Genomic DNA, 60004 nt, shown 5'->3' with positions numbered 1-60004 from the left:
GTCTGGCAGTATTTTCTGATCATATGTTCACCCCAGAGGCCAAAATGAGCATTGTGAAGCTATATTTATATTTATAATAATTGTTTATATTTCAATTGTGTTTCAGGGCAGTTCGTGAAGACAGAGAGATGTTGTGATGACCAGGACAGTTCCACCTGCCGCACCAGAATCTCTGCTCTGCTGTTCCAACATTTTGGAGCCAGGGACCCCTTGCAGACAAGATTTGTCAAGTAATTACAACAGATTTTAAGGTTGAAGTTATTGTCGGTGGGAGTATAATGAACATAATATGATTGTTTTATTTATTGATTGTTTTAAATGGTTCCTCATTTTATATGACTTGTTTAATAATCCAGCACAATATCGGCCTAATTTACCATATTTTCCGGAAAGTTGCATCAGGTCAGGAAAAAACACACAGGTTGCATCGGTGTATAAGACACATTTTACTATTACTTTCAGAAATAATGTAAATACTGATAAATAAAACAAACGTTAAGAAACTTAAACATTATAAACACTGTAAACATGTATTTTATTTTCCCTCACTTCCAATCGTTTAAATTCAATACTATTCAAAACAGAACAAAAATTAAAAAAAATATATATAGGCATATGTATTCTAGTGCCATTAGTTACAAGCAGTATTTATTTTGTAAAATAAACAAAATGCGCTTGCCATCTCGGTTTCCGTGAACCTCATCCTGAAAAGAAGAAAACTCAGTGGTACTGTCTACTTGTCACATAGACATGAGAACTATATTTATAGAAACCTTTTAAGTGTTTACATTTTGGCTTATGCTTTTTGACATTAAATGCATTATACAAGTTTCTTTGGAATAATTCAGCACATCTCAGAAGATTAAAAAACACCACTTGTAGTCTGGAAAATATAGTATAAATTATTTTGCGTACCCTTTAGCTTTGGTCTTGAAGCCCAAAATAGAAGCCCTTGCACTATAGCATAATGTGTTCTTCTCATTATTGTGCATGCAGATATTATTTCGGTACATGAACAGTTGACTATTGCATGAATAAAGAACACCATCTTTAAGAATTTTATGTTAATTGCAGTTGAAATAAAAAAAAAAGGAGATTTTTTCCCCCCAGTTTTTTCCAACAGGTGAACATAATGTATGGACCCAACTAAACTAAATAGTTTGTTATGTGTTAACTGTTATCCACTGTATACCCACATGAAAAAAATACTATAGTAATTTATAGTAAATACTATTGTGTTAACCATACTATAGTAAAATAATTGAATTAATTTGTTGTGGTAATTCTATAGTTTTCGTGGTAATATAACAACTATAGTAATATAAACAAATTACTTTACCCAATACTTTTATACATTTTCTACAACTATAGGGTATATTATACTACAATACACTACAGTTTACTGTAGTAAAAACTAAAGTATAATACAGAATTTATTACAGTTTATCAGTTCACTTAATATGCTGTAGCATTCATTAAAGTTTTGTAAATACTATAATATACAGTATAATACACTTTAGTATTTACTATAAATTACTATAATATTTTTTCATGTGGGGAGTGAAGTTTCTTATGTTTTCATGGTTTTTGTACAAACAAGGTGTCTTTAAGTTAATTTACAAGTACATATAGAAATTACATTGAAATAAACATGAGATGTAATTGAATCCAGCCCAGAAACAGTATAAACGACGTCTAAATGAAACTGCAGTTGACCTTATAAGACGTTGAAAATACGTCCACAATAACCACATTTGAACTAAATTTTAACCTATAGACGTCCAGAAGACGTCATAAAAACTTTCATTCATTTCATTCAAAGACGTCGTTTGGACGTACTTTTGCTCAGTGGGTTCCTATTCACTGTAAATGGAAACGTGGGCGTTTGATGGGACACAGGTGTTCGCACGGGATTACCTACCTGGTGACCTCCAGTCACGTGTAATAACTGCGGAGGTTGTCTGTGATCTTAATCCCGTGCGAATTGGCCATGTCTAATTTGTAAAGTAAAAATTCCCCCGCGAATGACCTACCATATTTCGCTGAACACCGAGGTCCTGTGATAATATTAGTCCCGTGCGAATCGGCATCTCTGTGATTTGGCGGGTCGTATATCATTTTTCAAGGTTTTTGTTTCCTGTGCGCCTTTTTATCCATCTTTCGCAAAGAATGGATCTGCGTTGGAGTGTTTGATAGTATTTTGGGTGCTGTCATATCGCTACACCATACAATTTGCAGAAAGAGAAAGCTGAAAAGGTTTAATGTGTAAAAGCAAAGCTTTTGTGCAAAGCTTGAGATATATTGAGATATTATTTTAACCTGGTGAAATGTAAATGACACGGGGCACAAAACTATATTAGTTTCATTTTTTTTTTTAAATCCATTTAATTGGACCATAGAACGGGACTCTCAAAGCCTTGACATCCGGGAGATAAATCAGTAATTTCGAGTAAAATTACAGGCTTAGTTTATCCCGTGCGAATGCACCACACGAAATCACACATGGTCCCCAGATAATACTAAACCAGTGCGAATAGGTATTAAATCTTTTGTGGGTCATTGTGATGCAGCTTCATTCAAGTCAAGTAACCTTTATTTATATAGGCCTAGGTATTTATATTATTTATGCAAATTGTGTCAAAGCAACTGCAGAATATCAAAATAGGAAAATAGTGTGCCAATAATGTAAAATGACAAGATTAAACACTCAATTTTCAGTTAAAGGCATTTCATTATTAATTTCAGTGATGGCATCGTCCAGCTCAGTTCAGCAAGCCAAATTTATTTATTACAGCGGCAAGGAACCAAAACTCCATCGGTGACAGAATGGAGAAAAAAACCTTTCATTCATACGAAACGTAAAAAATAGAAACTCCACTGTGGTCATCAAGCTCTGAGTCAGTGGTTTTCATAAAGTGGATCATCTCAAAATGAGTCTATGTTTTGAAGCGAAATCTGCCGTTAGTTTGCGTGTAGATACGTGTAGAAAGGCTATGGGAGTGTTTCCTGTCCATTGTTTCAAAAGAGAACACGTAATCATTTTTAAAGGGATAGTTCTCTCAAAAATGAAAAAAAGTTAATGGGAGACGAGTCAATATAATATTTTGTGGTAATAAACATGCTATTGAGATTAATTTGTATGTCCCTTAATCCGAAATCCTGTTAGGGAAAGAATTGTGATTGAATGCAGTGTCATGCAATATCTATTCTGTGTAGAAAAAAAACTGTGTGTTATTTTTTTAAATTATTTTTTGTTTTTCTAAATTCAGTTCAAAAGCAGAAGCCTAGAATAGCTTTGCAAAATAATATAGGTATAACCTGAAACCTGTGGTCACAACTCTCTGTTGTTATGATGGTGCCATGGCAATCCCTGATAAGAATCCTAATGGGGTTTACCTACATTTGCACCACACCCAGTTACAATGACAATCCGTTTGAACTACAGAGAGGGGGTGGCAGGCGCACACCCACCTGCTGGTGATCCCAATATGGGTGTGTATCCATGAGCAGGACAAATAAATCTACTTTTTTTTTTTTTACCTCACATGACTTATAACTGACAGTTCACCTCCCACACCTCAGGTTTGTCAAACCACTCTTTGATCAACTGTAAAATGCAAATACAGAAAGGCAAGTGCACATAGTATCACCATTGCTTTGTGCCATTTTTTATTAAAACAGAATCCTATTTCTCAGTTGACTCACGCCAATCATAGAACATTGTGACATTCGGTGCAAAAACTAAAGGAATGGAAAATGAAAGGAACTCTTAACTGTAGTTCCAGTAAGGATTTCGTGATAAACTGTATGCTCGAGTCATACATTGTATAAAGTCATAATGCTATGTCATGCTACACATAATAAAAACCTAACCACAACTTCCACTTTTAGCTTCCCAGAATTAATTTACAGTTCTTCTTCACCCATTTGAAAGATTATTATGGCCAAAATCACATATAGCTGTTTTAGACTGAAATGTTTCAAGTTTTTGAGCAACATGTAAATTGATGACTTGTCATTTTTCAAAATAATGCCTCAACACAATTTTCATATTTTATTAAATCTGCATATTTTACTAAATTCTTAAAATATTAAAACATCATTTGAAAATGTACATATCATTTTAGGTTTATGGACAAAAACTGTTTGTTGTTTTTTTATAATGAAAATAGAAAATTACTCTTTTTGTTTTTTTGAGAACAGTAAAATGATGTGTCATATTAGTGACGGGTCAATTTAAGTAAATAATTTTTGTTTGAGTTGTCAGGATATACACAGGAAGGTTACAGCAAGTTAGGCTGAAAAGATGAGTGTTTTCACACTAATGAGGTCAATCCTGTTTATGTACCATCTGTGCATTTACATTTACTGAGCCAGAACGATCAGTGCTGCTGTCTCTGTCTCTCTTTCCCTACCCAGATAAAATATACACTACCATTCAAAAAAAGATTCGGTAAAATCTTTTAATATTTTTGAAAGAAGTCTCTTTTGCAAGGCTGCTCAAAATACAGTAAAAATACAGTAATATTGTTAAATATTATAATTTAAAATTACTGTTTTCTACTTTGTATTTTAAAATGTAATCTGCTCCTGTAATGGCATCCATCAGATGCCAGTGATATTCTTTTTACCAACTGCTGAGTTACATGCTGACTCAGTCTGGACTAAACTTTTGCACAGAAAAACACTTAATTCATTAGCCATGCAGTCCAAAGATTTTGTTTAGTGTTAGCCAGTTTAACACTGCTCACATTTCTGCACATAAATGAATTCTGCAAGCAGCAAATCTGATGAAGCTTGTCAGAAACCAAAACTTTTTTCTTCCATGTTAGCATACATTTTTAAACTTTTATCCCCGTCTTCCCCACATGTCCTCAATATCTTGTATACCACTCTCCTCTCACAGCTATGTTACCTTTGTCTTTGGTTGTGTTCTGAATAGTGTTTAATTGCTGCACTTAAATCCTCTTAAGTGCCCTGTGCTATTTCTGAGTTGTCCAATGTGTCTTGACTTAAGAAAGCTTCTTTGTGCCCTCCCCATGCACACTCAAAAAAGCATGAAGGACAAGCTAATGGTGATAGTGGCCACGTAACAGCTCACTGAAGGGACGTATTCGGACCGTAAAAAAGGTGAGCAGGCAACCGTTTGATTTAACAGGCTTCTGTGGGACCAGACTGATTTACTCATGCAGTTACAGAATATTTTAGCTTCATACTTAAATGCATCTTGTTCCATTTTACAACTTTAAGTGAGTCACAGTGTTATTTAACGAAAACTTAAAGTCTATTCAGCTTCATGCTTTGATGCATCTTTTCCTGTTCGTTCTGTTTTACAGCTTTAAGTGAGTCGCAGCATTATTTAACTAAAGCCTATGTAATCATAGGCCTGATTATACTTTTGATGAGCTGTGATGTTACAGACGAATGGATTGCGTGAAACAAAGTCTACTTTGATTTGATTTGCATACTAAAGTGACAGCATAATTCCTGTTTTTCTCTAAATCAAACCTTGGAGCTGGCATTTTTAAGTGGTTTGTTCAGATACTTTGATGTACTGTAGATAGCGGTAGTGTTGTCTACGGTATATTTATCTCAGAAAACTATGCAAACGTTCATGCCATGTTTATTATTTTGCATGATTCAACAAGACTTCAAGATTCAGATCAGACTGAATGAAAAACATTCAAAAAGACATTTTTAAACGAATAAAGACTCAAAGGAGCTAAAAACAGTAAAGCAAAGCCATAATCATGTAACTGCATGAAAATGCTGTTTTGTTATAAAAATACAAATCGTAAAACACCACTTTTCAAGAAGCAAACTGAAATGGAAGACTATTCATAATACCATGCTTTTAATAGAGTATTTTTTAAAGAAATACCAAAGAAAACTGAGGCAACCTCCAAAGCTGTCATAGGATTTCATTGGTTGCCATCTGAGCTGAGGCATTGCATCATAGCTATAATCTCAATTAGCTATCAGTGATTTACTGACAGTAGTGAAAGGTACAATAGAGGAGGTTTGAGGCCAGAGGCTAGAGGGGCAAAATTAAGACTGAGCTCTAGTATTAAACTGCTAATCTGCTGCCGCATGAGCTTTATCTGATCTCAGTCTCAACCTCATATGAAAAAGATCAGTTTAATGACTGACCTGAACGCAACCAAATATGTTCTGCATTGTTGATTTTAATGTTAGCATTAAGGTGTTATATAATAAAGTTTTATACATTTGAAATGGTGTTGCTTGTAAAATCAAATAGAATCAAAGAAATGTGCGTTAAAAAGAATGACAATTAAACTGACTTAAGCTGATTTAAAGTATCTGGGTTGAAATGGGAATTTAAGCATATTGTAAATTATTTGAGGACAGTTCATTTGTCATTCCATGACATCATATCGACGACGCCCACTTGTGCAAATAAATTGGATCAAGGAGTAATCTGATCTTCTTACTCTTAATAAACCTATTATCTTCCAAGAAAGAGCGATCAGGTACAGCGACACAGACACACTGTCCACGTGCCAACATTTCAATGAAGTTTTGATGCTATACCTTGTTCGAATTAAATTATGTATCTTGCCTTCCTGAAAAAGTCATGAAAAAAACTCTTTTGTTTTCTTTGTTTGAAACTGGATAGTCGTTCAAAGACATACAGAGACAGCTTTTGTTACTTTTGCTGAAACCATTAAGGAATTTTATTTATTTAGACATATATATGTAAGATGAAGATTCAACCTTTTTCCACAGATAATAAACAAATAAAAATGTCTGACAGAATCGTAGATGAGGAACCAGCGGCTGTCACTCACACGGGTCAGTATGGTTCTTATTGTTTTGTGAGATTGTAAAATGAATGGGTCATATAGGGAAAGTGATCTAATGTATTTAAGAGCATGCAGAATGAAGACGGAAAGGTTTCCCAAACTGGAGTTTGCAATTAAATTAATTAATTAAATCATAAAATTACTAGAAAACAATAAAAATTTTATTTGTTTGCTTGCATGCCACATGACCCCAACATCAGAGAACCATGTGCATGAACTTACGAATGTGTTGTTGGATGATTGAAATTAATTCAGGGGTTCTTCAAGGAACTATTTTAGGTCAAAGGAGTTGGTCAAAGCCTGAATCCTTGCGTTATGGTTGCCAGCTTCCCATTGTGAACAACTTGGTGTTCTTGTGAAGAAATTAAAGAAATGCATTCAACCCTGAGATAGGAACCAGGAAATTTTGAGGCCTGATTGTGATTTTAATTATTGAACAAAATTTGAAGAAACAGCATTAGTGTGTGGACATTTGCTCATTTCCCCTGTGTAAGTCAAGTAAGAGATAAAATAAATTTCTATAAAATATGTCTGACCTGAACTGATATCATCCATCGCTGAAAGTGAACTGACTACGGTAGGCTATGCTTGTCTTTTGATTTATGGTTGACTTTTTGCAATTAGTTATAACAACTTAAATTTGTTAAGATTAAATTTGTTGAACTTAAATATCCAACTTAAAGTTGCAGTCCGTAACTTTTTTGGGTTAAAAATGATCCAAAATCAATATTTGAGCAAGTACATAACCAGCCTTTGTTCAAAACTATCACCTTACTTTAGCCCGATTCACAACGTTTAGCTTATAATAATGTTTTCTAATTTGAGTGGAATCTTTGCGGGAAATTCGAGCATGGCACTGCGTCATTATGTCACGTCTGTAAACATAAAGAAGTTGTCCCGGCTACTAGGATCCTGCAGTTGGTGGATCGTTTAGCCTTTTCTCACAGCAGCTAGAATAATTAAATGCATCATTTTGATGGTGGATTGTGACCCAGAAAGGATTATGCGTTTATGAAACACATGTGAATGAATTTAAATTATATTCCAGTTTTAAATGTGCTTCTGATTACAGATTACACACGATTTGTATTCTAAAGACAACCAGTTCGAAGGGAGCATAGTTTGCTTTTTGGGTTAAAATAATTTCTTAATATGAAATTCGAATGGCATGACAATTAGACTGTACAGAAATTGAAATCTACATGCTAATACAAACTATACTCATTGTCACGCAGTGCTGATGTTGTTAACATTAATAATTTGAAAATAAAGTATAACAAAAATAATAATTTGCATGGTTAGATGTGATATGAGCTAACCGATCTTAGATTTAATTACCATTGGTAGCGCGATTTATTGTAATGCTTTTTTCCTCAGTTGGTCAGAACAAACGTGGCAGACTTGTTACTTACTTGTTCAGATGGCAATATATGGTGAAAATTCTTATTTGGGTCATATATTCCAAGATGTAGGCTAGAATCTGTGATTCCTAAGTACAGTATCCACACCGGTGCAGTGACTGACAGACTGACACACATACTCCTCAAAACATTAGATTCATCCATGCTGGAGCCATGCCAGAACACAACCCCACACACGGAAGATAATTCCGCACAGAGCTGCAATTCCAGGTTTTCAAACAGAGATGGCGACAAAGAGGCAAAACTTACAGACTGCAGCTTTAACTAAACTTATAATTTCTTGTTATCATTACTTATTATTCTAATGTTGAATTTTAAGTTGTGATTAATCACAGCAATCGTTTTTTTACAGTATATTGATGTAATTCACTCATCTATTCATTCACTTATGGTATCTCTAGGACCAAAGGGTGTCATCAATGACTGGCGTAAATTTAAACTGGAGAGCATGGACCAGGAGGCTCTGCCTCCCAACAAGAGAGAGCTGCTTAGACAGATGTCGTCCCCCCACAAACCCAGAGACTCCTGTGTGGGTGGATTCAATCGCAAGGTTGCCTCTTTTGACCATGATTTCAAAATAAAAATGAGCTCTTTGAAGAAAAACAATGCCTTTCTAATTTAGGCTGTAAAAAGTGCATTTTAAAAATGGATGATAAGTCTCTATCTATAATGTTACTTTGTTCAAAAGTAACTAACACCAAACTATACTAAAACATATAGTTATTGTGTTAGTCATTTTAATTAACTGATTCTTGTATTCTGTATGCACATAACGAAATTAGAGGTTGCAAACTGAGGATCAGGGATCCCCTACATAAGGGTGACAAATATTGTTTATAAAATGTGATTTAAAGAAAGAAATCTGTTAAAATTAGTGTGTTAAAATATTTATTGAATATTCAGTACAATGACCATATAAAAGCCAGTTTCAGAAACAGTATAATTTTTTTACATTGTGCATAATATTTTTCTCACACCGTATAAATGCGTTTTTACACTTTATGCTAGGAGGGGGCTCCTCAAAAGAGGTCATCATATCTTGCAGGTCTTTGACATCAAAACATGATTTAATGGATTAATTTCCAAATTTAAATGCAGTTGTCTCTTCCAAAAATCTGCATTGGCCTTAAAAGCTTTGAATTTTCCTGCTTCTTTTTCACTTCCCAGATGAGCGCTCAGGAGTATGAGCTGATAAAGGAAGAGGATGAGAAAAGTCTGCGTAAGTACCGCAAGCAATGCATGCAGGAGATGCACGAGCGCCTGAGCTTCGGGCCCAAATTTGAGGGCGTGTACGAACTTGACAGTGGCGAGGCCTTCCTGGAGGTCATTGAGAAGGAGCACCGACTCACAGTGGTGGTGGTGCACATCTTCAAAGATGGAGTGCAGGGGTGCGAGGCGCTTAACAGTTGCATGGATTGCCTGGCCTCAGATTATCCCAGCGTAAAATTCTGTCGCATTAGCTCCGCCGCCACTGGAGCTGGCGAGCGTTTCTCAGATGACGTGCTGCCCGCCTTGTTAGTGTACAAGGCTGGAGAGCTTCTGGGGAACTTCCTGGCTGTTACGCAGCATTTCAGCGAGGAGTTCTTTGCTACCGATGTAGAGGCCTTCCTCAATGAGTATGGATTGCTGCCAGAGAAGGAATGTGGCCATGGAGCTGATGAGGATGAAGTAGATGTGGAGTGATGAAAGATGGCAGAGAGTAAGAATGGATGAAATGAATGGGAGGAATGTTTTTCTGAATATGACAAGAATAAGTTTCATTATTCTTCCAGCTAACATGATGAAATGCTCCCATGTGCACATGCAGCTCAGGATAAAGATCTCTTTGAGCACAGTAGAGAAAACTACTGGATGTTTTGTGCAGTACAAGGAATGAATTAAAGCTGAGAAAGATAATGAGATATTCAGCTATCATGTTTTCTCATATAAACAAATAGACAACTGCACGAGTATGAAATAGATAAGAATGAATTAGTGTCATGTGGAATACTTATGCACATATTGTACATGTGAGTGCATGTAGCCAAAGATAATGCAAATAAGAATGGTCCATGATCGGTTCTTCTTAAGTAAATATTTCGGCCAAAAATTACAATTGAATGAAAATATACTCACCCTGTTGCCATCCAAGATGTATTTTGTTTCTTCATTAGAACAGATTTGGAGAAATTTAGCATTACATCACTTGCTCACAAATGAAACCTCTGCAGTGAATGAGTGCCGTCAGAATGAGAGTCCAAACAGCTGATAAAAACATCACAATAGTCCAGTATTTCACACTACTACAGTCTGTTATTTAGCGTCTTTTGAAGTGAAATACTATGTTTGTAAGAAATAAATCAAGGCATTTAAAATTTAAACCATTGCTTCTGGACAAAATATGAATCGGTAATGCATAAAAATGCTTCCTTCAAGTGAAAAAAAAAATCCATCCCTTGTCTTTTCACATTAAAATCACAAGACATCATCATAATCATAAGACATATTTGTTTTGAACTGTTTTTGACAGTTTATGCTAAACAGTGCTTGATCTAAATATTTCTCTCCTGATTCAGAAAAGATGAATTTTCACTGCAAAAAGCAATGTTACAATTTGGATAGCGGACTTATAAAGATAAAATGCCTTAATGATGGATTTGTTCATTACAAACATGCAGATTTTCACTTCACAAGGCATTAATCGATGGACTGGAGTTGTGTGGATTACTTGTGGAATATTGTGATGTTCTTTTTAGCTGTTTGGACTCTCATTCTGATGGCACCCATTCACCGCAGAGGATCCATTGGTGAGCAAGTGATGACATCTAAATTAAATTTCTCTAAATCTGTTCTGTTGAAGAAACAGACTCATCTACATCTTGGATGACCTGAGGGTGAGTAAAATTTCAGCAAATGTTTTTTTTTGGGTGAACTTTTCCTTAAACCTGTGCATGATCACCTTTATCATTTTCAGTGCATAGGCATTTTGTGAGGTTCAGGATAAGCAGCTTCCTGTGTAAAATTTGATTTTGTGGTGGGGATGGTTTTAACCTACTTTTGGTTTGTATGCACAAGCTGTCTTACTGTAAAATGATTTGGTTGGAATTTTGCATAAACCAGGAGATTTTATGTAAACTGTATTTTTAGGCATACATAAATAAATGCAAATGGAAACACTAAACATTTCCCCTGCCTGTTCTGTAGATTTAGTAAAAAAAAAAAAAAAAAACTTACATATACACATGCTTCACTTGCACACAAATTACATGTCACCCCTGAAGAAAGTATTTGAAGAACAGAATCAATCAAGATAGCAATTAAGTGAAATTCCAGAGAATTTGCACCTTCCTTTAATGTGGTTTGAGAAGCGAGACGGCACTTGCTGAAACACAATCTCTCCAACTGACTTTACTGTGACCTGCAGGTTCAAAAGTTCCATTATATGTTAAAAGAATAGATACTTATTGCACATTTGTGCATTTTCCCTATCATTTTCCTATAACTTGACATGTTATAATTATATATTTATTATGGGAATCTTCTTTTGAGTTGAGTTGCACAGTAAGAGCAATGATCAGGATTTATCTGAACTCCTGATGAACCATGGGTTATGAAGAAGTGAGCCAGCAAAAGACATGACATGCTACTGTTCCTGCCCACTTAAGAAGCCAGGGCTTTTCAGTGATATCTTATTGTTAGAGTGGAATAAAATCTGCTGTTTTCTTGAAATAGCTCGTGTAGAGTCAACAAACAAACAAAATAGTTCAAGATAGCTCTATCGTGTCATCAGTAAGCCTAATCAGTGCAGTAAGTGGCTATACGCCTTTTTTGTCATGCTTTTATGTGATCTTTTTTTGATCAACTTAGTCTGGAATACTACTGGATTTAATCCAAGATCTTATTTTCATTAGTGTCGAATTACAGGCTGCCCTGAGTGGAGGCTTTGTCATCATGCAGGATATTTTCACTTTAATCCAACAATTAGGCCTAGTGTTAATAAATATTTTAAATGACCTATTTAATTTGAACATGCAGTACTGATAAATACTATAATTTGGCCCTGATTGTTACCTTACCCAAAACCCAAAATGTTTTTAATCTCACCATAGTTCAGAACAAATTCAACAGCAATTGCAACAAAATTGCATCAGCTTGTGGGGTCATGAAGCAAGTTTTTCGTCTGTTCCATGTTTGAAAAAGACATGCAAACCAATTTGAGAGTAAGATATTTTCTCTTGAGGGCCAAGCCATGCAGGCACACCCACTGAGGGCCTGCAGGGTTTGGTGATTTTGTGGTAATGTTTTGTGTGTCTCACGCCGAGCTTGCTATAACGTGCGACGAGGTCGTCTGCGCTTAATGGAAACATGTTCTGACAACATCTGCACCTGATACCACATTTGCCTCCATCCTCTCTGCATGCGTGAAGGAGTAGCCCAAACAGCCAAGTCCTCGTCTGGACTTAATTCCTAAAACAAGTTGTCACGGGTTCATGGCTCAGACAGATTAAAAACTTTATGGATACTGTATTGTAAGACAGTAAAGTATTTATATATATATATATGAGCTATATATATATATATAAAGGTATGCTCTCCTCTGTAGTATTATATATATATATATATATATATATATATATATATATATATATATATATATATATAAACAAAATATAATTAAAATGTTATTTTGTAATAACATTTTGTAATAAAGTATTTGATAAAAAACAAAACAAATTATACAGCATATAACCAACGCTATCTCACGACCAGTTCGACATATTTTACGAGGTGGCTAATTCGTAGGAATTCATACGACCTCAATCGTACGATTTAGTACGATTTGTCTAAACCCCAGTGACGGGTAGGTTTAGGGGTGGGGTTAGGTGTAGGTCATTCGTACAAATTCATACGAATTGGCAACTCGTAAAATACGTACGATTTAGCAAAAATCGTATGAATTTGTACGAGTGAGGTTGTACAAACGAATTAGCCACCTCGTAAAATATGTAGCCTACGAATCGGGCTGCATATAACATGTCGGTTGCATAAAAGGCTTAGACTAGTCTTACAAGTTTTTAATGACTTTTTTCTTTAAGATTGGTTTAGTCCAAGTTCATTCCATCAACTGCTAGTCGGTCAGTTCTTAACACACAGTCCTGGCCTGAGATGTCATTTATATCTACAGTATCTTACATACATAGTTTGTATGGATTTTAATAATATCTAAATTAATACACTTTCATTTAGACTGCAGTGTTTAGATCTGAAATAAATATTTACTGACAACTGCTGGACAGTGCCAAGATGTTAGCAATTAAGTTCACGGTTCAGTTCTGATCATTTTCTCCTGTTTTCACAATGAACATCAGAGAAATCTCACACGTAAAGACCTCTTTCATTTGGCTGATGTAAAAACCCAACCATAAAGCTTGGAGATCTTTAGGAAGGACTTTAGTCATGGTGTATTGTAAGAAGTGTTTTGTACTATAAAAATAAACACATAATCACAAACTACGTGGCTAATATGTTACAGGCTTTCATGGGATTTGAATATGTTATTATTATGTTAGCCAAGGCTGAAAGTGTTTTGAAAATATAAAAACATTTAGAGATGCTGACCACAGTCAAAAGTTTTGATATTCATTTGTTGTTTTTAATCTGATCCAGGGTTGTTTTTCTTGCTATTAATTTTAAAGCACTGGTTTATTGACATTCCTGCTGCAAACATTAACCTTTAATCAATAACACTTAAATGTACCTTATACTAGACATTTATATACATTAAAGAATATTTGTAAACATTTTACTCCTTCCATTTAATGCAGATGAGTGATGATATTTTATAGTAAACAATAAGGTATGGTAATCAAATTAAACATAACAATGAAATAAAATAATACAAGAGATGGCTCCTCAAGATAACATATGATATATAGCAGTATTTCTACCATCATTGTGGTCTAATTAAAAACTTAAGGCTTTGTGTAAGTAGCCTGTGAGGTAAGCAATAATTTAACCCAGACAAAACCCCCAAGAATTCCACAGCAGTATGTGAATGAAACAAATAATGACACAGTAAAACAAAACAGTGTAGAATTGGGCCAGAAAGAAAACAAATGTGTCATGAATTATAGAAGAGAGTATAATATGGTTTCAAAGAAGGCAAAATGACTGCCCATTGAAGGGTTTCCTGGGCTCTGAATATATTGGTGGCAAAGGCCGTCGGGAGTGACGTTGGGCACAGGAGAGGTAGTGGGTGGACAGACATGATGGATGTGAATTTCAAGTGTAAATGGGACCATAGGTGAATGGAGGTGGGGTCAGAGGTTGACATGGAGGGGATATGAGGTCACAAGGCTTTTTAAAACGGCTTTGTGTGAAACGTACAGCAGCATTCACCACCCACCCACACACACAAACACATACTTTAAAACTTCCTACCCTCTTCTTACTCAACATCTTATGTAGCTTTGTCACGCAAAGGTTAAGTAGTAGTGAAGTTTATTTTCCCCATATGTCACTATGGAAACCAGGATTTGGGGATAAAAAAACACAATAAATCACGGAATGAAAATTTCCATTAACAACACATGCACTTACTCAAGATCAACTATTACCTCCTTTGGATGTTGAAAACAGGAAACTGGACTCCATGTTTAACCATCAATGGCTCATAAACACTTTAAAAAAGCAAGACTTTATGTTAATTATTTTTTGATGCAGTGATTATTAATGCATTGACGCTATAGACTAAGCAAGTAACAAAAAAAGACAAAGCATTTTCAAAACATGAAATGAGGTGTGTGAGGTCTTGAGACATTCCCATGGGTCTTTGTTTTCTAGAGTGTGTTGACGTTTGGAAGAGGTGAAAGAGAGAGCATTGCTTGGCTGATTCAAGGTTAAGGCTGCATAGCAAAGAGAGGCGAGGTTACAATATCTCTCCGCACAGACAGTCTTACTGTAAATAATATCCAGTGCCTAAGGGGCCACTAACGGCATTAACAACTATTATATGTTTTTGCTTCCATTTGAAAATTCCATATTGATTATTCATCTGTGGTCACATTGATATGAGTTATGACTGGTCTAAGGAATGGAAAACTGCTAGAGAATAAAAACAAGAAAGAGAAAGCAAAGGCGGGTAATGCTATTCAGCAAATGAATGCCAAGACTGTATGGGATAAGATGAGCCAAGTAGAAATGAGACAAAGGTAAAACCAACACATATAGCTATGTTTCAGTTATCTCTTCTCAACTATTTTTTAAAACAGGATCTGTAACATAAGGCCATAGAAGTATGAATGCCAAAATAAAAAAAATAATTAACTAATGAAAAATGAATAATTATAACTGTAAACATTATTCTAATTACCTTAAACCAATCCATAAATCAACAGGAAAAAGTTTTACTTTTGGAATGTTAATCATCCAAATTAATGGAAAGTGATCAGAGTATTAGGAAGAATATATATATATTTTAATTCAAACAGAGGGAGAAATAGCTACTAAAAGCACGTTTATGTAGATTTTACCGCATTAAAAATATTTAAGCTATTGTGATATAACAAAGATAACAAAAAAGGCAAAGGTTGACACGGCAAAAACTATTATTCAACCATCCATCTGACTCTGTTTATGTGATTGACCTTGAATGATCAGTGCATGTAGGCCTATGATACGACATCTCCCTCCTGTGTTCACTTATTTGTATGAACCCAGCTGCCATTTGGTGAGTATAGCCTACATCGTACTTTATAACTTTCTTTTGTTTCCATTGATGTACATAATCTGGGGTTTATCAGTGTCATTATCGCTGAACATCTTTCAAATTAATACATTAAAAATATATTTTAGATCAACTTGCTTGACTTCACTGTTGATTTCACTAGGATTTTTACTATTTTAACTCTTAACTGTTTTTAATTCAGTGACTTTATGAGTGTCATTGTTTAAGTTTAATTCCCTTCTCTGTGACTTAGATGTGGTTTTCACGTGACTTTTTTCATCGCTGGTCAGCCTTGACCAATCACAGTAGTTTGTGATTACTAGAAAGTGTTATAGAACCTACAACATCGATTTTCTTTTGTATTTCATAAATGCACCTTTTGGAATCAGTAGACGTTTAAACTATTATAGGTTATAGCGTACTAATATCTCTAAAATTACTTGAATTTCAAAAGCGGTGATTTGGTTGAAATGCGCCGCTCAGCGGCGCTCAGCGCCACCTGGCGGGCGGGCGGGTTTTTAATAACAGGAAACAGTAATAAGCACGTTTATGTTTGACGCTCAGGAGGCGGATTACAACGAAAAAATGGCGGCTGTGTTGCAGCAGATATTGGAGCTGTCGGAGCTATCAAAACTCCCCAAAACTGTCTTGACTAAATTAGAGAATTATATTTCTGAACAGCAATGTGAAGTTGATTGTCTGAAGGCACAACAGGAGCATTATCGTGTGGATAATGGTAAGGTTTGCTGTTTTAATAGATAAACTGTAAACTGTTTAAAGCCACGAACGAGGCCTGGGTTTCATTATCATTTTTAAACTTTAATTTTCCCCTTGGACATATGGTTCTGCAAACTGTATGTAGTGAACATGTGTTATAATTTTTGATAAAATTTTCTGTTACTATTAATTAGTTTTCCAATTTTCTGTTTCTATTAATTACTATAGGCTTGTTTGTGTGGATTTTTAGGCGTTCTGTTATGTTTTTACTCTCTCTCTCTCTCTCTCTCTCTCATATAGAACAACAGTATTTTGACATCGAGAAGAAGTTTGCAGAGAGTCAGACTCAGTTTGTGTCCCAGACTCAAGAGCATCAGATACTGAAAGAAGAGTACTGCAAACTGGGTAAGGATGTGGGAGTCAAACACCTCTTATTTGATTAAAAATAACAATTAATGTTGTATCTGTACTCGTCTTTTTACAGAGGATGAGCTGAAATGCTTAAGAGAAAAAAATAAGGAGCAAGTGTCTTCAAACACCAAACTAGAATCATATCAGGTAATGACAGATCATATAACAGTTTGATAGAGGAGAACGTCTGTGTCTTGTCTTGATGTTGGAAAGGTGAAATTGTGCCGACATTTGTGCAGAATGAACTTTCCAAAGCCAAAGATGAGCTTGAGGCCGAAAAACGAGAGCTTGTGCGGACATTGGAAAGAAGATCCCATGAGATGGAACAACAAAGCGGTATTTAATAAGCATTCTTTTATGATCATTGAAAACAAATTTTTCACAGATTATTTGGAATTTGTAGGTTTTGCTTTGACCAGCTTGTTTGCCTATACTGTTTGAACAAAAATACAGTAAAAAAGAAAAGTGGTCATTGCGCTGCCAAATATCTTCATATAATCTTTTTTTCAGGGTTTGCTGGTGAAAAGGAAGTTTAATAAAACAACATTTATTCGGAATGAATCGTTTGTATTGTTAGAAATGTATTTGCTGTCGCTTTTGATAAATTCAGTGTGTTTTTCTGAACAAGTCCTGGGGTGAATTAAACAAAAAATGTACTGAACCCAAACTTTTTAATGGTAGTGTATAATAATCTAATTTTCTTATTTTATATATTTATTTATTTTTTAGAAGACCTGAAGTGTCTTAATGATAGATTGGTGGAAGTCAGTTCAAAGAAGATGCAGCTTCAGCTAAAACTGGATGAGTCAGAAGCCACTGAAGTCTCAATCAAGGTAAAATTGAATGAAATCAAACTATTTTCATAGGAATGCATTGATCTGATACCTGTATCACTATCTGCACCAATATTGACCTTTTAATTTAATTCAATATTGACCTTTTATCTTGATGCATTTGTCATCCACAATTTTCTTTATTTATAACACACTTGCATTTTTATAGCAGGCCCCTAAACACTGATTTTTGATATGCTGGCATTGTTCATTTTCCAGTATAGAGAGAAGCGAATGGAGCAGGAGAAAGAGCTACTCCAGAATCAGGTGACTTGGCTGAATACTGAGCTTAAGGCAAAGAGTGAAGAGCTGCTGTCTCTTTCCCGGCAGAAAGGCAGTGAGATCCTGGAGCTCCAGTGCAACCTTAATAACAAGGAGGATGAGGTACTGCCTAAACCTTTTTCTAAATGATGTATTATACGTATTTCATCATGAATATTGTCTGATCTGCCTTGAAATGTGTTATTTAAGTTCTTAGTCCATGTGCTAATCTCTGTGTACCTTTGTAGATCGCCCGCCTCCAAGATCAGGTCACCAGTCTGAAGGCATCTAATGAGAACCTTCAGAGGCAAGCAGAGGAGATGATCACCAAGATGAGAGAGGTTAGCCATTGTAATCCATCGCTGAAGTTATCAGCTAAATAGTGTTTCATAATTCTTTGTAATCATGTGTTGTGCTTTTAGGCAAAGGAACAGCAAGCCAGTTTGGAGGAGAAGTTCAGGAATGAGCTTAATGCCAACATCAAACTCTCAAATTTGTATAAGGTAAGTTTTAATAACTTGATGAATTGAAATATATAATTGAAGGAAAGCACACATCAGAATATTATAATAATCATTCAAGTATAATTTTTTATGTTATTTCTAAGAATTTTTGTTAGTTATAAATTCTTTTGATGATTCACAGGGAGCTGCAGCTGATGCAGAGGCCAAGAGTGAGGAGCTCGGCAGAGCTGTTGATGAACTTCACAAGCTGCTTAAAGAGGCTGGAGAGGGTAAGCCACTCTCCTAGTCAGGGACATGCATGTTGACAGCCATGAGTACAATTTAAGAAAACTAACACTGATGCTTTGTGTATTTACACATTTCTGTGATAACATCTTGTATACAGGTACATCTCAAAAAATTAGAATATCATGAAAAAGGTCAATATTTTTTGTCACTCATTTCAGAAAGTGAAACCCATATATTATATAGATTCATTACACACAGAGTGAAATATTTCAAGCAAGCCTTTATTTCTTGAAATTTTGGTGATTATGGCTTACAGATAAAGAAAACCCAAAATTCAGTTTCTCAGAAAATTAGAATATGACAATCAATAAAAAAATATATTTTAAACCGAAATGTCAGGTTTCTGAAAAGTATGTTCATTTATATGCACTCAATACTTGGTTGGGCCTCCTTTTGCATGAATTACTGCATTAATGCGGCGTGGCATGGAGGAAATCAGCCTGTATCACTGCTCAGGTGTAATGGAAGCCCAGATTGCTTTGATAGCGGCCTTCAGGTCATCTGCATTGTTGGGTCTGGTGTCTCTCATCTTCCTCTTGACAATACCCCATAGATTCTCTATGGGGTTCAGGTCAGGTGAGTTTGCTGGCCAATCAAGCACAGTAACACCATGGTCATTGAACCAGCTTTTGGTACCTTTGGCAGTGTGGGCAGGTGCCAAGTCCTGCTGGAAAATGAAATCAGCATCTCCATAAAGCTTGTCAGCAGAAGGAAGCATGAAGTGCTCTAAAATTTCCTGGTAGATGGCTGCGTTGACTGTGGACTTCAGAAAACACAGTGGACCGACATCAGCAGATGACATGGCAGCCCAAATCATCACTGACTGTGGAAACTTCACACTGGACTTCAAGCAACATGGATTCTGTGCCTCTCCACTCTTCCTCCAGACTCTGGGACCTTGATTTCCAAATGAAATGCAAAATTTACTTTCATCTGAAAAGAGGACTTTGGACCACTGAGCAACAGTCCAGTTCTTTTTTCTCCACAGCCCAGGTAAGACGCTTCTGACGTTGTCTCTGGTTCTGAAGTGACTTGGTAGCCCTTTTCTTGAAGACGTCTGAGCTTGGTGACTCTTGATGCACTGACTCCAGCTTCAGTCCACTCCTTGTGAAGCTCTCCCAAGTGTTTGAATCAGCTTTGCTTGACAGTATTCTCAAGCTTGCGGACATCCCTGTTGCTTGTGCACCTTTTTCTACCTAAATTCTTCCTTCCAGTCAACTTTGCATTTAATATGCTTTAATACAGCACTCTGTAAACACCCACACTTTTCAGTAATGACCCTCTGTGACTTACCCTCTTTGTGGAGGGCGTCAATGTTCATCTTCTGGAAGTCAGCAGTCTTCCCCATTATTGTGGTTTCAAAGTACAAGAGATAACCGGAATTTATACTGTAGGGATGGTCATTAATTGAAACTCAAATGTAAATATTGTAGTATTTTTGAGATACTGATTTTTGACTTTCATGAACTGTGAGCTCTAATCAAAATTAAAAAAAAAAAATTCTAAATGTTTTACTTTACATGTAATGAATCTAAAATATATGAAAGTTTCACTTAATATAAAATGTTAATATAAAAATAGAAAATAATGACCTTTTTTACGATATTCTAATTTTTTGAGATGTACCTGTACTCTGAACAGCACATAAAGCTCTAGAAGTGAAGATGGCAGAGCTGGAGAGTTGTAAGGACAAAGAAATCACTGAACTGAAAGAGAAAATAAGCAGCCAGGAGAAAGAGCTGGATAATGCAAATGAGCTGCTGTCTGATGCCACACACAGAGGTTAGCATCACCTTATTTCCTTAGCCTCTAGCATGTGAATTAGCATTTGTAAATTTGATGCCTTTTTTTGCCTTCCCAGGAACTGCTTCAATTCTTTCAGAGGAGCAGGTGACCACAATGTCTCCCACAGCAGCTGCAGTTGCCAAAATCATCAAACCAGGCATGAAGCTTACAGAGGTACTGACCTGCATTCTGATTTGTGATGCAAGTGCATTTTTCATATTCACAGCTTTTTCTATTTTAATATACCACCTTCTATTTTGTGTAGATATATACAGCTTATGTTGAGACCCAAGAACAGCTACAACGAGAGAAACTAGAGAACAAACGACTGCACAAGTACCTGGATGACATTGTGCAGGAGATGGAAGCAAAGGCGCCCATCCTGAAGAGACAAAGAGAGGAGTATGAGCGCATGCAGAAGTCTGTTTCCAGTCTCTCTACTAAATTAGAGCAAGCTGTCACGGTGAGAATCGAAGGGTCTTGCAGAAATACGAAGCCTTATTGCATTGGGCACTGCCAGTGCATGCTGCATATTGGCTACTTGCGTTACAAATCTAGAAAAGATGATTCTTGGATTTTTCAGGAGCTCCACCGCTTGCAGAAAGAAGCAGATGAAAGCAATAAACGTGCATCTGTGTTGGAGAGAGATAACCAGAGGTTTGAGGTGCAGCTGGGTGACATGTCTCAACAGGTGAGGCATGATGGCACAACTGAAGGCCTTTCCACACTGAGCGCGACAAAAGCAAAACGAATTTCGGATGCGATGACGTGCTGGAATAAAACAACAGCTTCCATATAGACCGCGAACATTCGTGCACCGAAAATGCGAATGTTTTTTTTTTTCGTCCAGTCCGAGAAATCTTTTCAGTTTCGCAAAGCGAAAACACCAAAAAGTTACCCAAAAGCTTGACGCGGTGGCGCTAAAAGCTCAGAAGACTGTATTGAGCACGAGCATAAAAACACCGAAGTAGAGGACTTTTTCCGCAAGAGAGAAGAGTGTATGCTGAGTTCTTGTTGTTGTTGGTATTTAAGAACAGACCTTTCTCACATATTCTTTATACAGAATAACATTTCTATTATTGCGCCCCCTGCAGGCGTGAATTAGCAAAAGGCGAACATTTGTTTCGCGCTCTGTATGAAAGCAACATTCGTGGGCGATTCGCCTCACTTTTTTCGTATCGCGCTCAGTGTGGAAAGGCCTTGAGGCTTCAGTCTCTTATGGGAGAGAAAAAAAGAATCTCGAATCCTGTTGCTTTAACATTACTATCTCAGGTGCGGGTTCTCCTTATTGAGCTGGAGGAAGCACGTGGTAACCATGTGATGCGTGAGGAGGATGAGGTGTGTTCTGCGGATGTGAGCAGCACATCAGAGGTGATTTCTCAACACCTGGTCACCTTCCGCAGCGTTGAAGAGCTGCAGCAGCAGAACCAGCGACTCCTAGTGGCACTCCGAGATCTCGGTGAGGAAAAGGATGAGTTGGAGGGAGACACCATGAAGTAAGTGTGTGTGTGAGATTTAAGTGGATCTGTCAACCTAATATCAGATTAAATATGGACTGAGAAAGCATAATGCTCATTGTGTGTTTAGACACAGTGAGGTGGAGAAATATCTCCAGGAGCTTCAGCGTGAGTTGGAGCAGCTAAAGGAAAAGAGAGCTCAGGATCTGCAGAAGGTTGACGCTGTGGCACGACAAAGGGATATGTTCCGCATGCTTCTGACCCAGGCCACTGGAGTCACCTTCCCACAGGGTAATTATATTTAGTCTGTTATTCTAGTCTGTATTGCCAGGTTTTATGAGACACCTTAATAGAAAGTTTCATGATGATGATTGAACAGCTTTATAAACTTACTGTGGCAGGTGCTGGTAATGAGGAGCTTATGCTTACCTCCACCCCCCGTCGTTCTCCAGCCGTCACTCCCACTGCAGGCACCCCTACAGGACTGGTTGCCACTGCGATAGAATCCACTGAGTCCGTAGAGGCCAAGGCTGCGCTGAAGCAGGTAGGCCGGGCAGAGCAGGCTGTCCACTTGTAGCATTTTTTCCATCAGTGACACTGAGACTAAGAGATTCATTAATAAAAATGCTTGAGAAAAGTTTCGTATTTTTAAGAATTCATTCATTTGCTTAATGCAGTAAAATTGTTATTTCCTGCCATTTATTTTTGTCTATTAGGGATGTACGTTAAAATATAACTTATTCTTGTGTATTATTCCCGTTTGTTTGATCAGCTTCAGGAAGTCTTTGTGGCCTATAAAAAGGAAAAAACTGAGTCTGAAAAAGCCTTGACTGAGCAAAGCGAGAAACTCCAGCATCAAGTGACGGAACTCCGCTCTGAAAACGCCAAGATCTCCACACAGCTGGAGTTCACCTCCAAACGGTATCCAGTCATACGGTTCCTTAGGTCCTCGTTGTTTTCTCAAATATAGAATCCTTTATTTATGTGGTGTGTATGTCAGGTATGAGATGCTCCAGGATAACGTGGATGGCTACCGTAAAGAGATTGCCTCTCTGAATGAGAAGAGTCAGAAACAGGCTGCAGCAATTCAGCAGAGTGAACAGACCAAACACACTCTCACCCAGGACCTCCGAGCAGCAGCTGAGAAACTCTCCATTGCTGAGGTGTCTAATTGATTAATTCACTCAAGTGCAGGTGTCTCTGTTCAGTCTAAAGTGAATTAATCATCTACGTCTCTCTCAGTCTGAAGCAGAGAACCTGCGTAAAGAGAGAGACATGTTGAAGATGGTGGAAATCAGATTGACTCAGGAGAAAGAGTCCTTCCAGGCCCAACAGCTTGGCCGAAACATGCTGCTGACCAATCTCAAATCAATACAGGTGCTTTTACAAAATAACAAACAATCTGAGCCTCCCAAAAGGATGTTTTGAGAACTTAGTGTGTCTGTAAATTAATTTTCCAGGCAACTCTAGAGCGCTCTGAGACAGAGACCAGACAGCGGCTGACTGCTCAGATTGAGAAGCAGGAGCGAGAGATCGCTCAGATCCAGAAGAGACTCGAGAGTGAGGTGGAACAGAAGCACCTGCTAGCACGCAATCAAGACGTAAGGGCCACATTTCATTTGCACTCTCTCTTATTTCCCTTGTTTGGTACTTTGGCTCATTCATTTCTCTTTGACGTTCCTTTGCATCATAGATGCAGCTGATGGATGTTAAGAAGCAGCTGGAAACACAGACTTCCCAGTACCACAGGACAAGAGCACAGCTTAGTGCTGCCCAACTTGAGCTTAACAACCTAAAGCTGCAGATGAGTAGCAGGGAGAGTCGGCTGGTATCCCCCACAGTACATACAGGTGAGAGACTGCTCGTGATTAAGCCCTCATGGTATCATAACACTTCTAATATTTTATTTTTGCTTGTTTTATCTAACATTCCTTAAGTTATTTGTTCATGTTTGGTTGCTCAACCTCATTAGCTGTAAAGGCCAGAGCATTGTTGAGGGAAAACACTCTGTGAAGTTGTTGCTGTTTTTTCTCTCCAGGCCTGCAGGGCACTGAAGGTGACATGGAGGCTCTGTGTGCCCAGCTGAAGCAGGCTGAGAGCAAGGTTGAAGAGCTGGCTGAACGACTGAAGAACACTACTGCAAGCATGGAACAGTACAAGGCCATGAGTCTTAGCTTAGAGGAGTCCCTGGATAAAGAGAAACAGGTTTGTGGCATGATAAAAATCACTACAATATGCTTTACTCTAACTTCCATTCCATAAAAATATGAACAATGGACATGAACAACATGAACAATGGACGTTTTAAGGAAGTAAATGGAGTTAATTTTGTAAAAATTCCTGTCTTTCCACTTTTAGGTAACTGAGCAGGTACGATCATCTGTGCAAACCCAGGTGGAGGCGGCTCAGGAACAGTATAAAAGGCTTGAGCAGAAACTTCTGGAAGCAGACAAGGAGAAGCAGAGCTTACTAGAAGAGAAAAGCAAAGCTGTTGCTGCTGTGGAGCAAGAGGTATTGAATTCCCTCTGCTCACTATCTTTGCTCACTAGATCTTTGACCTTTCTGATTTAAAGAGCACATTCTACACTTTCTTTTCTTTTAAGTTTTCCTAATGTCCACAAATGTTATTCAAGATATCTTGCACTAAAATAGTTTGGGTTTTCATACTGGGTTCTTTGGGGGCCGCAAAAAGGAGTTCTAGGGGATCCATGGAAAAAGTCAAAAACAACATAAAATAAATACAAAGATTAAACTAAATTAATAAAATGATCAAAATAATTTAAATTTGATTTAAAAAAACAACAAATGCTTCAAACAGTATTATAGTGAGTAGTAAAAAATAAAACGTACTAATAAGTTATAGGTATAAATACATGCCTTTTAAATTGTAAGAGAGGTCCATTGCATAAGGATGATCATATTTGGAGGTTCATGGCATCTAAAACATTGAAAACAGAGTCTAACCATCACAGTAGTTGACTGTTGTTTACCAGTGTGGGAATGGGTGTTAATGTAATTCATTCTCTGTTAATTTCTGTGTCATTCAATTTGACATTTCTTGATCCTTTATCCCAGCTGAACGAGCTGAAGAAATCTCTAAGCAGCCTGCAAGTGGCGCACCAGAGCGCCCTGGAGAGAGCTGGTGTTGCTGCTGCACAGGAACAGCAGGCCATCCTGGACAGTCAGGAGCATGCTAAGATTGCAGCTGAGTCGCAGGATAAGTATGAGAGGGAGATGTTGCTGCATGCAGCTGATGTGGAAGCACTGCAGGCTGCCAAAGCACAGGCTCTGCAGGCAGTTCATCTCAGACAGCAGCTGGAAGAGAAAGTTCAGAGCACCAGTGCGCAGCTTCTAGAGGCTCGTGTCTCTTGGGAGGAGCAAGAGAAGATTCTCAAGGTAAAGAAATTGTGAAACAATTTGCTGTTATGGAAGTAGTAATAGCATTTTCACAGTCTTTTTGTTTCTCTCTACACATCAGGAGGAGCAGTCTAAGTTAGAGTCTCGCTGTGAGGATCTGCAGAGGCAGAACACACTCCTTCATGAGCAGATACAGACTCTGAGTGGACAAATGGCCAGTCAACTGCAGCTAGCCACCAGCGAGAGTCCACTCAACGTCTCTCTGACAGAGGAGGGCAAGTCTCAGGAGCAGCTCCTGGAGATCCTAAGGTTTTTTTTTTTCTCCATTGTTATCAATTTCAGTGATTTTTATAATTTTGCAAAGAAAATGTGTCAAGGAGAGAGTTTCCTTATTCACGGCAGTCTCTCATTTCTTCATGGTTTGCAGATTTGTGAGACGGGAGAAGGAGATCGCAGAGTCTCGGTTTGAGGTGGTCCAGGGTGAGAGTCTGAAGCACAGGCTGAGAGTGGAACATCTGGAGCGAGAGCTGAAGGACGTGCAGGAGAGTCTGAATGCAGAGAGAGAGAAGATGCAGGTTGGTTTGAAGAACCCAGATACATACTATTTTATTACTTATCAACTGTACTAGTTAACTGCCTTAGTTACCAGTACTTTCCTTTTGCCTGTACCTGTTACTCAGCCTGTTTAATTTTTGTTTAAAGGTGACTGCAAAGACTCTGTCCCAGCATGATGAGCTGATGAAGAAGACAGAGACCATGAATGTGCTAATGGAGACCAATAAGCTGCTGAGGGAGGAGAAAAAGAAACTGGAACTGGAGCTGCAGGAGACTCAAGCCAAGGCAAGCCACCAAAAAATATTCAATTATATTTGCTAGTTAAATAAGCCTACTGCTTAATAAAGAAATACTTGATTGTATATTGAGAACTTGTATACATTTTATTTTAAAATTAATTTTAATGTTTTACTTTGTTACAACATTTTTTTTTTTTTATTATTATTATTGTTCTCCAAGACATTCTCCTAATTATATATTGTTTAATTTTTTTTATGTGCATAAATATGCATGCATGTTACTTTACATATAAGAAATTGATAGGCCTACACTTAAATTTAATAAAAGGTAACATGTATTTACTTAAAGGGTATAATAACATACTCGTTGTCATAATAACTGTGTTTTGCTTCACAGGTGTGTAAACTGGAGTCAGACATCTTGCCCATGCAGGAGTCCAATGCAGAGCTGAGTGAGAAGAGTGGTATGCTACAGGCAGAGAAGAAGCTTCTGGAAGAAGATATCAAACGCTGGAAAGCTCGCACTCAGGTCAGAAGTTTGTGTGTTGCCTTCAAAAACTATGTATTTGTCAGTGGTGAAAATTACTGGGTCATCACTTTCTTATGATGTTTAGCACCTGGTGAGCCAGCAGAAGGACACTGACCCAGAAGAGTACAAGCGACTGCACTCTGAGAGGGAAGCGCATCTCAAACGCATCCAGCAGCTTGTCGAGGAGACTAGTCGGCTCAAAGCTGAAGCTTCCAGGTTAAAGGAGTTCTCTACCTTCATTGGATGCACCAAAGTTTCACTGGCAAAAACCATCTTTTCATTCTTGTCTTGGCTATTTTATGCATGTCGCTTTTTTCTTGCTCTCTGCAGGAATAGTGGCTCTTTGACTATGATGCAGTCTCAGGCACAGAACCTAAAGGAAAACTTGGGGAAGGTGATGGTGGAGAGGGACAGCCTGAAGAAAGACCAGGAGGCCAAAAATCTGGACATCCTGGAGAAACTAAAAACCATCACACAAGTTAAAAAGATTGGTCGACGTTACAAAACCCAGTACGAAGACCTCAAGGTTGAATATGACAAGGTGCGTCAGGGTGTGACTAAGAAAGTTTTTTGAAATTGCAAAGGTGTGTTTGGAGTAGAGGTCTGATTTATTTGGGTTTTTGTGCAGTTGGTAACCGCAGCAGCATCTGCACCGGCACAGGATCAAGAGGCACAGCAGGCATCAGCTCAAGAACTTCAGGCCGTCAAGGAGTCCCTCAACCAATCAGAGAACAGGACAAGAGAACTGGAAGGCCATCTGGAGAATCTCAATAGGGTAAGTTCACTGCCTAGTTTAAAGTGCACCTATTAGGCCCCTCTTTACAAGAAATTATAAATCACAGGCGTCTCCAGAATGTGTTTGTGAAGTTTCAGCTCAAAATACCCCACAGATCATTTATTGTATCATTTTGAAAATGCCTATTTTTTTTGGAAGCAGAAACAAGCTGTTTTAGTCCATTTCTCTTAAAATGCAAATGAGCTGCTGCTCCCCGCCCTCTTTCCCAGAACAGGGCTGTGCAATTTTAGCTCGTATCGCAGATCTCTGCCAAAACACATCCGTTTGGTTTTGATTGTATATCGTGCTGAAAGCACGCTTTTTAAAGCCATATCAGTTAAAATTTCGAATATACCTTTTTGCTGGATGCACACATCCGAAGCACGTGAACAGAGAGCGGCTGTCACGCGTGCATGTGAGTACTAAAAGTTCTCTTTCACTCACAAGTTTGTTAAAACGCAAAAACACAGTCGGTTATGTCTGTGAAGTTAAACAGCTGGGAAAGAAATCGAATGTCTATAATAGATCGGTGTATTAAGTGACAGCAGCGTAATATACAGTACCTATACTGGCCGCTGTTTGGGTCTACGTTGTTAATATGACCCAAACAATAAAATAAAAGCAGAAAATCGCTCACTGCTCTGGACTGAACAACTTCTATAGCTCTAATAAGAAGACATTTCTTACTTGAATGCTGCTTAAATGCACTGGTGTGAAGATAAACATGGCAGATAGTGTGTGTGCAGCTCACTCAGGGCAGGGTCACGGCTAACACGGCTGTGTCAGTCAACTATCGTGGGTGGGGCTGGTAAAGTGTGATGTCACACTTTACGGATTCTGTGACCAGTAAGCTCTGAGACACTGCTCATGATTTATAGAGATTACAATTTTTTTTTAAAGATTTTTATAATTTTAGGGTGGTTGTGTACACACATTGCCAACAATTTATGTTTGAACGTAAAAGAGAATTTTGCATAATAGGTCCCCTTTAAAGCTTTTATATGACCCCTTTTTAAAGGGGTCCTATTATTCTCTTTTACAATGTCTTGATTTTGTTTTGGGGGTTTACTAGAACATGCTCTCATGCTTGGTGGTTCGAAAATCGCATTATTTTTCACATAATTTACATTATTACAATACCTTTCTCCCCAGCCTGACACAAACGACTCGATTAATTCCGGGTTTGATGAAGGCCCGCCTTCCGAAAAATGAAATGTGTTGTGGTTCGTTAGCTGTCCCAGTGCGTTGTGATTGGTAAACAACTTAGACGGCGTTTCAGTATTGCCCCGCCCCTTGCCAGAACAGCAAGTTCGTCAATATTGCCATATCAATTCAGACCCCGAGAATATTGAACAAGAGGATCGGGCAGAACCTTTGCATGCACGGAAGACATTAAAGTGGTAATGTTATAGTTGTTGTTGTTGTTGTTGTTGTTTTTTTGGCTAAATCACATTTTAGATGGGATGTCAATAACAGCTTAAAAATAACTGCATTGACTGTACAGATAAGTGCAACGGTAATATGTATTATGTTTGTTGTTCAATTCTAACACTATAACATGAATATTGCAGTGAAACTGTTATACAGTTGAATTTATTTATACCATAGTCCCACAAACTTACACTATTTCTGGGTTTCGATTTTGAAACGTGCAGTGCTCCTCAACCATTCAAATATCTGTAGGCGGGATTTACAATTTGTGATGTCATAAATACAGGAAATCAAACAAGTTTTTTTTTTTTTTTTTTTTTTGGTCCTTTGCAGAGTGTAGGTGAGCGGGAAACAGAGGCACGCAATGCACATGAACAGGCCTCTCGTCTACAAGCGGAGCTGACGCGTCTCAGGCAGGAGCTTCAGGAGAAATCATCTCAGGAGGAGCGACTCAAACAGCAGCTGACTGAAAAGGAGGAGAGGACCAAGAAGGCAATAGTAATGGCCAAGCAGAAGATCAGCCAGCTTACTGGTAAGAATTAACCTTTTTAAAATTAATAGTTTTTCTCTACTAGTTACTTTGACACAGATTTTTGGTCCATGTTAGCTCTTTTTTTTTTATTTTTATATTTGACACTTTGACCTACTTCAAGGTGTAAAAGGTCAGCTCCAGAAAGAAAATGAAGAGCTGAAGCAACAAAGAGAGGAATTGGAAGTGCGAGTGAGTGCACTAAAGTCTCAGTATGAGGGGCGTCTGAGCAGACAGGAAAGGGAGCTGCGAGACCTCCGTGAGCAGCAGGAGAGACATGGAGAACAGAGGGATGAGCCTCCGGAGCAGGGCTCCAGCAAGGTCCACATAGACATGCAATTATAAACCTATAGCTGAACAAGTTTAAATGTTTGTGTTTATCTAGATGTTCTTCTCTTTTTAGACCCAGGAATCGCAAAGGACAACAGAACAGCGACAGATCTCTCTGAAGTCCACACCAGTGGCAGAAAGAGGAAGGTACAGTATTTTTAGAGGGGACGCTTCACATTCACCTACACGGTTAACTTGTAATCATTGTCTGGCAAGTTTAAAAATAGCCTCTCTACAAGTCAAGCCTCTCTACATTGTTGCTTTTATAGTGCAAGCACTTCAGAGCCTCCAACGGCTAACATAAAGCCCACACCACTGGCAGCAACGCCCAGCAAACCTCCAGCCATTCCAGGAAACAAATCCACCCCAAGGGCCAGCATTAAACCCATGATCACTCCTGCCCCAGTGCCCACCCCTACACCCACTGCCACAGTCATGCCCACCACGCAGGTGGAGAGCCAAGAGTGTAAGTATTGGCCTGGGATTTTGACCAGGGTTATTATCATTAACTAAAACTTAAACCATAAAAAACATTTTTTAATTAAACATTTATTGAAATTAAATATTTGTGATGAAAGAATGTAACACACTTTTTATTCCAGCACTTGAAACTTTATGAAACTTTATAGATAATACAAAAACAAACTAGTAATGACAAAACACAAAAAATTACTAAATTTTTGCATTTAAAATAAAAACAGAAAATATAAAAATTATATACAATTTAAAACATTACCAACTACAATAGTATATCAGTGATACTAAAATGTATAAATGTAGTGTATTTCAGTATTTGTTAATATTGTGTTTTTGTTTTTCAGTTTTAGATAATAAAAAAAATGCCATTTTATGTGCCTGGCATTAATGGTTTTTATTTAGTAGATATTAATTATTCAGAATTAATTTTTGTGTAGTTTTTTGTTGTTGTTTTTGTTTGTTTAGGTTATTACAGTTTTAACTTCAGTAATTTTAGTTACTTAACCGCTTCGGTTAGTTACAAAGAAAAAAAAAACATGTTCATTTAATGTTTAATTTTGGATTAATTTTATTTAACAAAAAGGATTTTAATAGTTTTACTTAACAATAACACTGATGTGCAAACAAATTAATTTTATCTTTCCCCCTTGGCCTTGCAGCTATGCAGTCATCCGAGGGCCAGCTTGAGCATGTGACTGTATATGGCAGTGCCAGCGGTTCAGTGCGGTCCACGAGCCCTAATGTTCAGACCACCCTGGCTCAACCTCTGCTGAACGTTCAACAGCAGAGCCAGGCCACTGCGTTCATCCAGCCCACCCAGCAACAAACCCAACCCCCTGCTGAACCATCCAACCAGGAACCTCCAGCTGCTGTAATGCTCCCAAACTCACAGTTAGACAGGCCTCTTTCTACATCCACAGGGATATGGAGTGCCACCGCTAGCACAAGCAGTGCCAGTGCAGGTAATATCGTTTATACCTAGCTAGGTTAGCTGAACAGGTTTACGGCACCTCACTCTAAAGATGATCTTTTGTGTCCTCGTCCTATAGTGTCTGCATCTCCTAGTAGTGCCTTGAGCAAACGCCCCCGTGAAGAGGAACAAGAGAGCATGTTTGCTGACACACAGTCCCAGGATGAGCCCAATGACACTCCAATTTGCAAGAGGGTTCGCATTCATAGAGTTGGTCTGGAGGTAAGTCAAGATTGCATCTTTTTTTTTTTCTTGCTTTAAAGAATAATTAAATCAGTGCGCAACATAAAACAAAACTATGCATTGCAGGAAGAGATGTTGGCTGAAGACAGCAATGAGGCTGAGAGAGTTGTACCGGGTGAGAGCCAAGAGGCTCCTGACGCTGGACAGGTAATGGCAAGAGGATGTGTATAGGAACTTCCTGTTTGTATTCAGACAGCAGAAGTGTGAAACCAATAGAAATAGGTGTTTTATATTCATACCTGTATAAAGGAGTTGGAAAGCTACGCTACTTTGGAGGAGATGGATGAGGAACCAGGACCGTCTCAGTCTGTCCCTGTAGACCGACTTCTGCCCCATCCCTCTGAGACCCATCGAAGCCCAGAGGAGCCTGATCATCATGTCATAGTCATTGTTAGTGATACAGATAGTGAGGGAGACCATGAAGATGAGTCTGATGAGGAGGAGGAAGAGGAGCAGGTATGTAGTTGCACCACAGCTGTAATTCTGTGATGGTAAAAAACTGTTTATAATATGATAATATTAAACATCTTAGGATTACGAGGAGGAGGATGAGGAAGAGGAGGAGGAGGAAGATGATGACGATGAGGAGGATGGCGGTATTGGGGAAGAGGGAGAAGAAAGCAATGAAGGGAGCGGCAGCAGAGATGGCAATGAGGCCTACGAGGGGGACGACACAGAGGTACACACTAAAAATGTGCACCAATAAGAATTCCACTGAGAATGTAAATTCCTGAATTTAAATTGAGGTAGCAAACGTAATGCAGAGATGTATTTTGAATTTTAAGAAGTAAAATTAAATTAAAAGAAACTGCTATAGGTATAATTATAGGTATAATTTTTTTTTTGTCCGAATTACCCATAAAGCATAACATTTTAGATATTGTTAATCAATAATAAAAATGGCACCTATTGAAATTAGCTCTTGATTATTTACAGTTAAAAAGTTTAGGGTTGGCAAGATTCATTCAGTCATTCATTCATTCAAGTGTCATGTTCACCAAAGCTGCATTTATTTAATAAATGAAGATGGCAATATTGTGAGACGTTACAATTTAAGATCTTTTCTGTTTTACTACATGTAATTTATTCCTGTCGTGGCAAAGCTGCATTTTCAACAGCCATTACTTCACTCATCAGTGTTGTATGATCTTTCAGAAATCTTTTTAATATGCTGATTTGGTTCTCAGGAAACATTTCTTGTACATGTTCTTATCAATTTAATTTTTGTGGAAATGTTACACTATGATTCTTTGAAGAAAAAAAATAAAAATTCAAACGAACAAATATTTTGTAACTTTATAAATGTCTTTTCTGTCACTTTGATCAAGAATTGAATAAAAGTACTAATTATCCTTTTGAACAGATTGATAATCAGTCTAAAATTCTGTTCTCTGCATGGTTTTTGTTGCAAAGCTTGTGCTGGACTAATGAAATGTCCTTCATGTGAATGGGTATCAATGAAGTGTTGTTCAGTAAATTGTCTTTCCCATCATTCCGATTAAACATCCTTTGGGATGCGGCCATTGAATTGAAAGTGAGTCAGTTCTTCAATTTAGTTTTCCCAACCCTAGTAGACATGAGTGGTTTTGGTGCAGCATAAACCCCTACATTTGGACTGAACATCAGAGATGTTTACATAAGCACAAGTTTCCAATGTGAGCTGTCTCATGCCATTTTAATGATCAAACCGCAACTTGCCATTATGCAATGTATTTATGAATAGCTCCTTTACACATGATTTATGATAATAACAAAGTCATTAAAATCCATTCTGCTTCAAATATCTTCAGACAAACGTTCCCTGTTTATGTATGAATCAAAATGTAATGACCATGAAATTTAAATAAATGTTCTTCCCGTTAATTCCCGCTCTCCCTCTCTTCCACACCATCCTTTCCAAGGGTCCTGATCCCACAGATCCAGGCACTGAGACAGAGGAAAGTCTTGGAGCGACAGACTCCACCCAACGCATGGCAGATTCTCAAGGCTGTAAGTGAGCATGACTTAACCATCTGTCTGAAAGGACATATGGTGGCGGTAGCGCCCATCATGTTGATCTTTCTGTGTATTTACAATGAATAGGATTGAGGCTTTCAAGCTTCATGAAGTCAGTTGTTGGTGTTTTAAAATACTTTCCCCTTTCTTTCATCTTTGTGACGTCTCAGTTGAAACTAGCACATTGGATGTTTTTGAAGCACCTGTCACCAGTTCTGCCCCTCGACCTCACCCCCAATCACCCAGGAGACCTCCGCATCCTCTTCCACCTCGTCTAAACATCTTGGCCCAACCTGCTCAGGAGTTGGGACACCCTGCTCAAGTCCAGGTGTGTGCAAAGGTGTCAGTATACGGAGTGGCATACCCTGAGGAGCTTTTTCTTAGTTTGCTGTTGTTTGGTATTGCTTTGAATGTGTTTAAAAAAACAAAATAACTTGCATGTGTCTGTAGCGGCTCCCGGTTCGACGGCCATCAATGGGACGATGCCTCCAGCTTTCTTCTGGAATGACCAGTAATGCAGTGAGTCGCTTTTTGGTTCTTGGTTTGGTTGTGTTTGCATCTGAGCTTGAATGCTTGTCAATCAGTCTCAGTGTTTTTTTTTGGGTTTTCCAACAGCAACATTTTTATGCGGATGATGACAGGATGGTTCCTATTACCCCTACACTATATCCTCCTCGCTCAGAAGGATTTGCTGAAGCAATCCAGTATGTGTTTTTGCCTTTACACGTTGCTGTGGTTGTAATTTTTTTTTTATTTAGCCAAATGACTGATTTATTCTCTGTTGTATGAAGTTCTCCACAGGTGGCAGGTGTGTCACATTTTCGACTCGGTCCTTCAGATGATCTCCCGCAGACCAGCTCCTCTCATTCAGATCTTGGCCAGCTGCCATCACAAGGTAGCGCACACATTACCTTACTTTCTTTTTCAGACTAATGACTGTTCATTAACTGCTCTTTCTGTCAGATGTTGGTTGGTTCACTTTTTAATGCTGTCTTCTGTGTGTTCTGCAGGTTTAGGCATGTATGAGTGTTCTGTTTACCTTGGAGCTCATGAAGAGGAGTCAGGTGGTCGCAGTGTGCCCACAACGCCACTACAGATTGCCGCTCCTGGTACGAACAAAACCATGCATCCTAATAGTCAAAATAATTTTAAGATGATCTTGGAAAAGTGCAGGATAATGCAGTGGCCACTTGTGCAATTTCATTTACTGAGAATTCAAATGCCCCACTATATAAAATGGCATAGAGAGACTCACAGAGAGATGACAAGCTATTTCAAAATGGTTTTAATATCCCATCTAATTCTCCTCTACTATTTTACAATCAGTTAAATAATCTTTTTTTTAATCCAATCAGTGACAATTTTATCAGAAACCGTGGCATCTGAAGCGATTGAGTATGCTTCTCAGTCTATGCCCATGGTGAGCACCTCCACACCCGGCCTTAGTGCTCCTGCAGGCCCGAGTGGAGTGGAGGAGAGAGACGACATGTTCATGGACGCAGGAGACAGGTAAACATGAGCCCTTAAATCTACCCACACGAGACACTGGCATCACAATTTACTTACATTGTTGTACCATAAAAGTTTTATTTTATTATTTATTAAGAGATCATGGACTCCATAATGGAGCAGAAGGTGTAGTATGTGTGTATATTAAGATAACACTGTCTGATAAATATTTCTGCAGTGCTGAGTCTTCACTTGAGGCTGTTTCACAGACTGAGGTGGAGGAACCGGCCCAGCCATCAGATGAGGCCAGTCTGCCTTCCACAAGCCAGGAACCTTCATCTAGTTCTGCAGGTAAAAATAAACACTAAAATTACGCTAACCTCCAATATCTCATATCGGTTTCACAAACTCTGCGTCTTTTCTCTCTCTCAGACACAAGCAGCTCTCAGCCTCCTAAAGTCAGAACGGGATCTGGGAGACAATGGACAAGTGGTCGTGGTTCTAGGAGCTTTGTAAAGAGAGGTAAGAATATGTAAAATTTTCTCCAACTGTGGCAAATATCTTTATTTTTTCATACATTTAGTTTATAACCCAGCTGTAGTAACGGTAAGATTTGATCAAGTGAACCATGATCAAGTGGATTTGACCGCTTTCTTGACTTTCTTGCTGTAGATGGCGTCATGGGTGTGAGGGGACGTTTTGCCAGGTGAAGCAGTTCTGGAGCAACACATTCTGAATGAATAGCTCCGAAAGAACACAGCCATATCTTTGTTCTGCTTTAAGGCTATGTATTATACGTTTTGTTTGTTAGTTTAATGCTCTGAGCAATCCATCAATGTTATTTGAATGATTTTACATCCGTACAATAAAATTTTGAAGGAAATCTTTCTTTGTCCATTATTTGTCTCCAAAGATGCAGCTTTACCATGAAATGTTGTTTTCCACTGCACCTAAGACAAGTGCATCACTAGAAATATAGATTTACAATATATGGCATGAGGAAAAGACATGAATCAGTTTTTCTGGGTTTCTGGGCATTTAAAGAAGCTGGTTGCTGAGTTTTCCTTTGGACCAGTAGCAGGTTTTAGGATCACTGGCTTTTCTCTTTCCATTTTCATGCTGTAATACTTGTCTGTGAAAGAAAGGAACAGAAATGCAACATTGAGAGCAGTGTTTTTAAATTTTAAAAATAAATTATTGGTAAATTAAAACAAATATCAGATTAAATATTTCAGAAAGAAATTACTTTAAAAAAAAAAAGTATAAACTTGGAAATGCATAAAATAAAAGCTAATTCAAAATAGTAATAAATACTATAATAGGATATAAATAATACTAAAATACTGGTTGAGCGCTTAGCCATGCTTTCAATTGTCAATCCATGACAAATTTAGCTACATTCAGACATCCACAAAACTTCACCTTGGTTGAGAACTCATTAGCCGTAAACAGTGCTGGGACCGAGTCCAGTATCAGCTTTAATGAATGACACACTCACTTTGAGAGAATACGTAATACTTGTATCCCTCTTTCACCCTTGAGGGAACAGACACTGCTGAGGTCACCACGGTCGGAAATCCTCTCCAGGTCTTCGAGATACTGATCACTTGCCCCAGAGCTGCATCTGTGAAAAGATATCCCAAAATGTACTGTTGATCAGTTGAACTGTTTAAGGTCACTTTTCTGGTCTGTTAGGCCTCACCTGGAACAAAATGTCCTGTTTGAGGCCTTGGTGAAACGTCTGTTCCAGGAAGTACTATATATGATATTTTCACTTTTCTGCATGTTTGCACAAATGCTTGTCTACACACAGCCTTCCCCTCTCCCTATATCTAATTATTAATTATATCTATTTTTCTTTTATTTTGTCATTTAAATGTGATTCATCTCTTAAATGTAATGCTGTACTGTTTGAAATTGACTTATTTTCTGTTAAAACTTATTCTTTACCAGCTTGTCGTCTGGCTCTCGTCCTCTGTGTAAAGACAGGAATTCTTGGCTTTTTCCCACAGCTTGGAGTAACCTGGTATGTGTACTTTTGTGCCATTCCACCTGCAGAAATCGATTTTAAAGTCAGAGACAGAGGAAAGTCTTGGAGCGACAGACTGACACCCACCTAATGTACTGTACATTTTTCTTTCAGTTCTCACCTCTTTTGAAGAAGATTACAGACTCTTTTCTGCTTCTGTACTCCGGTATAGATAAAGCAGCTGTGATGTGGCCAATCTGTCCGAAGCCCTGGCTCATGGGTTTGGGAAAACCAGGATCCATCATACCATTCTCAAACCTCCAGTAGTTCCTTCCCTGTGAAATAAGCACAAACAGGACTTATCAGATGTTGTTGAGCACCACTTCTGTTATCATTTTCTGTGATTGTCAATCTGTGGTGAATTGAAGTGTTTTGTCCTAATGACTATGTATCAACCTTGAAGAAGTAGGTTTTGCCCTGGCAGTTGCAGCGGGTGTAAACGGTGTCGATGGGAGATGGGATTCCCCACACCTTTGTAATTAACTGAGGAGGATCAGGATTTCTCTGTTTGTCCAGTGTCCAAAAATAATGTCCTGTAGAGAAGAGAGGGAAAGTGGCATTTCATTCACAAATAATATCTGGTTTCACAGTTCCCTACACTTTAGAACTTTCCATTTTAATTTTTGATTAATGAAATGTGCTTTTTTTCCCCCTTGTACACTGTTCTAACGGTTAACAGCTGAATATGAAAAAGAAAATGCATAAATGAAGTGTTGCTATAAAGCGAGCGTGCATCTGGTACTGACCTCTGAACACCACAATGGTACCATTTCTGAGAGTAGTCAAACCACTGACTGGACGCCCACTGCAGAGGTTAGAGTCATAATCATCTGCAAAAGAAAGAAAAAAATGTTTTAATTATAATAAACAAAGTAATAAAATTATTTAATAACTAGAATTTTAAATATTCATGCTAGCATTAGTGTCAGCACAGTGCTCAGATGGGAAGCATGAAGGCGCTTAGTGGAAACAAAATAACAATACATATTAAGCATGAACGATAAATATACAATAATTATAAAGCATGAAAGTTCTTACCAGCTTGATAATCTTTAATACTATCTGTTTTGCCATTCTTGTCTGAGCTAGGGTTAAGAGGTTTTTCCGCTGGTTTGATTGGAACAATGCCACTAGGATCCTTGCGAGGTTCCTTTGGTTCGGATTTGTCATTCTTGTCTATGCTAGGTTTAATTGGGTTTTTTGTCGGTTTCACTGGAGCAAGAGCGGATGGCGTCTTATTTGGGACAGGGGTAGCTCTAGGATCCTTGAGAGATGACAATTCCTTTAGGTCTTCACTCTGTGCCTTGGTAGTCATTTCAGTGACAGAATGTTCTGTTGGTTCTGCGCTTGATGGACCTTCTGTTTGTGCTGCGCTTGATGGACCTTCTGTTTGTGCTGCGCTTGATGGACCTTCTGTTGGTTCTGCGCTTGATGGACCTTCAGTTGGTGCTGTGCTTGGAGGACCTTCTGTTTGTGCTGCACTTGACGGACCCTCTGTTGGTTCTGAGCTTAATGGAACTTCTGTTGGTGCTGTGCTTGATGGACCTTCTGTTGGTGCTGTGCTTGGAAGACCTTCTGTTGGTTCTGCACTTGATGAACCCTCTGTTGGTTCTGCACTTGATTGACCTTCTGTTTGTGCTGCGCTTGATGGACCTTCTGTTGGTTCTGCGCTTGATGGACCTTCTGTTGGTTCTGAGCTTAATGGAACTTCTGTTGGTGCTGTGCTTGATGGACCTTCTGTTGGTGCTGTGCTTGATGGACCTTCTGTTGGTGCTGTGCTTGGAGGACCTTCTGTTGGTTCTGCACTTGATGGACCTTCAGTTGGTGCTGCGCTTGATGGACCTTCTGTTGGTTCTGTGCTTGATGGACCCTCTGTTGGTTCTGAGCTTAATGGAACTTCTGTTGGTGCTGTGCTTGATGGACTTTCTGTTGGTGCTGTGCTTGGAAGACCTTCTGTTGGTTCTGCACTTGATGGACCTTCAGTTGGTGCTGTGCTTGATGGACCTTCTGTTGGTGCTGTGCTTGATGGACCTTCTGTTGGTGCTGTGCTTGATGGACCTTCTGTTGGTGCTGTGCTTGGAAGACCTTCTGTTGGTTCTGCACTTGATGGACCCTCTGTTGGTTCTGCGCTTAAATTACCTTCTGTTTGTGCTGCGCTTGATGGACCTTCTGTTGGTTCTGCGCTTGATGGACCTTCTGTTGGTTCTGCGCTTGATGGACCTTCTGTTTGTGCTGCACTTGACGGACCCTCTGTTGGTGCCGCACTTGATGGACCTTCTGTTGATGCCGTGCTTGTAGGACCTTCTGTTGGTGCTGTGCTTAGAGGCCCTTCTGTTTGTGCTGCACTTGACGGACCCTCTGTTGGTGCCGCGCTTGATGGACCTTCTGTTGATGCTGTGCTAGTAGGACCTTCTGTTGGTGCCGCGCTTGATGGACCTTCCGTTGATGCTGTGCTAGTAGGACCTTCTGTTGGTGCTGCGCTTGATGGACCTTCTGTTGGTGCTGCGCTTGATGGACCTTCTGTTGGTGCTATCAGAGACAGAATCAGACAAATTTAAGATTCAATCAGAACATCGAAACCTGAGGAACCGAAATTCCACAGAGGCCCAAGAAAACAGGACCAGGTCATAAATCGGTCCAAGTCCTAGCACCAGCCCGTCTGAAGAAAGCCTAACCACCAAGCCTCTTTCACAAAATCGCTTGCAACATTAAAACAAAATGAACACTTATCAATAAGTCCAATACAGCAAGAAGACCGTCAAATTTGGGGAAAGTAACCAAGATTGATGGTCATCACATGTTCTACGATAGAAATCATGAGCTTCTTTAGATTGACTTTTCCCCCACACATAGAAGACAAAGAACCAGACTGAAATTCCTTTGCTCACAGAACATGTCCTTTAGGTCCTACACAGAACTTAAAAGAGACTGTCTTTTTCATATGCTACAAAAATCATCTTAAAAGGACTTATGAGCAACTACTGACTTCTATGCATAACCCATATTATGTATGTAACCCACACATTAGACTATCATGTTTTAATCAAATATTGTGTATGTCTTTTTAATCATTATTGAATAGCTGAAGGATTCATATTCGTGTTTGGTATGTATGAGTTTGAAAAATCATGCTTTAAATGTGTCTTCCAATCAATTCTTTGTCAAATGTATCATAGTCTTGTTATAGAAATCATGCCCAAAAGTATACTTTGCAAGAGCCTGTAAAGCACGGACATGTGACTAACCAGATAACATGTTGATTTATTGATTGGGTGGAGAAACAGAGCAACACCCCTAGCTAAGATCATTTCTAATTGGTCAAGACATCCATTGGGACGTGTCAAAAAGCAGAGTTAACTCAGGACACCATCAAATTTCTCGCTCTTCTCTGGTTGCTTCAACTTTTGCCACCACGTTTTGACGCTGCTTTTTGCGCTCTTTGAGCGTGCTCTGGCCTACATGCCAGCTGCTACTACGATGAGAAGAAAAACCACCTAGTCTCGTCACCTCATTTTATTGTTTTACTTTAGTTTCTTTTCTTTCTGTTGAGTTTCGTGTTCAAAAGTTAAGTTTGCCGCAAAGTCCAGTTCAACTGCACCTGCTTCAAACTTCAACTAGTAACTGTGACCATCTCCAGCCAACGTCCAACGATTGGCTTCCCAAGACATCGCTACAAACGACCACAGCCAATCAGCAACCTCGGGAAACCCCCTTTCTGCAACGATGACGACAAAAGGGAATCACTTTACGCAACGCAAGTAACTTACAGATTTTTGCTGAGCTGGTACATTTAATACAAATTTTAGCCTCATTGAGAAACTCAATGCGAGGGTTAAATAAGTGATTGAAGGTTGTTCAGGTCGATGCAATAGCACATATTGCTGTAAACTTGGGATATCACATTTTCATTCTCTTAAACTCATCCTTTCTTAAAGTCATCCTTTTATCTCTTTCTGCAACGTGTGAATGCCTGTGTTCATGTGTTAGATTAGTTTACATGTCTTAGATTTATCAAATAAAGTCATATTTATATTGAAAAGAGAAGTATCTTGTGTTTTGTGCTCACAAGTTAGTCTTAATCTTGTTACTGTGCTATTAAATAGTGTTTTCACTATATTTTGGATTTTAATATCCAGTGCGGAGTTGCTGTTATACGGCTCGTTCAGTCAATTGCTGCTGCCTCAGAGATCAGCCGTAAAACAGTGATTGTTCAAATTCCCTGTAAAATCATAAATGATTCCCTTTGAGCTAAATTAAACTATTTCCCTTTAAATTCCATATTACCCTTACAAGAACCCTCTGTTGGTGCCACGCTTGATGGACCCTCTGTTGGTGCTGTGCTAGTAGGTCCCTCTGTTGGTGCTGCGCTTGATGGACCTTCTGTTGGGTTCTCATCAGCAGGGATCATGCTGCTTGCATCTGTAGAGGACAAAACCACTAAATGCACATGAAAAATTGTTTCTGCTGAGACATGAGTTTAACAAAAAAGTTAAATGTTTAATTTTGTAATCATCAACATATCTTTGTGAACAAATGTTGCTTTTTGTGGTGTTTTGCATATTTGACAAATACAACTGGGTACAATGGTTTTACCTGTGGTCACAAAACCGTATTGGCTAAAACGGTGTGTCTTGCCAAATGGGCAATTATGTTAAGTATAAAAAATGTTATCTGCTTTCTCTATTTTCATAAATAATCAATGTCGAAGTAACCTAGATCATGATTCCCTTTTCAACAAGTGTCCTACAAAAAAAAAAATAAGATAAAGACAGTCAAAAAGAAAGACTCACCTCCTATCCCTTCATCATTGTTCATCTCCTCATTAGAGGTTTCTACCAAAAAGAAAAAAAGATGTCACAACTATACTTGAGTACCGTTACTACAAAATCAAGTTACATGAAGCAAACGATTTGTGACAAAGCTACAGTAATTATACCTGTAGACTTTTTATTCTTTATGGTTAGGCATAAATTAGCAGTCCTTTGAGCTGCGGTGGCAGTTTTTCTTGGTTTTAAGGCAATATCTGTGACAGTCACAGAGATATAAGATTAAAATCAGGGCAAGATTAGATGCATGCAAATAGATGGATACATCTCTTATTCCACATTTCTGTTGTTAATTATTCGTATTAATAAATAACAAATACTACCATTCAATTGTTTGGGGTCAGTATGAGTTTTTTTATTTTTTTTTATTTTTTTAAATATACTTTTATTCTGCAAAGTTTCATTAAATTGATCAAAAGTGACAGTAACTTCTATATTGTTAGAAAAGATTGCTATTGCAAATCCATGCTGTTCTTTTGAACTTTTAATTCATCACAGAATCTAGATTTAAAAAAAAAGGAATATTAAGCAGCAAAACCCAACATTCTCATCTCAGGAATCATGTGACAACAGAAGACTGGACTAATGATGCTGCTATTGAGAGAAAAAAAGTTATTTTAAATTGTAATAATACTTCATAATATTACTGTTCTTAATGTAATTTGATCAAATAAATGAAGCCCTGGTGAGCATAAGAGACTTCTTTCAAAAACTAAAATCTTATTGTGCAAAATCTTATCAATCTTACTGACCTCAAAGTGCGATATGCTGTTTATATATTTTTGCAATAAGTGTATGTTAGTCACATCAATACATACAATTAGCATCAGTTACTGCAAATCTATTTACAACCACACATGCATTTGCAGCATTATCAATGATAATTTATTTAGGTATTACTTGATTCAAATATGCTGTAGTTTCTTTATCGGTCCCACTTTATATTAGGTGGCCTTAACTACTATGTACCTACATTTAAATTAATCATTTGATACAATGCACTTATTGTGTACATACATGTTTTTACATTGTACTTATATTTTTTTAAATACCATTATGTAGTTACATCTGTAATTATTTTCTGTAATTACATTTATAATTAAACTGTTGACGCATCCCTTACACCTTAACCCACCCTTAAACCTACCCATACCACCAAACCTGTCCCTAACCTTACCCGTATCCCACCCCAATAGCAGCAAAATTGTTTTGCAATGCAATATGGCCACAATAAGTACATTGTACTTACTTTTTGATGTTAGTACATAGTAGTTAAGGCCACCTAATATAAAGTGTGACCTCTTTATCTACTACACACAAAAACTCTTTGTAGTTTACATTATTACCTTCCACCAAGCACATGTTCTCATAATCAGGGCAGCACTGATTGAATGAGACACAGTCAATATCACAGTGACATGGATTGCCTCTATGAAAAGGCTCCCCACAGCGTCCTTTGCATGAGTCCTCTGTGATCAGAAAAAATAGCAATGCCGTCTCACCAAAATAATTCTACAGTACAGACTGTTGCAAAGAATACAGACTACACCAGTGCTTATGACATTCACATCAAATGCAACACCAATATTAAAATAAACAGCCACAGATGACAGTTCATATGAAACCTTACTTGTAGTACACAACTGTGTAAAGTCTGTACAGCACTCATTTAAGCTCAGACACTCGTAGTCACACTGGCACAAACTTCCTCTGTAATAGCCTTCTCCACAATGACCCCTACAGCTACCTGGGCAGAGAAAAGTGTTTACTTTACAGTGAACAGACCTTGACTGAGAATTCAGTATGTTGAGAAACGCATATGTACATTTAGTCACAGACACAAACAACAAGAGATGAGTTAATTATTTACAGTCAACAAATCAGTGCATGCTTTAGAGTAAAACAGTTATTTACAGAATAAAACAGATGATAGATAGATAGATAGATAGATAGATAGATAGATAGATAGATAGATAGATAGATAGATAGATAGATAGATAGATAGATAGATAGATAGATAGATAGATAGATAGTATTCCAAACATTTGACTGGCAGTGTATATTAAGCAATATTCTGCTGACTTACTTGGATCTGAAGAGCCTGTGGAGGCACATGCAAACAGAAGCAGTAAGGACAGATATGTGGCCATCTCGGTTGTTCACTGTTGGAATCATCTAAGAGAGCCTCTGTTTTTTCACCTGCAGGGATCTTCATATTTATATAGAGGCAGAATGCGTTGGTGTTCCCCTGTCGGTCCAATTATACAGTCAGTGCAGAATTAGTAATCGTCTCGTTTGCAAGGGTGCGGTGATTCACATGGGCAAACAGACTTGCACATTCCCCCTCACTGTGTGTGCCTGTCGAGAACATTTACAAAGTTCACTGGGTGACATCACACAGTGGCGGCTGGTGCAAAAAAAAATTTGGGGGGGCGCAAACAAACTGAAAAATTGAACCGTTAGTAATGCAGGACTGTAAATAGCACCTAAATTATTAGGTGATTATGTATCATTACTGCTAGATAAAATATTGAAAATGTTAAAGTGAACTTAAAGAATGCAATAAATGTACCATGAATCAGTGAATTTGATTTCAATGTGGGTTTACACTACAGTAATTAAGTAATAAAGGTAATCATTAAACACACACATACACACAATGTAAAGTTGCCTAATCACTGGCCAGTTGCACTATTTGAAAATAAATTTTGCTCTCCTTTCTTTCTAATTTCTCAATGACCTTCTGGTTGAAATCAGTCATCTCGGTCACCAGTCTCTTTTCCATTGACAGCATGGCCAATGCATTCAGCGTCTCCTGGGTCATGCTACACTATATTGCCAAAAGTATTGGGTCACCCCCTTCTAATGAACAGGTTTGACTACTTTAGTAATTTCTATGAGTACAAATCTTAATGTTTAAGCATATAATGATATTCTAGGGAAGTGTGTGCTTCTAATTTTATTGCAACAGTTTGGAAAGGACCCTTTTCTATTCTAACATGACAGTGCCTCTGTGTATAAGGCACGGTTCAAAAAGAAATGATTGAGTCAGTGTGGAAGAACTTGACTAGTCTGCATAAGACAAAGTCCTAATCTCAGCTGAACACCTCTGGTGTGACTTTAAATGCAGACCTTGAGCCAAAAACTCTTCATCAAACACCAATGATTTGTACATACACTATATGGACAAAAGTATTGGGACACCCCCATTCTTTAGAACAGATGAAGGCACTTCCAAAACTGTGGCAACAAAGATGGAAGCATAATTCACGTATTTAAAAACTGTATTTCCATCTGTGTTGTAACAGTTTTGAAAGTGTCTAAAATGACTGTACCCATATACAAGTCATTGGTGTTTTGTGATGAGTTTTCGGCTCAAGGTCTGCATTTAAAATCACACCAGAGGTGTTCAACTGGGATTAGGACTTTGTCTTATGCAGACCAGTCAAGTTCTTCCACACTGACTCAATCAATCATTTCTTTTTGAACCGTGCCTTATACACAGAGGCACTGTCATGTTAGACTAGAAAAGGGTTCTGTCCAAACTGTTGCAATAAAATTAGAAGCACACAATTCCCTAGAATATCATTATATGCTTAAACATTAAGATTTGTACTCATAGAAATTACTAAAGTAGTCAAACCTATCCATTAGAAGGGGGTGACCCAATACTTTTGGCAATATAGTGTATTTCTCAGAAAAGTCTTAATCCTTTTCAAGGTTGAGAAGCACTTCTCAGCTTCTGCTGTGGTCATGGGTGTGGTGATGAGGATCTTTAGGAGAGTGACAGTCTCTGAAAAGACTTCTTCAAGATTGTTCTCCATAAACAGCTGGAGTAGGTCCACAGCACCACGACAGGTTCTGAACTCCTCCTTGCAGTAGATGAGACTAAGTTCTCTCTTCAGCTTACTCCCACTGAGCACTGGATAGGCCTTCAAAGTCCTGCTCAGTGCCTCTTCAGGAAACGCCACTGTGTACTGTTCAAACCTGTCTGCTTGCATCAAGGTGGCACTAACAAGGTGGTTTGTGAAGGAGAACCGTTCCCTGGTGTGTAGGAGTATGGTATCACAGACCTACAGAGTGAAGGATAAAAACAAAAATTATGTAGTGATGACAAAATGTCAATTTAAACTGCAACATTTAAAATGACGAGTTTTAATTTGTAAAGGGAGACCAGTTTCAGTGTTTGAATCCATAATTTCTCAGAACTTCATATAGCCTACAAGGACCAGACATTCTGAGTAAACATGTAAAGATGCTCAGGGCACTAACAGTAATTAAGCTCGACCGCGATCACTTGACTGCTGCTGAATTTGCAAGTTGGGTTGATCTGGTCCAAGCTCTTTTATCCTTTTTTTTCGTTCATATACGACATCGGCGCCCCGCACTAAATGTATACAGTACACTTTAAACACCTTCATATGCAAGCGAGTGGAAAACCCCTTTTGTTTAATTGGATGGCTGATCGTAAAGTGCTGAGCTAAAAAAAAAAGCAGTCCAAAATATTTTCCCCTTTCGTTATTAAGAGACAGAGTCACCCCTGTACAGCGAGATGGTTTCGTCCAAATCTATAACAGGAAGAGCCTTACTGTTTGCGAACAGGAAGTTGTGTATCGTGCCATAATCGATGCAGTCTTTTAAAATCGGCTGATTTGTTGTAGAAAAAAATGAATTTAAAGTGTTTGTCTGCGCCGCAAAGTCTTGGTCGAAGTTAACGGAAAGCAAACGCTGATGTTTTTTTTGCAATAATGGTGTCTGCTGGAAAGGAAAGCTGGTTTTCTTAGGCAATACGCTTTTTGCGAGGTGACACCGCCATACAGGTAGCCTGCTCGCTGTACAGCTGTCCTGTATAAGGAATAGATTGGCACACAAAATACACATTTCTCCCGAATACCGAGTAACAGTTAACAAGCGAAGCAATTCAATCTAATGTATGACGATGAGAGCTTGTCCAGTGTGATTCTGAAGTGTTAATACAGTATAAACTGCTCTCTCGAGAATCCCTAAAATGACACGCTGATTGGAAAAATTGCATGTGATTGCAACCATATGCCAGTCATTAACTGTAACATCTTAATCTGAATGTTATTTTCAGATTGTACTTGAAAGCCAGGTTAGATAATTAAATTAAAGTCACTAACATGCAGCTGCTTTTTGACAACTTGCACACTGCTTGTCGTTGCATGTCAATGAATACTCAGTTACCCAGTTTCAAAAGTGAAAGGTTATTGCATTGTCTTGATTGACATTTTCTGTCATCAGCATACATATCAAGGAGATATTCAAGATGTGGGTGTTTTTTGTAGTGCAGACAGATACTCATTATGTTTTTCACTGACTGTGTGATAGGCAGACCATACCACCTCAGTGTAAGGATGGGTGCTGAGAGCAGTGCCCTGCCAAGCTGTGTGCTGGAAGAGCCGTTGCTGACACTGACGTCTGGTCTTACCATGTACTCTGCCCTCCTCCGGGATGGTAAACCTGCTTCCGTCTTTGTGCATAAGCAAGACAATGAAGATAAGGTTAATAAAGCTGCCAAGGTAAAAGTAAACAGTTGATATGTAACACCACCAATGACATACATAGCCTGTAAAAGGTTTAGACACACCTACTCACACTTACTCATAATTCTCTATATACCTGTGTATTATAGTAATTTCACTTAATACAAATTATATATAAAAAAACACACTTAAATCTCCAAATCTCTCAGCTATTTGTCATAAATTTACCTGATTCCTTTACAGCATTTGAAGACATTAAGGCATCCATGTCTTCTGCGGTTTCTGTCATGCTCAGTGCAGGATGGAGGTATACATTTAGTGACGGAACCAGTTCAACCATTAAAACGGCTGCTAGACTATCTTACTCCAGAGGAGATCTGCGCAGGCCTCTATGACCTGCTGCAAGCACTAGTCTTTATACATGATAGGGTAAGACATTTAATTATTGTTTTAAATATTTTTAATAATATTTAGACACTTCAACTAAATAATTTCTCTTTCTCTTATGTCTTAGGGCAAATCAAGTCACAACAATGTGTGCATATCCTCAGTGTTTGTCAGTGAAGATGGCCATTGGAAACTTGGGGGGATGGAAACCGTCTGCAAGTTTTCAGAGGCAACACCAGAGGTGCCTAACTGCTTAAGTGTTGATTTATGCCTTATACATACATTAAAGTGAGTGCAAATCCTTTTTTACCCTCTGGGACTCGATTTCTCTTTTGTTTCAAAAGATGAAAGGAAATTACATTTTTAATGGCATGGTTCTGTTACAATTGGTTAAATACCTTTAACAAATATATACAAAATTAAGTACTGTAACTCTATTTATGTGCGAATTCCTCTCCAGTTTCTCAGAAGTATCCAGAATGTAAGGGAAAATGGTGCCATTCCTCCTGAGGAGAAGGTAGGAACCATATTTGTATTTTTTTAAGAAATAAAGACAGTGACAGTTAAGACATTACATATTTATGTTACAGAGACTTCTGTTTCAAATAAAGTATTTAAATTATAATTATAAAATCATTATAAAAATCCTTCCAGCCCAAATATTAATTTAATGGTAGTGTGTAAAATATAATCATATTCAGATTTGTTGCCAGAATTTACAAGGCCTGGGACAAAATTAAAGGCTGACTGATGACAGTCCTGATCATTATGTCTCAACAATATAATAATGTTTTTTTTTTTTTTAGCTTGAAGGATTCAAAACTCTTCCCGACAAGCATGCCCACTCCCGAGACGCTTTTTCATTCGGGGTGATGGTGGAGGCCCTTCTTCCATTTCTGATGGGACATGGTTAGTAAGACTCTTAATTCAACAGACACATGTAAAGCAGGCCGAGTGTGTCTAGGATTCATCCTGTTGTGGCAGTTGCTAAGCCCTTACTGCATAGACATTGTGACATAATTGTTAACGGATTGAGAACCGCATGCAAAACTATTTTACATGCCGGATGTCTTCAAAGAACAAAATCATCCACATGAGCACTGTAATGTTGATGCAACCTTTTGGCTTTTATGTTGTTGTGTTTTTTGGAACAGGGCCTTACAGAAAACATATGCTCTGTTGTTTTTGTGCTATCTTTTTTTTTTTCTTTTAGTCTCACTCACTAAATTGTGGTATGTTTTTCCATTCCCTGTTTCTTCCACGTTTTTATTTGTTTTTCCATGTCAACTCCCCATCTTTGTAACCTCCACGTGCTCCTCCACCCAAACTTTCAGTCTCAGATGATTTATTGGAGAGTCTAAAGAACATGCTGCAGGCCAGCCTCTTGACCCCTGACCCCATGTCTCGCCCATCTCTCAGCAGTTTGTTGACTCACAAGTTCTTCAGGTTCGCTTTTAAAAACTTTTTTTTTGTTCAAATTTTTCTGATCAATAGTGGCTTTTGAAATCAATTTAATTTCACAAATATTAATTTCACCTCTATTGAAGTAAGATTGTTAAGATAATGCAATTATTTAAATACCTAAACTTTGCAATATTTAATTCTTATAGAAATGAATTCTTAGATATCATGAATTTTCTGACGAGTTTGACCCTGAAAAATGAAGAGGAGAAGAACGAATTCTTCAAGTAAGTTTCCCTTTCAAATGCATGATTTTTATTACTCTAGAAGGGTGACGTGCTTAAACAACTAAGTGCGTTTCGGTAGGTTTCTCTTGGACCGAGTTCAGAACCTCCCAGAGGAGTTAATTGCTACACGTCTGGCTCCAAAACTGCTCAATTCTTTGGTGTTTGCTGAGCCAATGGCTGTCAAAAGCTTCCTTCCTCACCTCTTACGGCCTAAGCAAGGTACAACTAGTCAGTAAAGCTTTAGGAGATGATTATTGTACACTTGTTTAGTAGCATTAGTCTCAGTTATGATGTTGACTGACTGTATTCTGATGTCCAGACTTGAGTGTGAGCGCTGGTGAGGAGTGTCTTCTGTCTTTGTCTTTGTATCGGAGATACGTGGTTCCTCAGCTCCTTAAGCTCTATAAGGTGAACGAGGAGCATGTCAGGATCGTGCTTCTCTCCCACATTCATATCTATGCCGAGTTCTTTCCCCACGAAGAACTGAAAAATCAGATTCTTCCTCAGGTATTGTGACAATGTTTGTGTTCGTATCAACAGCCTAGAAAATCTGAATTCTTTCGTAAAGTGCGGATGTTTTTAAGTTGATACTGGGATTGTGTCAGTTATTTCCTGCACTTATCTTGCAGGTTTTGCTGGGAATGAGAGATACAAATGACTCACTCGTCGCTATGACACTACAGAGTTTGGCTGTGCTTGTCCCGTTGCTGGGAGCCCAAGTGGTTGTTGGTGGGGAGAGGACCAAAGTCTTTAAACGGACTACACCAAACTTCACCAAGTCCACAGAGGTCACCCCAGAGAGTAAGACACTGTCTGTTAATGCACTTTTATAATGAGAGGGAGTTTACTAATTCTCTGCATATTTTACTAAACAAGTAATTAATGACCATAAGAAGTTAGCTTGATTGACTTGATTCACTAATTTTAACTAAGATTAATTTCTATTTCTAAAAAAAACCAAAAACATTTAGGCTGCTTAAGTTGGTATATTAACCTGTATTCAATGTAAATGTTATGTTTTGAAGCCACTGGAGGACGCTGCTGCATCATTTTATATACAATTGATATATTTGTTTTCTAGTAGTGCCTTCAGTTCCTCTTTTAGGGAAAGTAAATCTATACTAATATATATTAAAACAAATATTTAAAATTAATCAGACTGACTACAAACAAACTCAAATAATTATTTGTCTATTAATCATCTAATAATGTGGAGACATTTATTCACACATTGATTTCTGTTTAAAATAAACGCTGTTCTTTTGAACAAAATTTTTATTCATCAAAGAAAAAAATCCAGGAGGATAATATACCACAGTTTTCACAAACATATTCAGCAGCAGAACTGATTTCAGCATTCGATAAAAATAAGAAATGTTTTTTGAGTATCAAATCAGCATATTAGATTGATTTCTGAAGGATCATGTGACACTGAAGACTGCTGCTGAAATTTCATCTTCATTATTTTGCAATATTACTTCAATTTGTGATCAAATAAACATTAAAACTAGTGCTGTCAAACAATTAATCGAGATTAATCGCATACAAAATAAAAGTTTTTGTTTGCATAATATATGTATGTGTGCTGTGTTTGTATATATAAATACACACACACATGTATATATTTCATAAAAATGGTATGTTAATATATACATTTATATATAATATAAATTATATGATTATAAATAGACATGTACATGTAAATATTTTCAAAATATATACTGTATGTGTGTGTATTTATATATACATAATACACAGAACACACGCATATATTATGCAAACAAAAACCTTTATTGTGAATGCGATTAATCGTTTGACAGCACTAATTAAAACCATCCATTAAAAAAATCTTACCAACTTGGGCTGTCGCGATTCGTCGATTTTATTCGACTATTCGATTTTTAAAAATCCTCGACTTAATTTTGCCCGTGTCGACTAACCGGCAAAATACCGGAAGTGGCGCATTTCACGGACGAGAATCCATAAAACACATTATTAGACTGTTTTCCAAGGCTGTTTAAACCCATTTAAAAATCATAAAACTCTCAAACTCCATCTCTGCATGTTGTTGTGAGTTTGGGTTTATTATAACGTTCATCTGGGAACGCAATGTGCGCCATTCCATCAGATTTGCCAGGTAAATCATTTATAAATCTAAGCGCAAACAGGAGAATACTTGGTTTTCTTGCTTACTGTTCATCGCGGTTTCAAAATAAAAGCTCAAACCTTCACTATGGGTTTACACGTTTTGATGTCCACATTTAAATTACAGTGTTTCTGTGCTAAAGAAATGGCCAAATATTAAAGATTAAGGCTACGTCCACACGAAGACGGGTTTCTGTATCCAATCTTTTTTTTTGCCTCAAATTCCGTAAACACGGAGTCGTCTCAGGAAATATCTGCGTCCACACGGAATCACTGAAACCGACTGAAAATTATGTAGTACACATGCCAGACCAATATGTGGCGCTGTAATTCTGCCACAGAGATACACAAAAAAACAGAGAAGAAGACTTGGACCATGTGAGTAAACCTTGCGCGCTGAATATAAACTAACACACAAAGCAGAAAATTTTGCTTTAATAAAACTAATGAGCTCAGTAGGTTCTGCAGCACGAACACAAGCACGTAGTCTGACATTGTTGTTGTTGTTGTCGCTGTTATGTGACGTAGCGGTGTCTGATTAGGGGCGAGACGTGGGCTGATGATGTCATCGTTTCAGAAAATATACGATTCGCCGTCCACGCGAAAACATGAAAACGGCGTTTTGAAATTTATCCACCCTGGGACCCGGTTTCAAAAATGATCGGTTTCACTCTTCGAAAACGCCGGTTTCGTGTGGACGAAACGCCTATACGGTAAAAAATTAATGCGTATACAGAGAAACCCGTCTTCGTGTGGACGGGGCCTAAGTGGAAATTTATTTAAATGGGGCTTGGTCAATATTAAACAAGGATTAGTTCGCGCAGTAATGTGTAAAAATAATCATCAGGCCGTCAGCGCCCCCTGCAGGCTTTTGTTGTAGTGCGTAATGTACATTAGCTCTATTGTTTATAATACATTATGTATTTTAACATTTTTGTTCAATACAACCATATGATTTCTTGCTTTGGATACTTTATTTGAACTAATTATTATTGCATCGTTGCTATTATATATGTACTTTAAGTCATTTTAAAGGCTATTGTTAACTTACATCTAATTTTATTATCACAAAAAAATGTATTCTAATTATAGGGCCCTATGAAATCCGTTTTATTTCCAAATTCATTTTTTTTCACTTTCTTTTTTCTATACTCTGTTTTAATGGTTAAGATTAAAATTTATTAATCAAAAAGCCTGTCTAATTGAGTTTTACAGTTTTATCTTTACCAAATTCTGTTTTCCAGTATTTTCTGGATTTCATTTTAATGGTTCCATTTTAAATTTTAATAATCAAAAGCATTAAAAAAAAAAAAAAAAAAAAGTGTTTTTCTATTTATTTATTTATTTCGGAAATACTTTACATTTACATTTTTCTCCGAAATAAATTCTGGTAAATAATATTTCTGGTAAATACTCCTTTAAAAAGTGTTTTTTGATGATAAAAAAAATATTATTATTAGACTAGAACACGTGGATATGTTGTCATTCTTACACTATAATACTGAACTTTGATTTCAGTGATTTGGACTTTTGCTTTAAAAAAAAGGATTTCATAGAAATTTGGATTTCATTTGGTTTAATAAAATATTCTTAAGTAAAATTGTTGATTTGTTTTGTGGGAAATTAATCTTTTAGATTGATTAATCGATAAATTAGTTGATAGATTAATCGAAAAATAACCTCTTTTGCTCTGCAGCATCGCCTGTGCATATTGTTGGGCCATCACATCCCCATGTCTCACAACCACCAAAGGTCCTAAATCTGTTCCCTAAGGGCTCAGAGGACAAAAAGGTGGTTTTAGAAAATATGTACTCCTTCCAAGCAACTGAAAAGACCAGCGCCCAGCACACCACAGCAGAGAGAGCAGGTTTGCCACAACTGATATTTAAAGCCACTCTTAACAGTAACATTTTTAACTGCTTATTGTGGAGCAATAATTTGAAATGAAAGGCTGAAGTTTTCTTGAATTGCATTTGTATATCCCTTCTTGGTGTTTGAATGTACAACCCTTCTGAATCAAGTGATCTCTCTAGTATTTAGCAGCGAGATGTCATTCCCATTGAATGGGTACAGAATGGGCACACAAGCTGCAGACAACACTAAAACTAACGGAACGGAGAGATCTGACGAAGACTGGCCTAACTGGAGTGACACAGAGGAAGCAGAAAAGGACAAGACCCAGTCAGTTCAGATTAGCATTCGGTCAGATGTCCCAGGTCAGAGCAACTCTGCTGACAACGAGGAACCCTGGGATGATTTTGAGGACTCAGAAGTAACCTCAGACCAGTCACCCTCGACTCCTTTACCAGTCTCTGTACCAAAGACATCAACAAAAAGCAAGGTGAATTCTCCAACTGCATCTAGCGCCGGATCTTCAAGGCAGTCAAAAGCACTCAAACTGAACTCTAGTGTCAAAAGCGCTCCAGATCATAACCATACCTCATCATGGGACACCGGTTGGAACCAGGCAACTGATACCCTCAAACCCAGCAAAACAAGTTTAGCATTAGAGCCCAAGTCAAAAAGCACAATCAAAAGCTCTGAAGCTGGATGTCTCGGGGAGGAGTTCACAATTGCAGTGAAAAAGAAGCCAGAGCCAGATCCAGAACTAGACTTCTTTGCAGACATGGTCCCAGATATAAAGCTGTCTTCCTCATCTCTTCTGCTCCCTGTGGAGAGCTCAGTCAGAGAACCCATCACGGGACGCACAACAGCAGAACCATCTATAGATACACTGAGCCTCACTACCAAGTTTGCTGCTACTGACTTGACTGAGGTAAGTTTATCTATGCGAACAAGCATCTGTTTCGTGGCTTTATAATTATATGATGAACTGATGAAATGTGCTTTTTTTTTTTTTTGCCTTCACAGACGGAGGCAGAAGGATGGGGCGATGACCTCAACTGGGAAGATGAGAACGCCTGGTGATCAGTGTGGTCCTCTACAGAAAGCCATATGAGAGATTCCAATACAAGAACACTGTTACATATGCCATCATGATATTATCACTAAAGACCAACATAAAAATGTAGTAACTACAATTTAAGAGAGTAGTGTGTATTTTAAGATTCCCCCACCCAGTCTGAGATAATCAGTCTACTGTTGCCATAGAAATTGATCGGCTACAGAAAAAGGTTTTTATTTAGCTTTTTAAAGATGGCATGATGGACCTATACATGCATAACCTGGAAATACATCCACTTCTAATGTCAGTTTTTATTTGTGCCATACAGCTATTTTTTTTTTTATTTTTAAGTGAGCCTTAGAGGACAGACAGCCTCAACTTGAGAAGAAATATATAGACTAATTTGTGTTCATTAGATTGGGTGAGACCCTGACATAATTTATTTGTATTATCAGCTGCTGACTAAATAAAGGGTTTTATGGTATTTGACCTGCTTTTAATCGTTTTTTTGTTTTAATATTATGAAATTTGGTTAAAAAAATTCTCCAATTGGGTTAAGAACTTGCAAGTACGATGTCAGACACTGTAATATGCTCAGTCCTGACCTGTTGAAAAGAGATGGTCTTCATCCTTCCTGGGGTGGTGCCGCTCTTCTCTCTAGAAATATGGCACATAGTCTTAGAGTTCGTACTTGACTAACTGGGGCCCAGGTCAGGAAGCAGACAGACTGGCTAAACCGACCATCTGCTAGCCGCCTCACGTCACAGAAGTCAGTTAATTCTCAGCACATAGAGACTCTTTCACCTAGATATCACACTGTAGAGACTGTATCTGTTCCCCGAACTAGAAAATACAGAAAACATTCAACCAAAGTAAGAGTAACAATTTAATTGATGTTCAACAGATATAATACAGATAAACAAATGATAAAGCTTGGCTTATTAAATATTAGATCCCTTTCTACAAAAGCACTTTTGTGTAAATGATTTGATCACTGACCATAAACTAGATGTGCTTTGTTTGACAGAAACCTGGCTAAAACCAGATGACTACATTACTTTAAACGAGTCTACCCCCCAAGATTACAGTTACAAACATGAACCGCGTCCAAAAGGTAAAGGGGGAGGTGTTGCCACAATTTAAAAGTACCACAAGCAATGGTGCTTCATATAACGTTATCCAAAGACACAAGTGTTAATGATAAATCCCCTGTGATGTTTGTACTGGCTACTGTATACAGGCCACCAGGGCACCATACAGACTTTATTAAAGAATTTGCTGATTTTCTATCTGAGGTAGTGCTGGCTGCAGATAAAGTCCTAATTGCTGGTGATTTTAATATCCATGTTGATAATGAAAGAGATTAGTAGGGATCAGCATTTATAGACATTCTAAACTCCATTGGTGTTAAACAACACGTTTCAGGACCTTCTCATTGTTGAAATCATACTTTAAATTTAATACTGTCATATGGAATTGATGTCAGTGGTGTTGAAATATTGCAGCAGAGTGATATCTCAGATCATTATCTAGTTTTGTTTATATTCCATATAGCTAAAGCTGTAAAGCCAACTCTTTGTTACAAATATGGTAGAACCATCACTTCTACCACAAAAGACTACTTTATAAATAATCTTACTGATTTATCTCAATTCCTCATCATACCCAAGCTCAGAACAACTTGATGTAACAGAAACTATTGACTCTCACTTTTCTAGCACTTTAGATACGGTCGCTCCTTTACGCTTAAGGAAGATTAAGGAAAAGAGTCCAACACCGTGGTATAATGAGCACACTCAGGCCCTAAAGAGAGCAGCCCGGAAAATGGAGCGCAGCTGGAGGAAAACAAAATTAGAGGTATTTCATATTGCTTGGTGAGAAAGTACCCTATCCTACAGAAAAGCATTAAAAACTGCTAGATCTGCTTACTTTACGTCTCTTTTAGAAGAAAACAAACACAACCCCAAGTATTTATTTAATACAGTGGCTAAATTAACAAAAAATATAACATCAGCAGGTGCAGACATTACCCAGCAGCACAGTAGTAATGACTTTATGAACTACTTTACTTCCAAGATCGAAACTATTAGAGATTAAATTGTAACCATGCAGCTGTCAGCCACAGTATCACATCAGATGCACTATAGATCCCCTGAGGAACAATTCCACTCATTCTCTTCTACTGGAAATGAAGAATTGTATAAACTTGTTAAATCATCGAAACCAACAACCTGTATTTTAGACCCTGTTCCATCTAAGCTCCGAAAAGAGGTGCTTCCAGAAGTAATAGATCCTCTTCTGAATATTAACTCATCATTGTCATTAGGATATGTCCCAAAAACATTCAAACTGGCTGTTATTAAGCCTCTCATTAAAAAAACACAACTTGACCCCAAAGAATGAATTAATTACAGACCGATCTCGAATCGCCCTTTTCTGTCAAAGATATTAGAAAAAGTAGTATCATCACAACTATGTTCCTTAGAGAAAAATGATATATGTGAGGATTTCCAGTCAGGTTTTAGACCATATCATAGTACTGAGACTGCTCTCATTAGAGTTACAAATGACCTGCTTTTATCATCTGATCGTGGTTGTATCGCTCTATTAGCGCTGCGTTTGACACTATCGATCACAACATTCTTTTAAATAGACTAGAAAATTATGTTTGCATTAGAGGAAGTGCACTGGCATGGTTCAAATCGTACTTATCTGACTGCCATCAATTTGTTGCAGTAAATGAAGAGGTATCATATCGATCACAAGTGCAGTATGGAGTACCTCAAGGCTCAGTACTTGGCCCCTTAATTTTCACGCTTTACATGTTACCCTTGGGAGATATCATTAGGAAACATACCCCCGGTTTCACAGACAAGGCTTAAGCTAGTCCCAGACTAAAATGCATATTTGAGCTGTCTCAACTGAAAATATCTTGCTCCGTGTTGGGGGTAACGCATTATAAGTAACACGAGTTACGTAATAATATTACTTTTTTCAAGTAACTAGTAAAGTAACGCATTACTTTTTAATTTACAAGAAAATATCCGAGTTACTTTTTCAAAAAGTAACACCAGTTACTTTTTTCCCATTTATTGACTGACAGTGCGCTGTGTGAACATTCTGTTACTGTAGTTCTAGACTAAATGTGAATTAATTCATCCCACTCACAAAAAACAGATTTAGTATTCATCAAAATGAATTAAAACAGTGAAATGCAAACTCATAATATGACGCAAAATGCAATAATTAAATATGTTAAACAACACAAATGTATCTAATCCCAGATTATTAACCAATGTCTCTGCTGACCTTTGATGATCCAGTTCAACCATACTAATAAGCAAAAATGACTTTAGATAAACTAAAAATTGGGCTTCATTGTTTTTTATTGCTGAAGAGTGTTGAACCCTCTTCTCCTGCGTTCTACTTTACAGACGTGAATGTACTTTTCCTTCAGCCTGAGGTTTATTCATTACACTTTTTGGTGTGAAAGGGCTTTTACATTTGCTATAAATAGAACTTCTTGTATTAAAAACAATCAAGCCCTACTCATATTTAAAAAGTAACGCAAAAGTAACGTAATGCATTACTTTCCATAAAAAGTAGCTAAGTAACGTAATTAGTTACTTTTTTAGGGAGTAACGCAATATTGTAATGCATTACTTTTAAAAGTAACTTTCCCCAACACTGATCTTGCTCTGACAAATCTTAAAATATGTCAGTGTCATTGTTCTGTGCCAAGATGCACACCTTAATGTTTTCTTAAGGCATTTTTGTAAAAGTTGCTTAAATATCTTAATTTAACTAAGGTTTTGTACTGGCTTAAGCTAAGCCCTGTTTCTGAAACCGGGCCACGGTGTTAGCTTTCACTGTTATGCTGATGATACCCAGCTCTATATTTCTTCGCGACCTGATGAAACTTCAGTTTGCAAAACTAACGGAATGTATAGTTTATATCAAAAACTGGATGACTAGCAATTTCTTACTGCTAAATTCTGAAAAAACAGAGATGTTAATTATTGGACCAAAAACTTTTGCATGTAATAACCTAGATCACTGTCTAATACTTGATGGCCGCTCTGTAAGTTCTTCGTCATCAGTTGAACCTAGGCATACGTTTTGATAGTAATCTTTCCTTCGAAAAACATGTTTCTAGCATTTGTAAAACTGCATTTTTCCATCTTAAAAATATATCTAAATTACAACCTATGCTCTCAATGTCAAATGCAGAAACATTAATTCATGCATTCATGACCTCGAGGCTAGATTATTGCTTTATTGGGTGGTTGCTCTGCACGTTTTATAAACAAACTCCAGCTGAGAATGCAGCAGCTAGAGTTCTTACTAGAACCAGGAAGTGTGAGCACATAAGTCCTGTTCTGTCAACACTGCACAAGCTCCCTATTAAACATCGTATACATTTTAAGGTATAGCTAATTACCTAAGGCCCTGAATGGTTTGGCACCTCAGTATTTGAGTGAGCTCTTATCACATTAGTCCTTCACGTCCACTGCGATCTCAAAACTCTGGCCATTTGATAATACCTAGAATATCAAAATCAACTGCGGGCGGGAGATCGTTTTTCTATTTAGTGCCCAAACTCTGGAACAATCTACCTAACCGGGAACACTTCCCAAAACACCTGATGTACTTGTTACATTGTTAGAAGAATGGCATCTACACTAATATTAGACTGTTTCTTTCTTATTCCGAGGTCACCGTAGCCACCCAGATCCAGACTGTATCCAGATCAGATGGTGGATCAGCACCTAGAGATGACCTCTACAGCCAGGACACCTAGATGAGCCCCAGAGACTGATCTAGTGAAGACCCTGTCTCCAAGACGGCCATCGGGACAAGACCACAGGAATCAGATGAGTTCTGATCGGAATCACAATCGGACTCTGCTTTAGCCTAGATTTAAACTGCTAATTTTGTCTGACTAGAGGAGAATGACACTATTTCGACAAACTATTTCCCCATCTAAATAACGTAAAGCTGATGTAAAGCCACCCAACTTTATATCAAGCCGATGTAAAGCTGCTTTGACACAATTTGCATTGTTAAAAGCGCTATACAAATAATATTGACTTGACTTGCCTTAAGGCTAGGTCACACGGCATCAACAGACTAACTGAGGCCAACAGACATGTTTGATGGATTTCAGAACTGTGTGTTAGGCCTGTTGCCATTGGTCAGTGTTTGTTTTTACCGACTGAACATTCGGTGTGTGTATGTCAGGTCAGGAATGTCTGGACAGTATGGTATAATTTTCTAACAAACTGATGTAATCTGGTAATTGCTGGTGTCTGTTGGTGCAGTGTGAATTAGCTTTTAGAATGTTCACAATTCAAAATCTAATGGGCAGCTATGATGTCATTGTAACATTGAAAAGATTTAACTGGAATTAATCTTTTTATTGCATTTATTTGCATACCAAATAAAAATTGGTCTTTTTATTACATCTATTTTGGC

The 60004-nt window shown here is 37.9% G+C and overlaps 4 protein-coding genes across 10 annotated transcripts; 3 read left to right on the top strand and 1 right to left on the bottom strand.

Annotated features, from left to right (window-relative positions):
- The first annotated feature begins 215 nt into the window (after positions 1-215).
- Positions 216-11409, top strand: LOC306880191 (phosducin-like). Of its 2 annotated transcripts, XM_079433543.1 has the most exons (5): positions 216-230; positions 5057-5130; positions 6748-6813; positions 8647-8795; positions 9413-11409. In XM_079433543.1, exons 3-5 carry the CDS (start codon positions 6765-6767, stop codon positions 9926-9928), a joined length of 714 nt encoding a protein of 237 aa, XP_079289669.1. In that variant the 5' UTR covers positions 216-230; positions 5057-5130; positions 6748-6764; the 3' UTR covers positions 9929-11409. The 2 variants fall into 2 exon arrangements, with proteins under 2 accessions (XP_079289669.1, XP_079289668.1); XM_079433542.1 differs by lacking the exon at positions 216-230 and having other exon boundaries at positions 5040-5130.
- Positions 11410-16520: 5111 nt separating this feature from the next.
- On the top strand, positions 16521-35930 carry LOC306880093 (nucleoprotein TPR-like). Of its 2 annotated transcripts, none has more exons than XM_079433391.1 (50): positions 16521-16686; positions 16968-17072; positions 17152-17225; positions 17318-17414; positions 17808-17911; positions 18131-18295; positions 18421-18513; positions 18595-18675; positions 18818-18905; positions 20566-20706; positions 20786-20883; positions 20975-21172; positions 21293-21400; positions 21982-22205; positions 22297-22457; positions 22568-22710; positions 22939-23087; positions 23167-23329; positions 23409-23543; positions 23627-23767; positions 23860-24016; positions 24205-24371; positions 24525-24677; positions 25242-25562; positions 25645-25832; positions 25951-26098; positions 26226-26363; positions 26715-26846; positions 26932-27062; positions 27177-27387; positions 27475-27621; positions 29386-29584; positions 29706-29902; positions 29985-30058; positions 30181-30377; positions 31048-31350; positions 31438-31580; positions 31668-31748; positions 31851-32057; positions 32134-32280; positions 33503-33590; positions 33767-33924; positions 34047-34115; positions 34212-34300; positions 34388-34491; positions 34607-34705; positions 34952-35105; positions 35284-35396; positions 35478-35567; positions 35718-35930. In XM_079433391.1, the coding sequence occupies exons 1-50, from the start codon at positions 16536-16538 to the stop codon at positions 35753-35755; spliced, it is 7062 nt and encodes a 2353-aa protein (XP_079289517.1). In that variant the 5' UTR covers positions 16521-16535; the 3' UTR covers positions 35756-35930. The 2 variants fall into 2 exon arrangements, with proteins under 2 accessions (XP_079289517.1, XP_079289516.1); XM_079433390.1 differs by having other exon boundaries at positions 16531-16686; positions 31824-32057; positions 35718-35925.
- On the bottom strand, positions 35922-44204 carry LOC306880094 (uncharacterized protein). Of its 4 annotated transcripts, XM_079433395.1 has the most exons (13): positions 43987-44204; positions 43531-43643; positions 43247-43369; positions 41865-41906; positions 41359-41493; positions 39376-39603; positions 38113-39051; positions 37821-37904; positions 37471-37607; positions 37196-37349; positions 36996-37097; positions 36544-36669; positions 35922-36177 (listed from the first exon to the last, which is right to left on the bottom strand). In XM_079433395.1, the coding sequence occupies exons 1-13, from the start codon at positions 44073-44075 to the stop codon at positions 36059-36061; spliced, it is 2391 nt and encodes a 796-aa protein (XP_079289521.1). In that variant the 5' UTR covers positions 44076-44204; the 3' UTR covers positions 35922-36058. The 4 variants fall into 4 exon arrangements, with proteins under 4 accessions (XP_079289521.1, XP_079289518.1, XP_079289519.1 ...); XM_079433392.1 differs by having other exon boundaries at positions 38113-39603; XM_079433393.1 differs by having other exon boundaries at positions 38113-39603; positions 41365-41493.
- Positions 44205-46487: 2283 nt separating this feature from the next.
- Positions 46488-55820, top strand: LOC306880130 (protein-associating with the carboxyl-terminal domain of ezrin-like). 2 transcript variants are annotated; one of them, XM_079433451.1, is made up of 14 exons: positions 46488-46720; positions 47250-47440; positions 47648-47833; positions 47919-48032; positions 48252-48308; positions 48598-48700; positions 49126-49237; positions 49402-49479; positions 49559-49698; positions 49799-49986; positions 50109-50280; positions 53321-53491; positions 53658-54400; positions 54496-55820. In XM_079433451.1, the coding sequence occupies exons 2-14, from the start codon at positions 47276-47278 to the stop codon at positions 54550-54552; spliced, it is 2286 nt and encodes a 761-aa protein (XP_079289577.1). In that variant the 5' UTR covers positions 46488-46720; positions 47250-47275; the 3' UTR covers positions 54553-55820. The 2 variants fall into 2 exon arrangements, with proteins under 2 accessions (XP_079289577.1, XP_079289578.1); XM_079433452.1 differs by having other exon boundaries at positions 46501-46720; positions 47919-48079.
- The last annotated feature ends 4184 nt before the right edge of the window (positions 55821-60004 follow it).

This window comes from Barbus barbus, assembly GCF_936440315.1.
Source record: "Barbus barbus genome assembly, chromosome: 14".
In the NCBI taxonomy this organism is placed as follows: domain Eukaryota; kingdom Metazoa; phylum Chordata; class Actinopteri; order Cypriniformes; family Cyprinidae; genus Barbus; species Barbus barbus.
This window is presented reverse-complemented; position numbering and strand designations above follow the sequence as displayed.

Coding starts and splice junctions, on each gene's coding strand:
- LOC306880094 (XM_079433392.1), bottom strand. CDS start 44,075: ATGATTCCAACAGTGAACAACCGAGATGGCCACATATCTGTCCTTACT. Junction 43,644..43,986: donor CACAGGCTCTTCAGATCCAA/GTAAGTCAGCAG, acceptor CTGCCCAGGTAG/CTGTAGGGGTCATTGTGGAG. Junction 37,608..37,820: donor TACCATTGTGGTGTTCAGAG/GTCAGTACCAGA, acceptor TCTTCTCTACAG/GACATTATTTTTGGACACTG.
- LOC306880093 (XM_079433390.1), top strand. CDS start 16,536: ATGGCGGCTGTGTTGCAGCAGATATTGGAGCTGTCGGAGCTATCAAAA. Junction 32,058..32,133: donor AGGAGGAGGAAGAGGAGCAG/GTATGTAGTTGC, acceptor TAAACATCTTAG/GATTACGAGGAGGAGGATGA. Junction 34,706..34,951: donor ACTACAGATTGCCGCTCCTG/GTACGAACAAAA, acceptor TAATCCAATCAG/TGACAATTTTATCAGAAACC.
- LOC306880191 (XM_079433543.1), top strand. CDS start 6,765: ATGTCTGACAGAATCGTAGATGAGGAACCAGCGGCTGTCACTCACACG. Junction 6,814..8,646: donor AGCGGCTGTCACTCACACGG/GTCAGTATGGTT, acceptor TGGTATCTCTAG/GACCAAAGGGTGTCATCAAT. Junction 8,796..9,412: donor TGGGTGGATTCAATCGCAAG/GTTGCCTCTTTT, acceptor TTCACTTCCCAG/ATGAGCGCTCAGGAGTATGA.
- LOC306880130 (XM_079433451.1), top strand. CDS start 47,276: ATGGGTGCTGAGAGCAGTGCCCTGCCAAGCTGTGTGCTGGAAGAGCCG. Junction 48,701..49,125: donor TCCATTTCTGATGGGACATG/GTTAGTAAGACT, acceptor CCAAACTTTCAG/TCTCAGATGATTTATTGGAG. Junction 50,281..53,320: donor CACAGAGGTCACCCCAGAGA/GTAAGACACTGT, acceptor TTTGCTCTGCAG/CATCGCCTGTGCATATTGTT.